This window comes from Cucumis sativus, chromosome 4 (assembly GCF_000004075.3).
Source record: "Cucumis sativus cultivar 9930 chromosome 4, Cucumber_9930_V3, whole genome shotgun sequence".
In the NCBI taxonomy this organism is placed as follows: domain Eukaryota; kingdom Viridiplantae; phylum Streptophyta; class Magnoliopsida; order Cucurbitales; family Cucurbitaceae; genus Cucumis; species Cucumis sativus.
This window is the reverse complement of record NC_026658.2, coordinates 7,059,668-7,131,756: the sequence shown is the minus strand read 5'-3', so window position 1 is coordinate 7,131,756 and position 72,089 is coordinate 7,059,668. Positions and strand designations below refer to the sequence as shown.

General features: G+C 34.7%; 2 protein-coding genes across 3 annotated transcripts; both read left to right on the top strand.

Moving 5' to 3' along the window:
• The first annotated feature begins 8,275 nt into the window (after positions 1–8,275).
• On the top strand, positions 8,276–10,345 carry LOC101214461 (ubiquinol oxidase, mitochondrial). The gene is made up of 4 exons (XM_004137116.3): positions 8,276–8,724; positions 9,031–9,159; positions 9,478–9,966; positions 10,082–10,345. Exons 1-4 carry the CDS (start codon positions 8,362–8,364, stop codon positions 10,139–10,141), a joined length of 1,041 nt encoding a protein of 346 aa, XP_004137164.1. The 5' UTR covers positions 8,276–8,361; the 3' UTR covers positions 10,142–10,345.
• An 11,643-nt stretch (positions 10,346–21,988) lies between these two features.
• On the top strand, positions 21,989–70,038 carry LOC101214702 (copper-transporting ATPase PAA1, chloroplastic). Of its 2 annotated transcripts, none has more exons than XM_004137117.3 (17): positions 21,989–22,462; positions 22,622–22,675; positions 22,942–23,095; positions 25,824–25,898; positions 26,045–26,322; positions 27,004–27,234; positions 27,491–27,589; positions 27,889–28,038; positions 28,951–29,097; positions 30,901–30,951; positions 31,044–31,219; positions 32,299–32,431; positions 40,633–40,730; positions 49,747–50,002; positions 54,649–54,852; positions 62,806–62,886; positions 69,431–70,038. In XM_004137117.3, exons 1-17 carry the CDS (start codon positions 22,034–22,036, stop codon positions 69,614–69,616), a joined length of 2,802 nt encoding a protein of 933 aa, XP_004137165.1. In that variant the 5' UTR covers positions 21,989–22,033; the 3' UTR covers positions 69,617–70,038. The 2 variants fall into 2 exon arrangements, with proteins under 2 accessions (XP_004137165.1, XP_031739903.1); XM_031884043.1 differs by having other exon boundaries at positions 22,324–22,462; positions 22,608–22,675.
• The last annotated feature ends 2,051 nt before the right edge of the window (positions 70,039–72,089 follow it).

Sequence of the window (72,089 nt, the reverse complement as noted above, 5' to 3'; positions counted from 1 at the left end):
AAATCAAAATTTAACGAAATATGATTAATAAAATATATTGTAATTTGTTATTAATTTCGTACTGAGATTTACGTATATTTGATAACGATAATGTTTTATGATTATTTGTTTATATATATTTTAATGAATTCTATACAGTTCTATGTTTTACATAATTAAATTAGATTTAAACTAAAAAAATAAGTGAAGATGTTATGAAAAATAACTTAAGAAACAAGAAAATGAATGATTATGAAACATGCTTTTGCTTTTGTTTCAATTTTTCAAGAAATAAAAAACTAAAATAGTTATCAAACATAGTCCTATTTTTCGTTCTAAAAATAGAAAAAACAAAGAACGAGAAACAAGAAACAAAAAATAGAAACGTTATCAAACAGACCTTAAACTTTCATGAAAGTAACAATGTAGTCTTTAAAATTTGGTTTGTAACGATTTAGTACCGAACTTTCAATTTTATATTATTTTAGTCTCTGAGGGAATAGAAAGAAAAAATATAGCTTGGGATTCATGATTGATTATATTGTATAAGTGGACCCAAATTGGAAAATGCCTAAATTGTAAGTCTAATAATTTAATAAATAGGTATGGTCATGGGCTCATGGGCTCATGGGTCAACTTTAACGTACAACCCTACTTTTATTTTAACACACAATTTCTTTTCACGGGAAGCTGATTCCAATGACCTGTCATTTCTTTTTTGCTTTTTTCTTTTTTTTCTTTTTCAAAATTCATAGTTTTTATGTTTGATAGTTTAGTTTTAATTCAAAACTACTTTTATTATTTCAATTTTAAAATAGAGAAATTGTTTTTAACTTTTAAAGATAAATATACCAATCTTTTTACTTTCTCCCATGATAAAATCAAATTCACTCCTTTTCTCTACAAATGTTTTAAAAAGCTATTTTAGCTAGTTGTAAACAATACTAATTTTAAAATAATTAAAACGTTTGAAAATACATTTCAAACACACTCCAAGTCTAAAACTCAATTTCTTATACCATATGCAATGTCCACGCTTAGGATTCGAAATCAAGACTTGACACCCGATGGTCCAATACTCCCTCACATTACTACTATGTCATATTTACTTGTCTCAAAGGCTTCTAAGAACAAAAGTCGTCCCCACAAATCAACAAAATCCTTTCAACATGCATGTTTTACCCTCACTAACATGCATTTTAGAAAAAATTTCAAAAGATCACCTAACATAGAATTGTTCCAAGCAAAGCACACATAACTTCGAAAGTCTTATGATTCAACCACATAAACCCTAAATACTCTCATATAAATGTAATATCGGTTCATTCATGTTTATTTCCTAAACTCGGAATGAGATAGATCTCGATGACATGAAAGTATGGTTGAGAACGACTTAAAAGTATGCACTATTTACACATATTTTAAGTGAAGTTAATTTAATCTATAAGGGTTAAAGACATATTCAGTGGCATATCCAGAAATCATTTCTAGGGGGCACTATTAACAAAAAAAAAATGGTAATAGACGAGATTTGAACTCAAGACCTCGGTGTTTTAGGGGTGGACACAGTCATTATACCAAAAACAAAAAACAGTAAAATTAATGCATTATTTAATATATATTGTAATTTAACACTTCAAAATTAATATTAAAATATAAAAATAGAGAATGTGAGGGGGACACGTGCTCTTGGCCCCTTAATAAATCCGTCCATGCATATTTTGGTAGTAACTTCGAGCCTAACAAATGTTTCCAAATATTAAATTGAAAGCCAAGTTTTTAATATTATTGTTACGAAATATTAGAGTTTAAGAAAAAAATTATAGTCAAATTTTAATATAGAAAATGGAGTAATTTAGTTTTGAGGGGGATTAGGTGAGTATGTGAAGGCGACCACTAAGACTAATAGTACTATCGATCATAAATAATAAATATTATATAAGATGAAAAGAAATTTCAAAGAAAGCGCCAATGATGAATTGAATACACATATTAAAACAAAAGTTGGGGTGTCCACACATCATATCTTCATTCATGACGATACAATTGTTTTAACACCAAACTTCTTTTTTTTTTTTTTTACCTCTAAAAACTTCACCTCTCATCCTAAACTTTAAATTTTAACCAATTTGGATTCAATTTGTGATTCTCTCCTCTTTATTCAGATTTCAATAACTTCTTTACTAATTTTAGTTATATATATTATAGGAATTTTTTAAAAAATATTAATTGACACCATATAAAATAATTTCGAAAATCTGAAAAAATTCGCGTGTCCATAACGAAAGAATACAAAAAATGTCCCTAATTAACACACGTATAATTCATTTGGTAGGCGATCATTTAGATTTAACTACAAGATTTTGATTTTCTTTTTAAGTTATTGGTTACACGATTTAGCCAAATTTAAATTCTTTTTTTTAAGATTCATGATTTAGGTTTGGCTAGCCAATTGTAAACTATATTTTTTTTAATATTCTTGATAATCGTTTAGATTTTGTTACCTAAATCTAAACCATTTTTTTCAAGATTCTTTATATCATCCAATAGTTTAGATTTGGCTAACCCAAATGTAAACCATTTTTTAGGTTTCTTTTGATAAACGATCGTTTAGATTTAGCGTAGCATTATCATACGATTTTTTTTCAAGATTTTTTATATTTGGTATACGAACTTGAACCAAATAATACTCTGAAAAAAATACAACATTTATGATTGATGGATAAAATATTGTGATTTCAAAAAACTATAAAAGAAAAAATGGTAGAAGAAGCGAAAAAAGACGATAAAAAGGAAAAGAAAAATTGTAGAAGAGGAAGAAAAGAAAGAAGATGGAAATGAAGGACAAATTTGAATTTTTTGAAAAAATGACCGATTTCATGAGTTTTTTAATTTTATTACATAGGTTGTAAATATTTTATTGTTTTGTTATATTTATGAAAATTAACGTATATTGTATATATAAAGTCTTGTTAAAAAAGAAAGTCAAGTATTGTAATATCAGGTTTTTATGCACATTAAAAATATGTATATTTTTAAAAATAGTAGATTTTACAACATATTTACAACATATAGCAAATTCTATCACTGATAGTCATTGATATGTTATAGTGATAGAAGACTACTAGTGATAAAATCCAAAATTTTGATATAGCTGGTAAATATTTTAATTTATTTTGTTATTTTAAAGAATGTTCCTTAAAAATATTCTTTTAAAAAAATTGTCAAATGAAACGAGTTCAGGAATCAAAATTAAAAAAGAAACGAGAAATTATGGGAAAAAATATTAGGATAACTTGATTTCATGATTTTGTGTAAATTGTTGTCGAAAACTAATCATTTTGTAGAGTAGCTAAAGTTTAAGAAATTAAGATTTAAATAATTAATATCACAAACAAACTTATATAATATGATGGAGACTATACATATAAAGAAGGTAAATTTACGTAAATATAACAAAAGTAGTAAATATTTCCGACTTGTATAACAATTTAAGAAAAATTCGTGAAGCCTGATTATTTTTTCATAAATTATATATTTGTCGTTATTGGTTTTTATTATTGCGAGATGAATTTTCAATTCTCTTTCTTCTCTTCTTCTTTTCGATTTATTCACTTTCTTTTCGAGTTATTCACGTGTTGTTTTAGATATTTTTCCTCTTGAATATTATTTCTCATCTTCAACAATATTTTCCCTCATCTTCGACAATATTTTTCCTCTTGAATATTCTTTCTCTTCTTCCTCACCTTCGACAATATCAAAATCGTTTATATTTCTTTGTCAAGATTGTTGCAGTGAGTTTGTTTTCGGTAAGAGTTCTAAATACCATTTTTGTCTTGATTGTTTAGACGATTATAAAATTTCTTTAAGAATTATATATTTCATTATGAAGAATTTTTTGTTTTTGTTTGTGGTAAGAATTCTAAATTTTGTTTTTGTTTCAATTGTTTAGAAGATCTAAATATTACTATAAGAATTTTGTATTTCATTGTGAAAATCGATAGTTTGAAGTTTTTTCTGATCATTTACATTAAGCTACACAATTTTTTTCTGATAAATTGAAGAAATACAAGTTATTATAGCCTTTTAGGTAGAATAATTGGATCAAAACGCATATTAATTGTGCAAAATACGTAGCTCCTAATCCAAATTCATAACTATTAGGAAATACATCTTACATAAGTCTCCAAGCCTTTTTTTAATATGATTTTCAAAGTTTTAATGGAGGATTATAGATAAAAGAAGAATAGTGAATCACAGAGGAATGCACACATGGATTACTCGAGAAGAACCTTGTCTGGCAAGTACAATCGCTATGTGAGAAACTACATCATCACGCTAGGAAGGTTCACTAAAACAGAAGAATGATAGTTGGAGTTGATGTGACGTGACAAGGCTGCAATCGACGCTGACATGATCAGAGAATAGAAGTTTCCTGCAGAAAGTTGACTATAAAAGGACTCCACCTCTACCCAGAAGAGTGTGCCTGAATGGGCCAAATCCTAGAGAGTGGTGGAAAGGAGTAGCCTTTCCGTCTTCTGTAAAGCATATTCTTCTTCTTCCTCTGTCAGTTTGTAAGTGAAATCTTAAAGTTAGAATAGAGAATATTCCACCATTTCCCTTCCACTAACTTGTAATATTTCTTTTCTCTACTTTCCATTTTTGTATTTCTTTGTAATATATGTTGTTCATATCGTACAGTGGTCTAAGGCTTACATTATTTAATATCTTACATGTTGATATCTTTTCAATCCAACATTCATTTACTGTCATCTGTCTATGTGTTATCTATAGTTTATGTCTGTGGTAAGTTCTTGATAAGAAGTTTAGCTTATAACATTTATCGCATTAGTTGAGCTATAATCATCACTTGACCAGTATATATTGTCAACTGCTCAAGAAAGTAAGTAACAAGGACATGGCTAAAACGCGTAGGGAGGAGTTTCAAGATAAAATCCACCTTCACGAGATAATTTTCATCACGTGTGTCTCAGAAGGAGACCAAATGTGGGTACTTGACGAGAGATTGTCACCCTTAAAAGAGAAGAACTATAAGTCTTGTAAGTAAATGTTTTTAGATAAATATCGCTTAACCAAAGTTTATCATTTGCATCTTAAGAGGTGAGCAAGTGTTGTGTTTAAAGCACTAAGAGGTGCTCACCTTAATCATAAACTAGTTGATTAAGCTCTATCATGTGAGGCTACCACATGGCTTAATCGCCTAATAACGCGGAGACTTTCCTTCACCATTTCTTCACAGAAGTTAGTTCACTTATTCACCTCTTCTCCATTCGTATCTCTTTTTATAGATTCTCTAGTGTAGATAGTAGATTTAGCTTAGATTCATACATTTACTTTACTATATAGATATTTATTGTATACTTCTTACATGAAGAGTAAACCTTAGAACTGATATCAATTTTATGTGTTTGACCTTGGATTACCCAGGAAACTTATTGTTTCACTTACACTTGGACAAACAATAGGTAAACTTGTATTACGCGAGGATTTAGTAATTATGCAAGGAGCAGAGACATAATGAGCATCTCACATGCATTAACCATGTCTCACCATGTAAAAGGCATGCAATATGAATCCCACTCACCATGTAAAAGGCTTGCAATATGAATCCCACTTGTATATCTTAATCGCGTAAGTCTGTAACTTAAACTAGAATACCAGATACATGAGACTAAATCTGAAACTCACAATTTACTAATATCAATACGATCTGTAAGACCCATTTTTTTAAATTTGAGTATAAGAAGTAAAATTCGACTAAGTCTTAAAGAAGTTGGCGTTTGAGTAAATCCGCAAAAAGGATTAAGCGATAAAATCTTTTATGGTTAAGAATAAATTCCGTGACTAAGAAGTTAATTTGCGAGGAATTTTTGTTGCAGTAGAATTTAAAAGTCTAAACGCTCTCAAAATAAATAAGTTATGAAGTTTTAACTAAAATGACTAGGCGTTTGGGTAGTCTTCGTGATAAGAACCAAGGGTTTCACAATGAAGAAGTCTGTGAGAAAGCCTTGAAGTTTAAGTTCGCGATAAGTGTTCTAAGCGAGTAAAAGTTGGCTAGTTTGCAAGAAAGGTTTCTTGTAGTAAAAATATAACCACGCGAGAGGTGTTAAGTGGTTAAAATTATTTGCGGTATGGGTTAGGCGAGAAGGTGTGGCGAAGAAAATGTCAAATTTGATTTGACAAGGGTTAACGTGTAAGATTAAGAAGTTAAGCATGACTGAGTTGAGTATTAAATTTATATGTTTAAAGTTTTAAGCATGAGCTGGAAAACTGAGAAGAGTTTAAGCATGACTAAGATAGTTTAAAGACTCTATAAATAGAGGACTTGGTCATTAAGTAAGCATAAAAGATTTTAGTAAAATGTTGATGTTTGTCTTTGGCGAGAAGAAGAAAAACAAAGTGTTAAGTATGACAATTTGTTCCGCGAGAAGGCTCCACAAGAATAGAAGGAAGATGAGGATTTTTGTTAAAGTGTGGTGAGTGGTTTTCTTCTTAAAAGTTTTGTGATTCTGCTTTACTATTTTGAAAGATGATTTCGAATGAGAAAATGTTTCAAAAAGAGATTTCTATGTAAAGCTTATATTTGTTCAGCATGATTTATAATATTAAAACTTGATTTGATGATTACGATTTCAATGCTATGAAATGTTTTTCAAACCATTAGTTGATTCCTTGAGATGATGCTAACTTTTATGTGCACATAAAAAATCAAGGCCACCATGGAGTGTACGGACTACATGGTGATAATAAGAAGTTGGCTTATGTGTTGAAAAAAGCGCATAAAGCTTAACATCGCATAAAGCTTAACAGTCTGAATAACAAGAACAAATCAGTCTGAATAACAAGAACAAATCTGTATGTTCTCGAATGTTGTTGATACAGTAGTCAAACGCGAGATAATGAGACCAAACGTAGAGAACGATTCGAGATCCTTGGTGAAAGGAATAACTACTAACTAATGTGTGTATATGTAAATTTGTTATGTTATAAATGTGTTTGTTAAGCATAAATAAAGGTTTATGCAAGATGAAGTGATTTGATGTAATTGATGTGAATGAAAAAAATATTAAAAAAAGGGTTTCATACAACCTTACTAAGTCTACTAGACTTGCGTTTTAAAAATATCATCTTCCAAAATTAGGCGTTTAGGCCAACAATTGCTTCAAAGATAGATGGCGTTGGATCCATTAGCTCAACCTACAATAACAATGAGGAAAACATTATAGCAATTATTGCTTGTTGGGCTATTTGGAATGACAAAAAAAACCTATGACTTCAAAAACCTATCCCAAACCCAAATAACAAATAGGAGGAATCTTTAGAGATTGTAATGAAAAAGTTAGTAAAGTCGCAGCATACTCAAAGAATCAGGATTATTCTCCCTTAGAGCATTAGCGAGAATTCTTACGATAATAAAAGGAATCATAACTCATTCATGTCCAAACTTAATGGTTGAATTAGATATGTTTAGAAGTCCTTAACTTAACTTAATGTGAGGTTGAGCAGGCATGGATAAGTGGATGAAAGCACTATCAAAGAATTTCAAATAAATTTCAATTATATTTTGTGGTAGTACTAGTAATTGGTCTCAAAATACGAAAGTGGATTGTAAACCAATTGTGGAAAAGGACATCAAGCAAATTATGAACAAAATAATGGTGTTTCAAAAATGAAAAAGAAAAAGAAAAGAAAGAAGAAGAAAGAAAAAGGAAGGAAAGTTGTGGACGGCTTGCTCAATCCGCCATATTATAGGAAAGGAAAGAAGGGTAAAGTGGCCTTATAAGAAAGGTCCTGGTCAAACAAGGCAACTAATTCACAACAGATCTCAAACCTGACCCAAAATTAAAATAAATTCCGTGTATTTCGGATCACCACTCATATATCCGAATGGGTCCCAAAAACAAAGCATCGGACGGTGAATATGGAAAGATGGTACTTGACCTCTGACCTAAAATCCATAAATCTCATTTGACTAGAAAACCACACGATAACTTTCCTAAACAGCCGCCAACCCAGAGATAATTATTATTACAAAAGAAAAGTTGTTATTCGCAATACTCCCCTGTTTCTCGGGCCATTATAAATTCTTTCTTTCTTGCTCCCCAAGAATTGGACCTACCGGAACCTTCTGGAAGCTCGACGTCTAACGAGAGGCGTCTAAATATTGCTTCAGCCCCAAGCAAGGGTCATCATCACCGAACTTACATTTATGGTTGCACTGAAATCGCGAAGCACTTGATCATAATCCTTTGTCGGTTACTGTCAACCAATTACTTATAACGGGTTGCTCATTTGCTTTCATGGCCAATACGAGGGTAATTCACATCAACCAATTTGGTCCATTTGTTTTCATTTCTAGACATGAATCGGATTGTGATTAGGAGTTTTCTCAGGGGTTTGCTTCATAGCCGCAACTTTGGCTCCGTCGCCGGTGTTCCCGGTGGCGCTCGTATGCAGCTTACTTTCGCCGCGGTGGCATCGCCGGGAACGAGGCACCAGTCCTTGTCGGATGGTGGATTCCAGTGGAGAAGGTTCTTGACTTCGTCGAAGGCGGTGGCGGAGGAACAGGGGAAGGTTAAATTAGAACAAGGGGTAAAGGATATTGAGAATAATCAGGAGAAGGAAAAAGAGAAGGATAATGCTCTGGTTTCTAGTTATTGGGGGATTTACAGGCCGAAGATTACTAGGGAAGATGGATCTGAATGGCCTTGGAATTGCTTCATGGTATGAATCCGGTCTTCGTTTTATCTGCCTTTTTCATTTGTCTGTTTTGTTGACTTAAGTGAGAGCTTCAGATTTGGATGCTGTACTCTTGCCCGTCTACTGTTTGTTGAAATGTTCCCTTGCTTTCGGCTTTAAATTTTGTATCTTTTTTGTGGGGTAGCTCGATGTTCTTTTAAGTTTGCCTGATCTGGCTTTGGGAAATGCGATTAAACTTTACAATCCATAAGAATGGAATTTCTGCAACTGTTGTTTTTCTTTTATCTTTAATAAGTTGTGGTTCTGAATAAACTATTGTTGTATATGCAGCCATGGGAGACTTACAGAGCGGATTTGTCCATAGATCTTGGAAAGCACCATCAGCCCAAAACTTTTCTGGACAAAGTCGCTTACCGAGTTGTGAAGCTTCTTCGGATCCCAACAGATATCTTCTTCCAGGTGGGTTATCTGATTTGTTCCTTCAGGTCCCCTGAATTGCAATACTGAATTCTGAGTGATACAATTAATTTTGTGAACCCTTCTTACAAATGAGTCTAAAGGTGGAAAATTCCTCTGCTTCATTGCAATGGGTTTGCCTTCTCTTTCCTGTAGGATTAATGTTTAGTATTCCTAGTAACTTTTCAATACAAGTTTAAGACATAGTTTTAAAAGTCCCTAACAGTGTAGGATTTGAACATGTCTATTGTTATGGCCCTTAGAATAGCTTCACCTTAATGTGCGAGTCTTTGTTTACGTTGTCTAGAATTTATTGTGCAGAGACGCTACGGTTGTCGAGCAGTGATGCTCGAGACGGTGGCAGCAGTGCCGGGAATGGTTGGAGGGATGCTGCTGCATCTGAAGTCTCTGAGGAAGTTTCAGCACAGTGGGGGGTGGATTAAGGCCCTGCTTGAAGAAGCAGAGAATGAGAGAATGCATCTAATGACCATGATTGAGCTTGTGCAGCCGAAGTGGTACGAGCGGTTGCTTGTGATCACAGTGCAGGGAGTCTTTTTCAATGCCTTCTTTGTGCTCTACTTGATGTCCCCCAAATTGGCTCATAGAATTGTTGGCTATTTGGAAGAGGAAGCGATCCATTCTTACACCGAGTACCTGAAGGATATTAACGAAGGAAAAATTGAGAACGTTCCTGCTCCCGCCATTGCCATCGACTACTGGAGGCTACCTAAGGATGCAAGGCTGAAGGATGTTATCACAGTCATTCGCGCCGATGAGGCACATCACCGTGATGTCAACCATTTTGCTTCTGTTAGTAACTATGCCACGAACGATCCTATCATGTCAATGTAGTATACTGTAGATTCATTGATTTTACAAAATGTTGTATTAAATGGGATGGCTTTTTTTTTCTTTGTGTGTGCAGGACATTCATTTTCAAGGGAAGGAATTGAGAGAATCAGCAGCTCCTCTGGGATATCACTGAATTCATCTTCTTTTCTTTTCTTTTATTTTTTTTATTTGTTTTCGGATTATAGTATAGTATAGTACCTTGGTTTTGTGTTGTTGAGGTGTACAAGTGGAAACGGTTTAACTTGGTCTCAATTTTTAGTATGTGTCGTAATTTGTACAGTTTTCCTCTTGAAAATTACGTCCAATAAAGTCGGGCTTCATAAGTTTACTTGGCATAGTCTTATGATTCTTTGGTTATATGATTATTTATCATTTCTTTGGTTATATGATTATTAATCCTTGCTAACAAGTATTTGGCATTTCCCCTTTTTTACATAGTGTCATTATGCTCTTTCTTTGTATATAAGAAAATCTCACAGGGACAGAGTGATTGTTGAGAAGTGATTGAGAAAAGTGATCATGGTCAGAGATGTCTCGGGGGCGAGGTCGGAGATGCCACTCTTCGTCCCTTCTTCCTATCAGGTTTCTTTTTTTTAAGTTTAATCACATTTTTAGTTTGATCACATTTTTCAATCAAATATTATTAATTTTTTATTTAAAATAATTAAACTATTAAAACATATATTTAGAAATATATCTATAAAATTAAAAAATTTATTCGAATCAAACCATCAATTCATACCTATTCTAACAGAACATTCAATTACATCACATTTTTTTTAAGTACAACATTAGATAAATATTTATATTTATATTTAATTATATTTTTGTTTGGATAATTATATATATTTATATTTAATTATATTTTTGTTCGAGTCGGGAATATATTCTCCATCCTCGATTCTACGTTGCCAATGGAGAAAAATATTTTTCCACTTTCCCTCCATTTTTCATTTCTAGTCATGCTTGAGACAAGTTTTTGCATCTAATTGGTATTTTTCACCATGATTAAGAAAGTTGGTGATTATGCGTGTATACACCGGCAGATTTAATATAAGCCCAGGGGAGGCTCGAGCCTCCCTCAACTTTATTGTCTTTATATAATATTTATAAACAAAACTAACTAATGTTTAATATTTGTAGGTAGTTTAGTAGTAACTACGCTTATATACATGAAAATCATAAAAATTATCTCCATATCAGTGTGTAAGTTTTTTTAGGTAAAATCAAAAGTATATTATTATCGAGATATTTGAAAAATTATTTTCACTTATAATATGTATAATATTCTTATTTTTAAGGTAAATCAGCATAAATTCGTCATTAGTTTTATCGAGAAATGGAACTCGAAGAGCACTGTTTTTTAATACAAAAATTATGAAATTGGGAGATGAAGGCTTTATATTATTTAAGAGGAAAAGTGACGTCAGAAACTACTATTCTTATATTTTTAGAAACATTGTAATCAAACTTTGGTAAGCATAGATCAAATACAGAGCTTTTGAGCAGAATCACTTTATTGAATGGTAATAGAAGGCAATAAAAAATGTCCTTGCTCAGATTAATAATAGAAAAAGCAAACAAAAACAGATTGAAGATGAAAATAATGGAGGTCTGAAAACCCCATAGCTAACACAGATATTTGAAAGAAAAAAGGTTTAATATATTTAGATCTAAAAAAATATTAAATTTATCCACACAGCTAATTGGAAGAATGGTGTATTTTTCAATAAAAAATGACGAAAGTAGGGTTGTATAAAAAAAAATCTGAGAACAATGTTGTCCTAGAAAATATTTATGTATATATAGATATATAAATAAATAAATAAGTTTTCAAATTTCTGTCTTGTCTTCTCAAAATTTTTTTTTCTTATTCTTCAAAATAATACATTCCACCCTGGAACTCCAAATATTTTGATTCCTAAGAAATTAGAAATCAACAACTCACTCAAATTCTTTTTTTATTTAATTTTATGTGGACAACTCACTCAACTTGAAATACCAGCCAGAGAAAATGGTGACAATGGAAGATGTGAAAAAAAGTATAAGATAAAAAATTACTAAAATGAGAGAGAGAGGAGAGAGAGGAGAGAGGTATACAGGTCATGGGCGGCGGCTGCTGGAGAGAAAAGAAAAAAAGAGAGGGAAAAGATTGTAAGAATAGTGAGGTGGGAGTTGGTTTGGTGTACACACAAATAGAATGTGGTGGCACGTGAAACGTAAATCAACCTCACCGAACTAAATCCAATACACAAATTTCATATATTTAAAAATTATATTTTAAATTAAACACACAAATTTCATATATTTAACTTATCAAATTGTCTTAGATTTCATAAAACAATTTACCTTAATAATAAATACGACGTTCATTTTTAACATTTTTTAAGTATACTTTACGTTTCTATAAAGACAGATGATGGGAATGTCACACACAACCCGTAGATGAGTGCAAATAACAATTAAAAATACGAAGTATCGGAAACAGAAAATAACAATTAAGGTTTTTACCAATTTTAGTTCTGTTTTATAGTAGAAAATTACAATGAACATAGTTTTAGGTTTCTCTTCGTCTACGTTTAAAATACTAACTTTAACTTTTATTCTTTTTAATAGTGATTTATATACTTTCAAAATATTTATTTAGTCATTTTGCAATAATTATTGGGTAAAAGATTTTTATACTATTATATGTTGAATGTAATTATGATTATGAGGACGGTATAGGATATTATAATATTTATGGGTCGGTCCATTGTCTTCATACATGAATGTCGGCCCATCAACTTCTTACATACATGGACACGGACGTGACCATGGAGAACATAAAGAATATATGTACTATAAAACATCTGCAAATGTATCAGATTGACAAGAGTACAACTAAGAACCAGAGAACCAAAAGGAGCCAGAACAATATGGAGCTCAGAATTGACAAAGACAATCAGCTAGAAATCGATGACCTCCGGGTTGTGAACACATTGGTTTTCTTTTATCTTTTAAATGAATGTAATTTGATTATTAAAAAATATTTTACCTTACAATTAATTTTTTTTAACTATGAGTCATTATTAACAAAAATGGTTCAATAATCATATTTAATCATATTTTTTAATAATTAAAAATACAATTATAAATTTTGAGTGACAAATGAATGAAAGATGAAAATACATCATCTATAAAAGAATTGAATTTGAATAGGGTTTGATTTAAAAAAACAAAAATCTCTAATTATTTAATTATTTAAATTTTCATAAAAGTATTAAAAAAAAAAAGGCAAACGAAGAGAGAACATGCAAGGAGGGAGGAAGACAATAACCAAACTTAAATTTTCACAAAAGTATTAAAAATAAAAAGAAGACAAAGGTCGTGGGTTCAACCGAAGATCTTGGATTGAGAAGAAAAATCTAAAACATTTTGGTAAATATTTTTAAAACTACAATATTTCGATAAATATTTTCAAATGGGACAATATCTATCTAAACTTTCTTTCCAATTGCTATACCACATGAATCACGAGGATGTAATCTTAGACACTCTAGTGGCCCTCATCCTGTAATACGACACTCGTTATAGCTAAAATAATGAGATGGAGTTTGAGACACCTCGGTAGTCCTTATTTGATTAAATTGTCCCAGTGATAAGAAAGTAAGAATCTATTAAATACCTTTATCAAGAAACCTCTCTGCATACGAAATATTCTATGAGGAGTTGCTATATATTGTATAATTATTATAGGTATAGTCTAAATCATTATAGGTGTAGTCTAAAACATGTTAAATCATTCTCATCTTAAATACTTTGGAAACTTAACTTAAACATACTTGCTTGTAAATCTCATGGTGTGAAATCAAAATTTCAAATAAAGTACATGTTTTAATATCTCTTTGCATAGACATAACTTGATCAAACACATTTGCTTTCAAACATACTTACCATAACATTTCAGAAACTTAGTTTAGCTTAAACTCATGCTTTGGAAATACTTTGTAAATCGGTACTTAAACATTCATTCAACAAGTCCTGCTTTAAATCATTTGATAATAAATCATGTTTAGAAAATCCACTTAAAATCATTTTGTCACTCGTAGCAATAGTAACTCAGTCCCACGATTTATAAGCTTGTCCAATCTCCTCTTGGCCTGAAAAATAGAAAATAGATTCATTTAATCCCTCTTCGAACAAGAAATAAACCAAAATCTTACTTTACAAATCCAAAGAACACAATCGAGAGAGCCCAACCACCTTCAAACTTTAACCTTGTCTTCTTCTTCAAGCCGAGACTCTACCCTTTTTAGCTCTTCTTTGCCTGAAAACTTCTTTGTGCAAACCAAACGTTTTGATAAAACTTTTTCAATTGATTTTGCCAAGTGAAAAAGAAATACATCTCTTTTAAGTTCACCCAATTAATTTGTTTTCAGCATGCTTGACCATTTTGACACCTTCTCTAGTCAAAATTTAATTGCTTACATGCTTAACACCTCCAGCTTGTCGAAATTTAACTTAAACATGTAAAGGACATGTGGATTCTTGGTCCAAACACAGTCTGAGTTCTTCCCGAGATCTCAAATAATTCCTTTTCTGACTCCACTCATGGCTAGCACAAACCTGAAATAGCCTTGAGATCTTTCCCATTTCCTTCTTTATCTTAAATCATGGCCAGACTCATCCCCGAGATGGCCCAAGATCTCTTTAGACTTGCTTCTCTACATTCAATCTCGTTCGAACTTGGCTTTAAGATTGCTTGAGAACTCTACAATTTTTTCTTTTCTTCAAATCTCGGTTTAACAAGCACCAAGATTACTCTTTTGTCTTAATCTTGCTCGTGATTCCACATAAATTGTCCGAGATTCTTACCTGAATTGCATTTTTCCTTTCCTCTCGATCGATCAAGACTGAGTTTAAGCACTTCTGTCTCAAGATTCCTTTTTCAAAGTACTTTACTTCGGCTACCCACACAAGATTTGACTGCCTACCTATGTCTAAAATGCCTAATACTCAAGTCCTTGACACTTCAGTCATATTTTTCTCTTTTCCAAAACTATGACATACCTTCAATGACACTTTTAAATCTCTTTTTAAGAACCTAACTTCAAACAATACTCATCCTTTCAAGCTTTTTCAAAAGACTTAAGCTTCTTTTGGGTTCAGGGTTTACAACTTATCTCCCCCGTAAGAAATTTTGTTCTTGAAATTTCAAACAACCCTTACTCAAACATTCTATATAATTGAAAATAAATAAACATATTCAATTAAATAACTTACCAATGATGACATATGATGTCTCTTCCACTTATTGATGTTCTAAGGCATACATCTTTCCTTATTGCCGTGGTTTACCCACAACTCCTTTTTACTTGACATCACTTGTGTTCCTTCTTCCTCCGTTATGGTTGCTTTTGGTTGGTTAACCATTTGTACGTTTACTCAAATTATTTTCAAGAGATTAGATTTAGTATGTTTATGGTGAAGTGTTGTCGGAGAAAGAAGGCAAGAGAGGACTTCAAGGAAGATCGTGGACATCAAAGCAATGAATGACAAAATGATTTTAGAAATGAATTCTAAACCTGTTTCTTAAGTTTTATTCAAATATGCTTTGTGTTATTTTGATTGTGAAATGAAATTGATTTATTATGTTGAATATCCAAAGCATGAGCTTAAGCAAATCTAAGTTTTTGAATTGTTTGATAAATATGTTTATGAGCAAAGTTGCTTTAACAAAGTGATATTTATGCAAAGCAGTGTTAAAGTTTGATACTTGATTTAAAATTGTGATTTCAAAGCAAGAGATTTATGAGCAAGGATGTTTGAGTTAAAATTTGAAAGTATTTAAGATCATAAGAATGATTTAGCACGTTTTAGACTATACGTATAATGATTCTATGATATAGCAACCCATTGAGGGGATAATCATGGAAATTTGTATGTTCTCGGATGCAGTTGATACAATAGTCAAATGCGAGATAATAGACTAAGCGTAGAGAATGATTCAGGATCCTTGGTGAAAGGAATAACTATTAACTAATTTGTTTTTATGTAAAATTGTTATGTTATAAATGTGTTTGTTAAGCATAAAAAAAAGGTTTATACGAGATGAAATGATTTGATGTTATTTATGCGAAATAGTGTTTATGAAAAGGTATTGCGAAAAAGATTTCATCAAACCTCACTAAGTCTTTTAGGCTTACGTTTTAAGAATCTCATCTTCTAGGATCATAGGCCAAGTAGAGAAAAAAGTTGGAGGATTTGCGGCGAGCTGACTTCAGACGTTTTGAAAATAGTTAAACATTGGTTATCTGGTCAAAATGTTGTAATTATGTATCAAAAGTCTGTTATTAATAAAGTATACGTTTTGGTAGATATTTATTATACTTGGTGTTTAGGTTGACCACCGTTGCGTTTTGAGTTTTGTTGATAGTATAAAAGGAGTTGAGAATAAGATTTTGCGATAAGAAATTTTCAAGGTTGTAACAAGCTCGCATCCTATTCCTACTACTTCGGCATTATCGTTAGAGTATGGTTTGGGCTGTGACATCATTAGAGGAGAACTGATATTTAAGGACTAAATGTAACCCAGGGATCAAAAGGTAATTTGACCCAGCTGGTGTTACGAACACTCGTGAATGACTAACTTACTGTTATTGGTCTATATCTATGGACACATAAATATATCTACAGTGAGAATAGTTCAGTTGTGAGTATTTAGTGGAGTGTACATAGTTAACAAATATTGATTAATGTGATTAATGAGTTTAGCCAATTAATTTCATATCGTTGTAGCTTCTGATCTGTAGGTCTATTAGGTCCTCTTCTTATCTCGTAAAGGGTAATAAGATTTATTTTTATTAGTTGTAATTTGAAATGTTCAAATTTACTTTGAGAATTAGTATAATGTACGATGATACATTATAATATAAAGTTTAATCAAACTTTATTATATAAATGTAATTTTGGATATCATTCAAAATTAATTTATGAGAGATAACATATTTAAATGAGTTCAAATATTATTTTAATATGAATTAGATTCATATTAAAATTATTGGATACGAGAGAGATTTATATTTGAATATGATTTAAATTTAATTCAAATTTAATTTAAGTTAAATATAAAATGAGAATTAACTAATAGTTTAGTTTTATTTAATTAAATTAATAAGATATTAGAGAGATATTCATTAAATAAAATTTAAATGAAATATTAATTAAATATGATTTAATTAATTAATTAATTAGTTTATCTTAAATTTCTATTCATTTAATATTTTTTAAATGAATAGAATCTAATGATTCTCCTACTTCTTTTTCTCCTCCACGAAGTAAAGAGAATTATAAATATGAAGAAGAAAAATTGTTTTTCTTACTAAATCAATTCAACTAATGATTTTCTTTTGTACACAATAGTTTCTCTCTAAAACTTTTTCATCCCAATTGGTTTCCACAAACCAATCTCATCCTAGAGGATAAGAAGTTCTCTCGGTGATGTCCCCAAATTTGGAGATTTAGTAGATTCAAAGACGTCAAACTACGTAATTTTTTATTTCTCCAATCTATACTTTATTAAAGCATGCTTAATAAGAGAGTTTCTTAATTTTTTTTGCTAATGTACTGGTATTTTGGGATTTCCAAATTAAATTGATGAATGATTCTGTAAAATCCTTTGTTGTCTAGTACTTTTATCCCTTCACTACCAACCGTTGAAGACTCAACCGTTGATCTTTCATGTCAGGTAGTAGAACTCCCGAGTAATCCTCACATAGTACCTTACAGTCATATCTCAATGATCCTAACATAGGCTCACCATCCACGAGTGACCACAACATCCTGTAGTGTGATCGTTCATTCCCCACAAGGCATATGAAAGATGTGAGTCTCTGGCCTCCAACGCTCGATCAAAGCGGTAATCAAGTGTTAGTCTAACTGCATGAATCTTATATGGAAAACCCCTAGAAATTCAGCAGCCTCTAAATATGGCACAATACGCTGATCGAAGGGGATCGTGTGCTAGGACGCTGTCTCTCTCCAACGACAACTTAAAACAACTGTGGATGAGGTATCCGGTACAACCTGTAAGCGATGGAATGACTCAATATATAACTGCGTATGATCAATCGAATTAGATTCTACTGTGCAAATAACCTAAAAAATACTTCATTAATAACACATATATGTTGTAGTAATAACATGAAAAAGAAAAATCCAACTACATAAAATTAAAATATTACATATCCAATTTATGAAGCATAATTTCAAATGCATCAAATTATATAATTACATGATTACAATAATATAAATTTATGTTGTAACTTATATAATTAAACAAGGAAGAAAAAAAAATACAAAATAAAAGGTAATTAAAGCATTTGATAAAATTTTTATATATTTTTTTTTGTTGTTGAATTTCAATCACATAAGTGACCTTTAACTTGAAATTAATAAAAACAATAGAGCATTATTCCATCATAAAGAGAAATTAAATCACAATGAAGACAAATAATATATTTTTACCATTTTTCTGTTTTAGATTTCATTTTTATACTTCAAATTTTCCTTTTACATGCAATGAAATTAGAATTGAAACAAACATCTTGTGTTTTGAAGTTTATATTAAATTTTTTTTCTTCTATTTCCTTATTAATATACAATTAGAAGCACCAACGTAATTATTAAATATTTGACAATCTCTCTTCCAATTATTAGCTTTGAAAAAATCATTTACACCTTTAACTCCTCAATATTAATTTAAACATGGGATTTTTAGTTTGACATTTCTCACTTGGTCTCTATTTTACTCTTTTGTTTTTCTTAAAAACTATCCATTTTAATCTTTAATTATTGTATATTTAGAACAATATAACTCAACTATTATATATGGGGTAATATTCACATAAAGAGTATGAAAAATTTAGAGACAACATAATAAATTAAAATATTTACAAGATATAGCAAAATTTTGGATTCTATCATTGATAGTCTTCTATCACTATAGCATATCAATCACTATCAGTGATAAATTTTGCTATAGCTTGTAAATATTTTGTAAAATTTACTATTTTTAAGAATTTGTGAACAAATTAACTATTTTCCCATACATATAATAATAGCAGTTAGATAACAAATTTTACTTACATTAGTGAATGACCAACCATTATTGTCCTTCTTTTGTAAGTTTGATACTAATTTCCACATTTGGTGGATAATGCCTCCAAACTATATTCTAAAATTAAAAACAAAATCAAAATAAATGAAACCATTAAAATTCAAATAATAATAATAATAATAATAAAAACCATTCAAACCTCACACTCAAAATTTAATTAAGTTTCCTATTTATTAGCAAATTGATAAAAAAATCTATATAACTAAATCAAATAACGATTAAATCGAAATAATATATATAAATTCAAACAATATAACTAAATTCAAATAATTTTTACATGAAAATATAAAATCAAATAACAAACATAAATTAAATTATTTTTACACTAAAATGGTTGATTTAATTAAATAAATATACTTTGTGACAAAAAAACGGTAAGAAAAAATGGAGGATTTGGGAAAAGCCAACGGCAACGTAAATTAAATTATTTTAACACAAAATCATGTGTCCAGACTACGATTGAGTACAATAAACATAACAAAAAAACTGAAAGAAAAAAGGGAGGGGATGAGAACCTTTTAACGAAAGATGTAAGTGTGGATGATTTTTGGTGTGAAAAGTAAAATTATATTAGTGGGTGAGTTTTGGTGTGAAGAATTGAAGGAGGGCTCATTGTTGGTGAAGGATGGAAGTATAGAGATGATTTGTTGAAGGTTGGAAGGCAAGATGGGGAAAGGAGAGGGATATTTTTTTGTGAGGAAAAGAATAATTTTGAGAGTTTTTGAAGAAGTGAAGTGTGTACTCCGTACACAATTTCACTGCTACGCGACAAAAAGTGGCAGATCTGTGTCAGAACGTACACCTGTATCGAAGTCGTGTATCGAGTATGCGACTTTAGCTAGATTTTCAATTGTAGTCATGTATCCAATCTATGATTTAGTGAAGTCGTGTACCACACTCACATATTTTTTACAATAGTTTCACAACTATCCTATTTCAGTCAATATTTTTAAAAATCACATTATTTAAGAAAAATCGAATATAAATGTGAGCATTAATTAATTAGTTGGTTGAATTTTACATGTGATAGAATAACATAATAAATATAAAGGGGTTGTTTGTGGGAAGGAAAGGAATAAGGGGAAAAGGAATAAGGAATAAGAAAAAGAGGGATTAAGTGGAGAAAATGATTACTATAATATAATCCTTGTTTAGGGAAAAGATTAAGTGGGAAAAATATGGAGGATTATTTATAATCCTTCTTGTCTGGGAAGAATTATGACAAAAAAAAATTGTATTTTTTTCTATTTGTACGTTAACTACAATATGAGAAAAAATACATAATTATTTTTTTCCTGTGAATGAAATTATTGTTTTTTTTTTTTGCGAACCCAATACAAAATGAAAAATGTGCTAATATTTTTTGCATTTGTGTAAATTGTTCGTAAAACCTCTACAACAAAAAATTGTATTCAAATTCATTTTTTTAGTTAGGTTGTACTATAATCCAAGCATTCACAAAAAAAAAAAAAAAAAAAAAAATTGTATTGATTTTCTTTTGTTGATTTTGTATAAATATTTTTTTTACTTACACCTAATATACTTTCAAAAGTAAAATATTTTTTTCATTTCTAGAGCAGTTTTTTATTTCTTTTCTAACATTAAATATAGTACACAACATAAAGTGTTAATTTTTTTTGATTGTGTAAAATATGTTTATGAAATTTATATCGTAAATTCAATTCACACAAACATTGTATTATTTAATTTTTCATTTGTCTTCAATTTGTAGTTTAATTTGATCCGTAAATCCAATACATTAAAAAAATATGTTTTTTTTTTGTAATTTATGGCAAATATTTTTTTCTACAATTAACTCATATGAGAAAGAAATTGAATTACATTTTTTTCAACGGGTAAGAAATACTTATGGAATGTTTTTCACAAACCAAATACAAATAAAATTTGTATTAATTTTTTTTGCATTTGTCTAAACTTATTTATTTTGTTCTACTGTTTTCCAAAACGAAGAAAAATTGTATTAATTTTTAAATTGATTTTGTATAAATTTTTTTTGGATCATACACACAATAGACAATACAAACAAAATGTATTATTTTTTTTTTCATTTATGTAAAACATATTTCTTCAAATAGTACCATAAATAGAATACAAAAATAATTTTGTATTTTAAATTTGTATCATCAATCTTATACAATAAAAAATCGTATTCATTTTTATTTATTCTTTCATTTATTAACTTTTTTTTAATGAGAACGATGCAACATATTAGAGAAGTGAACTAATTCGTTTGACATACAGAAAATGAAGAAGAAGAGAGTGAGATTAATTTGTTTGAGAAATAGAAAAAATAAGATAATTAATTTCGAGAGAAGAATAAATAAACGAGGAAAGAGAAGAAAGAGACGAAAAAGAAGGATTATATTGGAAAATGAAAGGATTAAGTCAGAAAATTGAGTAATACATAGAAAAGAGAAAGAATAAAAGGATTAAGGATAAAATTTTCAAATAGTCATTTCCTTTTCTCTCTGGAAACGACCCTAAGGATTAATGTGCTTGTATTAATTTATTGTTTTAACGAAATCCAACAACATCTTAAAACAAAAGATGTAAGGGAGAATTAAAAAAAGAATCAAAGAGTGAAATAAAGAAAGTAAGAAACATGGAAGAGGAAGAACGGTGTAAATTGTAATAATAATAATAAAAAGGTGTGTGATTGACTTTATATTGATATAACCATTAATTATTTGAAATATAACCCAATAGAATAGGAATAGAGAGACGCTACGCTACCTAACCGCAAATTGTCTTGGTGTTATTTTTGCAAATACTACTTTTCAAAATTTTGGTTGCTGTTATCTGTGGAAGCTGAAGTCTGTACACAGTTCATCTCCAATTCCTCCGATGGACTCCGTCTTCTCGGCCACAACGAGGAACATAGCCATTTGCTGCGTTTTGAAAGCCTTCAATCTCAGACTCTCCGAAATTGTTCGTCCAACATGTGTTCACGCCGGTGACCGAGCTCGCCGTTTCAGCTGCATTTCCAGTTATCTTGGCATTTACGGAACTACTAGACTTTCTGGTTCTATTTCTCCGTCGCTCAGAACTCTTCAGGTTGTTTTGCCTTCGTTGCGTCGTCGTTTGCGGTGTGTTTCGAGCTCCTCTGTATCTTTTCCTTCTGGTGGCGGAAATGGGGGTCTTGGAGGGAATACTGGCGGTGGAGGTCGTGGTGGAGATGGTGGACTGGGCGGTGGAGATGGCAATAAGTTAGTTTCTGGTAGTGCCGAGGAGATTTCTTCACTGTTGGCTAGCGTTATTATACTCGATGTTGGAGTACGGATTTTGCATCGCTTTCTTGTGTCGTTCGTCTTTTATCTCTACCGAATTCTATGATGATTTTGATGCACACACACACATATATATTTTTTCTGATCCTTCTTCTGTTCAATATTATTGTAATTTATTTTTTTTCTCATAGAAAAAAATCCGTAGGGAATGACATGCGGGGGATGCGCAGCAAGTGTGAAGAGAATACTAGAGAATCAGGTTGTAGTTACTAATTCTCTTTGCTCGGACTTCAGTTATGGCAGTAATTTCTGTTTTGTTCTGTTATGCTCGGTAATAATCAAGAAACATGAATGAATTGAATGTATTAAATGTAGAAACCAGGTTAGTAAAAGCCAGTAAGTTTAGAAACCCTTCCCAATTGGTTCAAAGAACTTGTTAAACTAAATTGCGGCAAGGAATTGTAAGTAAATGCTTTTTCTTGATGAATGAACCAATGCTCATGTTATTGTAAAATCACTAAACAGCCACAAGTGTCATCTGCTAGTGTGAACCTCACAACGGAGACTGCAGTCATATGGCCAGTACCGGAGGTGAAAGATTCACCTCATAGGGTGAAGAAGCTGGGAGAGACACTTGCCAATCATCTAACACGATGTGGTTTTGCATCTAGTCTTCGAGGTGAAAGCTCATCTATCATAATGTTAAAAAATATTGTCATTTATGGCTATTATTAATTGTTGTTTACATGATCGCTTGTATAATTATTTGCTAGTTTTTGTGGATGCCTTCGTACTTTTCTGTGCTTTTTGTTGTTATCCCATCACTGCTTTAGACCTACTAACATTGTTCATTACTATTTGCATCCGATCAATTTCAAGAAACCTTTTATATGCGATAGCTGTAATGGTCGCAGACTCATCATCATCATAAGGCTCAAGGAGCCAGTGGGTCTCTCAATCTCTGGTTTCACGATAGTATCTTTACAATGCAAGTGCGGGAAAAACCTCACTAACCACAAGCCGAAGTTGATGATTCCATCAATTTTCTCTGGATCAAATTTTGTTGGACTCATAAAGCTTGTCTTGTCTTTGTATTTGTATTTCTCTGTACTTCTTTTGGAGTCACCACTTTTCAGCCTCCTCGTGGTGTTCTTTCTACAAAGATCTCGAGTTTGTCTCCGTGCGAGTTTTACGCCTATTTGGTCGCCTTTTATTTAGAAGGATGTTTAGTCTGTTTTAGTCTTGTCTTTGTATTTGTATTTCTCTTTACTTCTTTTGTTTTTGTTTTGCCTTTGGAGATTACTCCTTTGTTATGGGTTTTAGCTTGGTTGGATATGATGAGGGTGTCAACCTAGTTGGGATGCCTTGATGCACCCCCTAATCCATGGTTACATGCTCATTGTATAATTCTCTTGTACTATGAGTCTTTGTTTTATTATTGTTATATTGATATTAGTAAAGAGACTGTTTCATTTTCAAAAAGATTTAGGATTAGGATTAAGTTTCTTTTATTAATTAGGATTAGGATTAGAATTAGTTTACTTTTGCTATGAATAGAGGAGTTATTTTCTTGTATTTTGAACTTCAAAACATCAACAAAATTCTCTGTTGAGTTATATCAAATTGGTCTTAGAGCTCCAAGAAGCTTGGACCTGATGGTGGGAAGAAGGCCTATCGGCAATGACACCATGGCAACCTTTAAAGAGGCGGAGCAAACAACCGTCCTATCATTGAAGACATTGATCCGACGCTTGCGGTCAATTGAAAGCACTATCGATGGTATCTTTTGTTCACTTGAACGCATGTCCTTGGCACTTGATCAAATAGAAAACAATATAGGTTTACCATGATCATGAATTGGAAAAAATCAACCAAGAATCACAAATTACCCCCAACAAAGACAGAATTTGTTGCCCGTTCAAATCCCTTGAAAACTTGTCCAAAATTTGCCACTAAATATCCAAAAACAACCAGGAAGGCAAGTTGACCAAAGAAGATACTATGAAAACAATATGCCAGCAATTGAAGGAAATGAGCCAAGTAAAGAAGATAAGGAGGAAATAAACTCAAAGAAGTGGGAATATTACAGTATAAATGACAAAGAAAAAGAAATTGCTTGTGGGAATGAAAGCAACGAAAACATTTTCAATTTAGAGATTGTGCAACGTAATTTAAAATAAAAAACGACGTCGACAATTGAGGAAAAATCGGAGAATAACCCATCCAAAATTTCAAACATGGAAGAAAACATGATCGGAACTCTAAGCGTTCAAGTGAAAATCGTTGACAACAAAAAACGGGGAGCAACCGAATTACCTACTTTGGATAAAGAAGATGAGGTTGGCAGCGTTGTCAAGGAAACCAAACCAATCAAAAAATTGATGTTTTTGCACACAGAAAGGAAGAAACAATTCCCTACAAAGATGAAGTTGAATTTTGGGCTACCCTAACCACGGATGGATTGCAATTTATGTAAGAATCAATGAAGAAAAAAGAAGTAGCAATACGAAGTGGATATTCTCACGGTTCTTTCACAAATTTTCCTTTTTTTGAATTAACCTTAAATGTCCACAACCCTCCTAAATGGATACTATTGATGTTGGATGTTCCAAGATGCCTCCACTCGACTGACATACTTTTTTTTAATTTTTACCTTCATTTTCGTTTTAAAACTCGCGGACGAGTTTTTTTTGGGAGGGATAGAAATGATGTAGTAGGAATTGGGTGTTATGGTCAAATCCTTAATTTATTAAGATTAGGATTAGTTTCTTTGGTTTATTAGAATTCTTTTATTATTTAGGATTAGGATTAAGTTTCTTTTATTAATTAGTATTAGGATTAAGATTAGTTTACTTTTGCTATGAATAGATTAGCTATCTTCTTGTATTCAGAACTTCGAAACATTAACAAAATTTTCTCATTTGAGTTACATCCGGTCTTTGCGTTCTCAAATCTACTTAATCATTCACAGGCTTTTTGTTATGCGCCATCTACTTGTTAGCAACCGTGTTCAATCCATATCAGTGAGGGGAGGTCGTACTATTCTATTTGTAGTGGCGCTTATTGATGCACATAGAGGCGTTTTTGCAGATCTGAAAAGAACTTGTTTTCAAAGAAGTAGATTTGAATGTTTCTATCTGATATTAAAGATGTAAAGCTTCGTCTAATACATCACATGCCCCCCCCCCCCCCCCCCCCCCCCCCCCCACCCACCACTACGTACACACATGCATACTTTCACAGTGAAAAAAACTTGAATAAAGGCTACTTTAGAATTTTAAGTTTTAACTATTCTTAACTTATCTCATCCCAAATGCTACTGGGCTTGATATATTAGATGTGCATATTCCTCAGAAGCTCTACATGTTTGCTATAGCTTGATAGTACAACTTCTCTTATGTGTCCAGATTCTGGAAGAGACAACATATTCATGGTTTTTGAAAAGAAGATGGAAGAAAAGCGCAATCGTTTAAAAGAAAGTGGTTTGTACCTTGTTCCCAGATTTCGTCCTTTTGCCTGACTATTTCTCTTTTTGTTGGATGGATATTATGTTTACCAATAATCTCTGATATGCTTCTGTTCATTTATATATAAGAATTAATGCTGCTCTTTTCTTACTCTTTTTCAGGTCGGAATCTTGTTTTCTCCTGGGCTCTGTGTGCTGTGTGTCTTCTTGGTCACATTTCTCATTTTTTTGGTGCTAAGGCCTCATGGATCCATACATTTCATACTACTCAATTCCATCTATCATTGTGCTTATTTACATTACTTGGTCCTGGTCGTCAACTTATTATCGATGGTATGAAAAGTCTTGTCAAAGGAGCTCCAAATATGAACACTTTAGTTGGTCTGGGAGCTCTATCATCCTTTAGTGTCAGCTCATTGGCTGCCTTAATGCCAAAACTTGTAAGTGACATGTCTATAAGTGAAGCCACATGTATTAGATAGTCTTATTTATTCATTATATTTTCTGTTGCAGTCAAGTTGTAGCCATTTCAGTTGGTTTCCCTTTTTATTTTCTATTTTTATGTATATTAAGAAAAATCAATCCTTTTGTGCCCACATTCAAAGACAAAGCTTCGAGTACTTTGGATAGAAGGAGTTTTCTAGAATGCCATCCTTCAGAAAATTTAGACTGGATGAAATTGTTAAACAACAGTTTGGGGAGGAATTTATTAATACATTTCTTGAATCTGTCGAAGGATGAAAAACATAAACATGAATTTGACGTCCCTTGGCAGTATGGGAGCTTGTGGGGAGTTGGGCTTAATTGTTTTAGTAAAACTTTATCATCCATCTTGTATGTGAATGAGTTAACAATGTCAGTTGGCTGTTGGGATACTGAAAGCTTAACACTTTTTTGAACTTTCTTACCCTAAATTTATGTTTAAGCTCATTAATAATGTTGTAAATATGATAATAAATAAATCCACTATAGATGGCAGGTTGGCTTTATTAAGGTGGTTTCTGATAGACGTTTTCCAATCTCAATTTATTGTCACTTATCTTACCATAATATCTATTTGATGCATTTTCTTCAATCCTCAACATGAAATGCCTGACCTATAACATTTATTTTCTGGACAGGGTTGGAAAGCTTTCTTTGAGGAACCAGTTATGTTAATAGCATTTGTACTGTTAGGAAGGAACCTTGAACAGAGAGCTAAAATTAGAGCTGCAAGTGATATGACCGGACTTCTTAGTATTTTGCCCTCAAAAGCTCGTCTAGTTGTTGATGGTGATACAGAATTGAGTTCAACAGTTGAAATTCCTTGTTCTAGTCTTTCAATTGGAGATGAAGTTATTGTACTTCCTGGGGTTAGCACAATGAATATGTCTTGAAAAGCTCCTCTATTTGATATCTCTGCTTTATTGCCAATTACTTTTTACAGATATGTCCTTTCTTTTAGTTTATTATATCTCGTGCCAATCTTCAATTAAATAATTTACATTAGGACAATTTTTCTTCTTTAGCGGTTGAGCAAATTAAATTTAAAGCTGTTGAACCTATAATGCAGTTGAAACATTTTACAGTTTTACTGTCCAATTTTACATTATTTTTTCTTGATACCAGGACCGTATTCCTGCTGATGGAATTGTGAAATCCGGTAGAAGCATTGTGGATGAGTCTAGTTTCACTGGGGAGCCATTACCTGTTACCAAGCTGCCTGGGGTACTACTTCTTTTGGGTCAAAGGATCATAATCTCATTTTGATGTTGGTTTGCATGTTTATCGGCAAGCAATAAATAAATCTACCTTGTTGCAAAGTGTTCATGTATTGAACAACGTAGTGCCATTTGCAACTGTCTAATTGAATGTTGGGGACATAACTTTCGTGCATAATAGGATAAGTAAATTGCATTTGACCATTGTGACATACTTTTTGTTTTCTAAGTAAAGCACTTCTGAATTCTACAAAGAGTATATTAGTTTCATTTTATCATAGAGTTTTATTTCCTCCCCTGTGCTAGAGCCAAGTTGCAGCAGGAACTATAAATCTTAATGGAACGCTTACAGTCAAGGTGCACCGCCAAGGAGGTGACACTGCTATGGGAGATATTATTCGTTTAGTAGAAGAGGCTCAAAGCCGGGAAGCTCCTGTTCAACGGTTGGCAGACAAGGTTTATCTTTGAATTGTTTATTTATTTTTCTAATTCTATTTTGAAATTGCATGAAGTAGGCTGATATGGTTCTCTGAATTTAGGTCTCTCTCTCTCCCCCTATTCTCTTATGGATTTCCTGTCTAGGTCAAGTTTTGAATCTTTCTTCTCAATGAGATATGTTCTTGGGAGGTTTCTAATGCAAGCCATGGGGGGAGCGTAACAAAGCTAAAAACGAGAGGAGAGATGTTTAGTGAAGGCATTGGAAGTGGAGTGGAGTGGAGTGAGGGCGTGGGAGTGGAAGTGAGGGTGAGAGCAGGTCTCGAGCTGCAGTTTTACCCATTCCTTTGATTCTATTGTGCTAGATTAGTTTCTAGATGTATTTATGAAACAAGTACTAATCGGCCATGGCATAGAACTTTTGGTTTCTAAACTCACTCAGGGATGAGTACAACACAAAGACAAACCCTCTTCAATATTGATTATTTTCCCAATACAAGTTATAAATTATTGTGTTTTCTTTGTTTTTTGTTTGATCATATATTCCTTACAACCATAACAGTTGAATCAGTCAAATGAGCAACCTCTAAAGACATGTGCATTTTCTTTTCTTTCTGAAAAGTTGTAACAGGATGGTACAGCCTTGTGGGGTTAGGACCCAGGTTCGTCCTTTAGGATTCATCAAAGTGTATCCAAGCTTTTTTTAATACATTTATGATTATGAAAAACAATGCCTTTCCTCTTAATGTAATACTTTGCACTTTCTGTGTTCTTCCCAGTTGATCTATCACAAGATTTTGTCTGGATAGATTTTATCAGGCCTCTTTTGTATCTTTCTTCCTATAAAAGAAGTTCCAAGCATATTTAATAGCTTCTAATTGTGAATTTTTGCATGAAATTGATTTTTTCTACTGTCTTTTCTTACTTCACCAGGTATCTGGGCACTTCACTTATGGAGTAATGGTGCTCTCTGCAGCAACTTTTATCTTTTGGAGTCAATTTGGCTCACGCATTCTGCCTGCAGCTTTTTATCATGGAAGTTCAGTTTCATTGGCTCTGCAGCTTTCTTGCAGTGTTTTGGTATGAGGATTGAAATGTGCTTAAACCTTGGTTGCCCTTGCATGCAAATATATTAACTGTGGAGAGGAACGTATGTCCAAAGGGCTGCACATTTTCTACGTGAAAATGACATTTCTGAGGGGTCATTCTAGAACTATTCACTCATAACATGTTCCTACGTTAAAATCAAGTAATTCTTGCACTAGTTCTAAAGTGGCCATCCTAGACACGGATAGGATTTTGTGGTTGAGTTTTCTTAATGGTCCATTTTGGTAAATTCAGTTAGAAGAAAATTGACTATCAGGAAGGGGATATATTAATAAATAAAAAATGTACATAATAACCTATTACATTGTTGAATAAATGGAGGCGAAAATACTAATAAAGGAAAAATACAAATATGGAAAATATTAAATAGGAATAAACCCAATAAACCCTTATTTCCTTTAACATCCTCCCTTAAACCCAAGCTGGTAAAATGACAAATAACTCGAAGTTTGCGAAGAAAACTTCTGAATCAAATCAACAGATTTGGGATAGAACAAAAAATCCATGAGGAGCGAAAACAAGAACTTCTAGGTTAGAAACACAAACACAAACCTGCAAAGAACAAAACCAAGAACTTTTGGACAGAAACATAGATCCTCATAGAGAGACCTATAACAAAACCTACGATGAACAACCAAGAACTTCTGGGGGCAAGAACAGATCTTCACAGAGAGATCTTTAGCAAAACCCATGAACCACTGATTTGTAAACAAAACTAAGACTCAAAATTAAAAAAAAAAAAAAGATCTGGACCAAACCAGTTGAACCAAAACTGAATTAACTAAACCAAAGATGACTAATTAAACCGAACTGATTGAATTAGTTTAAACCTGTTAGAATTTGTATATATGGAAAAAATATTTATGGAAAACTTGCCATAAATATTTCCTTTCTTTTTCTTCTTTGCTCTTTACATCCTATTTAAGTCCCCTCATTTGTACCATTGTGATTATCAGGAAAATAATAAAACTAAAAACATCGTGGTTTTTCTCCCGGTTCTCGGGTTTCCATGTAAGCCTTGGTTTCGTATTTATTGCTTTCAATATGGTATCAGAGCAGGTGGTCTAGGGAGGTCCTGTGTTCAAGCCCCTGCATTGTCGTTTCTCCCCAATTAAAATCAATTTCCACTTGTTGGGCCTTTCAAATATTTCAAACCCAAAAGTGAGGTAAAATTGATTCCACTTGTTGGGCCTTTCAAATATTTCAAGTCCACAAGTGAGGGGGAGTGTTGGTGATATATAATTAAATTTGCTTTCAACCACTAGCTTAAGCTTTTGGGTGAATTGGTGGTTTAATAAATATGACAGTATTTATAGCATTTTGAAACAGAAATTAAAAACGTAATCTTTCAACCTAGATTTAAAAAAAAAGTTTTCATTGTTGGTATGTTAGTTGTTTTCTTTTATTGATTTCCTTATTAACATGCATGTTGGTTAATTCTATTTATAAATGTGAATAATACGACAGTATTTATAGCATGAATGCAACTGAGAGAGATTTGGCAGTTTCATATTGAGTCATACTAGTATCAAAAACATTATATTCTCATATTGAATCATTCTCAATACAATTCTCATATTGTTCCAGTCAATTTTTTGACTCAACAATAACACAAAGAGAAAACTTTTATTCTTTGTTGACCCCTCCATTCTTCTTACGAATTAGAGACAAAAGTTATGCATGCACTTTCTTTTCCTGTAAAAAAATGTTGCTTCTCTTTCATCAATTGGCATGTTTAACAGATCGCTATATTTATGGTCTGTATTCTTAATGCAGGTTGTTGCTTGTCCATGTGCACTTGGCTTAGCTACACCAACTGCAATGCTGGTAAATTATGTCCTAAAGTTGCTTCATTTCTATATTAGATAATTTACTTTGCCTTTATTTATGATTTTGTTCTTTGCTTATGAGTGTACCAGGTTGGAACCTCATTAGGTGCAACTAAAGGATTACTTCTGCGTGGTGGAAATATCCTAGAACAGTTCTCAATGGTGGATACTGTTGTCTTTGACAAAACAGGGACCTTGACAGTTGGGAGACCTGTCGTGACAAAGGTGTTTGCAACTTCAAGATATGAGAGAAATGTAGATACACAGTTGAGTGTGGTTTCTTAACTTATAATGGACGTTTCCTTGGGTGGTAAGTAGGCATATTAGCTAATAGTGTAGCAAAAGTTTGACAGCGACCTCCAATTTACCCCGCTCAGTTATTCCGACCAAGGAGAACTTCAAACTGCTTCTTATTTCAAGAGATGTTTTTCTTCTTCTTTTTATTTTTATTTTTCCTTTATTTTTTCTAAAAGGACAATTTTGTTCAAGGATCCAAACTCCCGTAGGAGTGAAGAAAGCAGTAAAATCCTGAAAAGAGATGAATAAACTCATCCCTGCCTAGACAAATGTTACCGTGTGATGAATTGGTAAAAGAACACCGTTGGGAACCTTGAACTAAGCGAGATCAGAATATTTTATCCAAAGCTTGCTTTTCATCACTAATTGACCTAAAAGCTTAAACTAGTGAGTGAGACTAAATTTAGTGTAATATCTAACGCTGTCCCTCACTTATGGGCTTGAAATATGAAGAGTCAAGCAAGTGGAAGTTAATATTACTTGGAGAGGAAACAACGCAGGGTTTTGAACACAAGACCTCCTGAACCAACCTGCTCCGATATCATCTTAAATCACAATTGACCCAAAAGCTTAAGCTAGGAGTGATATTAAATTTAATATAATATCTAACCGTGTTAATGGTTACTAAAAATATTTAGGCAAGGCCATAATCCAGCCAAATATTGCATTTCATGTTGTAATGAGATACCTGGAGCTTGTAGATTCACATTTAATCAATTAGCCTTTTGGTATTGGGTATTTGAGGCAAGACCATGAGGAGTTTGGTTTGTAAAGAAATGTAGATATTTATTAGAGCACTATAGATATTGAATAAAGTGTACTATTTATACCAAATGTGAGATAATATTTCTAATTGTTGTTTGGTCCTTTATTTTGTTTGGATATGATGAGGGTGCTAATGGGATGTCAACCTAGTTCGGTTTTGTTTTGTATGCTCATTGTATAATCCTCTTGTACTTTGAGTTTTTGTCACGTTGTTTGTCAATAAATGAGGCTGTTTCCTTTTAAAAAAAATAAAAAACTGAGATTAACTGCTCATTTGGTACAGGACAAACTCACATGGCAATTATTCAGAAAATGAGATTCTCAAGTTTGCTGCTGCAGTGGAATCTAACACAGTTCATCCAGTTGGGAAGGCAATTGTGGAAGCTGCTCGAGCTGTTAATGGTCATAGTTTGAAGGTAGTTTCTCATATAAATAACCACCTTAAACAAATCAGATAGGCAGCTAATTTTCTGAAATTTTAACAGCAAGTCCTCAATATAGAAAAGTTTTTCTTTGATTCAATTAATTAAAACAATTTTTTGATCGAACTTATACTATGAACTGGCAAGTGCAAGTATATAATGCTCCATGGAAGTGTGGCATTTGTGATTCTTGGCATTTCACAACACCTAAATTTTTTTCTTTGCCTATCTACACATTTTATCCATATTGTCACTGAGATTTGGAAGAGATTGATGGCTGTTAATGATGTCGTAACTGGCAAAGAAAAATAAAACACGTAATTGAAACGACTAATTGGCAACAGAGTACTTGCTTCTTATCTCAACAAAACAAACAAAAAATAAAAAAGTTCGGATAATAGTCTAGCAATTTTCATCCTTTCAAGCATAAACAATCAATGAAATATACAAAGAGCAGAAAACAAAAGCAGTAGTTAAGTTCTCTCCCCTCTCTCCTCCTCCTCCTTTCTCCCCGACAGCCAGTCCCCTCCGACCACCACCAGATCTCTCAGAATGGAGGTTGTTAGTTGCAAAATTAACCATTCTCACTATTGTATTTGGAAGGAAAATGAAATTTGCATTATTTTTTTTGAAACGGAGACAAGCTTCTTTATTAATAAAGGAAAATGAGACTAATGCTCAAAGTACAGAATTATACAAAGAGCAAAAAAGAAAAGACAAAAACAACCAAACAAACTGCCCAAAGATGATCTCGGCCAATACAAGGGAAAACGACCAAAACAAACAAATGCAAAGAACAAGCTAAAAAGGCGAAAACCAACAGAAAAAATAAAGTTAAAACAGAACCGAAACGAAGACCATTTCCCCATTTTATTAGAAGCTGGTGTCATCATCTGGGGTCCCTCTCCCTTTCAGTTTTGCAACAGCTGGCTGTTGCCCAATTAGTGCAACCTTTTAATTGAAGAAACAGTATCCAACTTCACTCACCATGGATGGCCTGGTTTTAATGGATTTTAGTTTTGCTGTATTGGCTGGATTCTACTCTCATTGTAATAGGTTGGATATTGTTCTCATTGTTGCAATAGGCTAGTTTTAATGGGATATGATGTTTTGGTGCTAAGGGGGTGTCAACCTAGTTGAGGTTTCCGGGTGCACCTTCTGATCCGTATTATTCTTCTTCTTTCGCTTGTTTGGACTTCTTTATTTAGCTCATTGTATATTTTTCTTGTACTTTGAGTTCTTATCGTTGTATATTCCGGTGGACAGCCATTTTAGGAAATTCGGGGACATTGATAGAGGAAGATTGAGAATTTTGAAGTTTCAAGCTAAGTCTGGTTGGATTCTAAGTTGCGATCACTGGCCATATTAAGGAGGCCTTTTCAATATTAGAGTATGCTTAGGGAAAGATCGACAAGGTTGGAATTTGTTCTATACGATGCTGGGAAAATTTGTCGAAAAATTGGATTACGATAGATGGTATTCTGAAAATATCTCCAAGATTCCTTCTTCGAATATGAGAGGAAAAATAAGTTATGTTGAAATGATAAAATCTAGTTTTTCTAACTCTTCTTCTTCAAGGTCCAAATCCAAGGAAATTGGTCAGATTCCTAGTCGAAACAGGAAGCTTCAAGTGCCCAAACATTCTCCCCCACCAAAACAAAAGCAGTGGCTGTTTAAGAACCATGAAGTTGTGAAGGTTAATTTTGGTAATCTATGGATTATATCAAAATTATTTGTCTCAGACGACTGGAGACTGATCCGTAAGAGGCTGGAAATTCTTTTCCAAACGAAAATTGTTATAAATCCTCTTTATGATGAGAATGCCCTCATTAGCATTGACCAAGGATCAATATTAGACTTCATTCATGAGGAAGGTAAATGGCAGGCTTGGGGGAATTTTCACCTCAAATTCGAAAGATGGGATAACCTCAAACATAGCCGGCCACTTGTTCAAAAAGGCTATGGCGGTTGGCTCAAGATTAAAATCCTCCCTTTGGATTATTGGTGTTGAAGTACCTTTGAGGTTATTGGGGATCACTTTGGAGGTCTCACAGATATAGCCTCTGAAACTTTGAACTTAATCAATGTTAGTGAAGCCTGGATTCAAGTTAAGAAGAACTTATGTGGTTTTGTGCCGTCCACAATTGAAATTACTGATCTAAAAAGGGGAAATATCTTCCTTCATTTTGGAGATTTTGAATTCATAAATTCTACCGGCTCCTTCAATGTTTTTTCCTTATGGGATGATTTTAAAAACTCTATTGATTGTTTGAGAGTTAGAGAAGTTTTGCTTGATGAAGATTTTGATCCTTCTTCCTTCCCATCAGTACCGAAAGTCCCGAAATCAGCGTTTTCAGTTCTTCCCCGAGGTAGAAATCCTTTTGAAATTTTGAAGAAGTTTCCGGCCATCCCATCGGTGCCGGAGAAGAAGACGGTGGCCGACATTCAGGTTGAAGGTGAATTAATTTCGCAGGCAAATGAACAGGCCCCTAATTTGAAGTTTGCCGAACCCAAGACTATCAACTGTTGCAAAAAGCCCGTGGGGTCCACTGCTATTGATCCAACTTTTAAAATTTTGGAAGCCAAAGACATTAAATGAGTCATTAAGTCAGACGATTAATGGAAAAAAGGCCCACTTTATTCCCATTAAGAGTAATTATGAATTATGCCCAAAAATTTCTGTCGACAGCTCAACACTTCTAATGCAAAAAACGTTTCAGATTGTCTCTGAAACAAAAAATTCAAATTTTGCTAGTGCAGGGGCCCATCTTTCTCCAGATTATAGAACAAACTTCAAGTGTGCCAAAGGAAGTAAATCTTCTCATGCTCCAAAAATTCTCAAACATTACATGCGCAAGCAAACCTCCTTCAACAACATTTGGACTGCCCTACTAACATCGGAATTAAATGGGCATGTGACCATAAAGTTCCTCCTTTGGATTCTCTTCGGATTCATCCCATCAAGCACTCCATTTCTGATAAAAACCCGGATCTTTTGGAAGTATACAGCTCTAAAGTTCAGGCCCTTGAATGCTTCATTAGGTCAGTAAACGCAGATTCTACACCTGAGTTTTTCAATTTTTCTAAATCCACCATCACTAACACAAAGGCTTCTATTCTGTGAGGCTCCCCCTGCAAAGCTGGTTATTCTCTCAAAAACCAACTTGATATTTCCTCTCCATTGAGTGTTAGTAGTGAAGAATCAGCCGGTGCTCTCAGCGCATTTGACCTTAAATTAGACTCAGAAATTGAAGGGGTGGATCTTAATGCTCTGTTTGATGATGAAGGCTTCCCTCCAAATAAAGTTCCCTTGGATCTGCCAAAGGATTTATTGACAATAGTCAATGATTGTGGAATTATTTTGGCTTAAATTATCAATTCAGTCCTTCCAAGTTGTTTGACATCCATTATTATTCCAATATAGTAAGTGAAAGCAGAAAGATAAGTTGGAAGTTTGTGTAATGGCTTTGCTCGGGTTGTCTCGGGTGGAATGGCTTTTCTCTGTTTCGAAAAAAAAAAAAGGAAGATTGAAGCTAAAGATCACTGTTTTAATCTTGAAGGCTTCACCAGTTTCATTGGTTTGCTTGAATCTATTCCTTCTCATGTTCCTAGTCCAGATTATCAACTATTTGAGCTTTCACCTTCAGTATTGAGGTATGTGTTGAAGAAAAGGTTTGCTCGTGGTTCCTATGGTAAAGTATTGTTGGCTTTTCATGGTAACTGCCAAGAAGTATTTAGTTCAGAAGGCGAAAATGTTAATTGTTTTGTGCATCTCATCTTTGGAAGTTTTCACTGCCAGAAACTATGGTTGCTCTTTTAATAGGGATAATGGGGTGCCTAAAAAATCCAAAGTTTTCAGTCTTCGTCAATGGTAAGCCAAGAGGCTGAATAACAACATCTAGAGGTATCCGCCAAGGGGACCTATTTCTCCTAGTAAGTGAGGTTCTAGGAGAAATCATAAACAAGCTTCGTAGTAACAGCCAGTTTGAAGGTTTCCTTGTTGGCAAAGACTTGATCCACCTCCCATTGCTTCAATTTGCCGATGACACTCTTCTCTTTTGTAAGTACGGTGTGAAGATGTTTCTTAAGCTTAAGGATGCCATTAGGCTATTTGAATGGTGTTCGGGGTGGAAAGTAAACTGGGAGAAATCAGCCCTTAGTAGTGTTAATGTGGGAGATGACGATTTGATTCAAACAACAAAGCTGCTAGGTGCAAGGCAGAAAAGATTCCGATTATATATTTAAGTCTCTCTTTGGGAGGCTACCCTCGGTAAAAGATGTTTTGGCAACCAGTCAGCGATCAAATTCACAAGAAATTAGATAGGTGAAAAAGATATAACATCTCTAGAGGCGGAAGACATACCTTATGCAACAAAGTTCTGGTTAGCTTTCCTACATATTACCTTTCTTTATTTTCAATACCTGAAAATGTGGCTGCCTCTTTGGAGAGAATCATGCGAAAATTCTATTCGAAAGGCCATGCCGGTAGCAAAATCAACCACCTTGTTAAATGGAACAAGGCTTCAGCTCCTCTAAAAGATGGAGGTCTCGGCCTAGTAGGAATTAAAAATCATAACACAGCTTAGCTCGCTAAATGGGGTTGGAGATTCTCAAAAGAAGAGTAAGCTCTTTGGAGGGAAATAATTAGAAGCATTCATGGTAAGGAGCCGTTTGATTGGTTCACTAAAAAGAAGTCCGGTAATAGCCTAAGGAGTCCTTGGGTTAGCATTGCTAGAGTTTGGAGGTCGGTTGACTCATTAGCCTCTTTAAATCTTGGTAACGGCCAAAGAATTAGCTTTTGGACAGATCTTTGGGTTGGTAATGCCCCCTTCAAAGAGCAATATTCTAGGCTCTTTAGAATTGCTCTTTTGCCCACGGGTTCAATTGCAGCACAATGGGACCATGATACTTCTTCTTGGTCATTGACCTTTAGAAGAAGTATGAAGGATGATGAAATTGTAGATTTTCAATCACTGCTTTCCCTCCTCTCTTCTGAAAAAGTGGTTAACTCCGACGATTATAGATTATGGTCCATTGATTCTCAAGGCCGGTTTTTCATTAAGTCTCTTTCGGCTCACTTAAAATCTGCCTCCCAATAGATAAACGTCTTTTTTTCAGCAATTTGGATTACAGGCAGCCCACAGAGAATCAATATTTTGATTTGGATTATGGCCTTCAGGCCCCTCAATAGCTCTGAAATCTTGCAAAAGAAAGCACCCAATAAAAGCCTCTCCCCCTCGATCTGTCCTCTATGTTTGAAGGTTAGTGAGAATCTTTCTCATATTTTCCTGAACGGTCCTGTCTCTTCCTTCTGTTGGGTAAGAATTTTCTCATTGTTTAATTTAACTTGGGTATTTGATGTTTCACTAAGTGCTATTCTGTTGGTCCAAGTTTGCCCAAATCAAGTATCATATGGGAAAATTTGTCAAAAGCTTTACTTTCAGAATTATGGTTCAAACAACAACGTATCTTCCATGATAAAGCAAGACCAAGGGCTGAAATTATGTATGCGGCAGAACTTAATGTTGCAGCTTGGTGTCCCCCTAAAAAGGAGTTCGTTAATTATTCCATCCAAGACACTTACTTTAATTGGGCTGCTTTTCTTTCTTAACCTGCCTAATCCTATGCTGCCTCAGTTTCAATGTTTGCAGATTATACAAACTGAAGCCCTCTATTGCTTTTGGAGCCTTGAAGGATTGCCCCCTGTTTTAGTTTGCTTTTTTGTCCCCCCCCCCACACCCACATTTCTTGTCGTTTTCTTCCAGTCCCATTCCGTTTTCTGGACCTTTGTACTAAGCTGGATGCTTTTATTATTGTTTCAATTGGTTGTGCTTGGGATATGATGTTTGGCACTATGGGGGTGTTAACCTAGTTGAGATGTCTAGGACTCCCTTGAATACTACTTCTTTTTAGCTCTCTTTGTATAAATCTCTTGTACGTTGAGTTCATATTAATAAAGAAGTTTTCATCTCCGTTTTAAAAAAAAAAAGAAGATGCTTAAAAGAAGCTGAAATTGCATAATTTCAATCCTTACTCTCCCTCTTCTCATCTGAAAAAGTTTTTGATTATGAAGACCACAAAATTTGGTCAATTGACCACCAAGGCCGTTTTACTGTTAAATTTTTCTCGGCGCACTTGCATTCCCCCCCTCCAATGGATGAACGTATATTTAAAGCCTTGTGGAAGTCAAACAGCCCCCGGAGAGTTAATATTCTTATTTGGGTCATGATTTTTGGGTCCCTTAACAGTGCTGATATTCTCCAAAAGATGGTTCCTAACAAGTGTTTACTACCCTCTGTCCCCATTGCTTGAAGGCTAATGAGACTTTACTCCATCTCTTTTTGCTATGCCCTTTCTCTTCTTTCTGGTGGAACAGATTCTTCTCCATTTTCAACATTGCTTGGGTTTTTGATGGCTCCCTTTGTTCCTCAGTTCTTCAGCTTTTGGAGGGTCCACCGCTTCCAAAGAAGCCAAGACTAATATGGTTGAATTTGCTAAAAGCTATCCTCTCTGAACTGTGGTTTGAGAGAAACCAGCTGATTTTTCATGACAAAGGAAAACCAAGTCCAAAAACCCTTCTCTCCGCCGAGCGAAATGCAGCAGCTTGGTGTTCCTTGAACAAGGATTCTGGGGCTTACTCTATTCAAGATACTTGTCTCAATTGGGCAGCTTTTCTTTCCCAACCAACCCTTTAATCTTTGTTTTGGCAGTCCTTTTTTGGAGCTGATTATCTACTCTGTTTTGGATCTTTCAGCAGCTGTTTTTGTATTGCCTTTATTTTATCATTTTCTCTGTCTTGGCCATGTGTACTTATGCTGGACTCATGTATGTATTATCTAGTACATCTTCTATTTTGGTCAGTCTTATAATTGGGATATGAAGTTTTGGTGCTAAGGGGGTGTCAACCTAGTTAAGATGCTTGGGTACACCTCGCCTTTTGTTCTTTAGGCTTCTTTATTACTCTCAATGTATATACCTCCTTTGAGATTTTTTTTATTAATAAAGAAGTTTGTCTCCTTTTCAAAAAATAAAAAACAATCAATGAAATCGTTCCTTACTAAGAAAATGTTCAGCAATTTGAATTATAGAAGACAAAACATGTAAATCACCGTGAAAACTTTAGAGCATGATCTTTTGTTATGCGAATTTATATTTCCTCTGACTCATACATGCACCACTACAAACTTCCAGAAATTCCAGAAGTCTGGTTCCCTTCAAGCTTAAATGTGTGCTACTATCAGATTTGATCAGTGCTATACTTTCATGAGATGTAATCTGAGGGCTTGGGTTTTCATGATGTTGATTATTTCCTTTCACTGTTAATGGAAATACATTCTTGTATTTTTTGTATTATATTTGCTGATTGTATATTTCTTAATTGGTAATGGGTGTTTCTTTTATTTAAGAGGCCCTTTCCTTCTCAAAGAAATAAGAAAGCAATTATTATTTACAGCATGAAAACCCAAGCCCTCAGATTCTGTCTTCTCCCTTTTAATATTGATTTCCACTTGTTGAAAAAGAAGAAAGGAGAGAAAGCACAAGTTGTATGTGGAAAACCCTAGTACAAGGAGAAAAAACTGCGATAGAAGCCTTTCTTATTATTTTCTAATAATCAAAAGAGTACAAGAGGAAGAATATATATAGGCCATAATAAACCCTAAGAAAAAAAAAAAGAAAACTAGGTACAATAAAGTACACAAATACCCTTGGGGCTATAAACTCTCCAGTTGCCCCTAATTTCCAACACCACTTGTTGGACATCTTATAAATTTTCAATCAAAAGCGAGGAGAATGTTGAAGTTATTGAAAGCAATTAACACAAACACGAGGATTACGTGGAAACTCGAGAACCGGGAGAAAAACCACGACATTTTAGTTTTATTATTTTCTGATAATTACATAGATACAATTGAGGGAACTTAAATAGAATGCAAAGGGCGAAGGAAAAGAAAGATTTATGGTAAGTTTTCCATAAATATAAATTCTAACAGAAGTATTGGTTTAGTCAAATTTGTTATAATCCATTAGCTTAAGCTTTTGGGTTAATCAGCGATTTAATATATACCATCAAAATTGCATATACACAATCTTGGAAGCTTATGAAGGATTGAGTTATTAGGAGAAAACGGAAGTAATTCATTGCTTTTTGAGCTTTTTCCTTTTCATTATTGAATTTAAATATTCAACACTTGCAGGTGGTTGAAGGAACATTCGTTGAAGAACCTGGTTCTGGTGCTGTTGCAACAGTAGAAAATAGGATAATATCTATTGGAACTTTGGACTGGGTTCAGAGGTATTCCTCCACATCTATTCTATATATGGATTGAAGGGCTATGTTGTATTTGTAAACATCTATTCATGAAAGGTCTGTTTGTTTCTGAAAGCTTTCAAGGGGACTGAAACTTGGCTAAAACATCAGTTCAATGTGGCCAATTGCATCTTAGAGAACTGTAGACTGAATTGACTTCTCGAGTTTATTTCAAAATATATAGCTTGTGAATGAAAACTTTAGTGAACCCCTAATTTGCAAACATTAAAATTTTCTAATTGATTTGATTTCAATCCTAAGGATTAGGTTAGACATGGATTGCCTTAAAACCAAAGCTGTTTAGAGAAAAAACAAGTTCCTTGGGTCAAGACTTGAACACTCGACAGAACAAGATGATCAATTTTACTTAAATGTTTTTAGGTATGCAATTCAACACATGAATTGTAAAATTCAACAAACTTGAAGGAAAAAAATTGCAAGGGCTAAAACACATTCATCACAGTCTGTTCTTTACAATTTAATGACCGAGCTTTAGGTGTCCTTCTAAAACTCTGAATGCCACATCATCTTTCATGAAAATATGATATAAATACCCCTATTTTTTTCCTTAAATGAAAACAAAATTTTTCTTTGATTGAAATGGAAGGCTAATGCTCGAAATACAGGGTGACATAAAAAGCAAGATAAGGCAAATACATCAAAATGTAGCCCAATATTGGACTTGCCCAGAAAATTAAAGCAAATTGGCTCTTTAAACCAAAAATCCAAACACCACTGAATCTGAAACTTTTCAAACAAGCAACCATATGACGAGGACAACTGTTAGGAGAGAGAGAACCCTCTGATTAAGATCAAATGATTCAAACCAAATCACAGAATAATGAACTTTGGCTGCGTTGAGCCCTAAAAATGATATCTTGAAGACTGGGGAGGACTGAAAACATAATCCACACATAAACATTGATTCGCTTGAAACTTTTAGAATTTCACATAGCCTGATATACTTCTAGAGGCATTCAAAAACCAATGCCTAGAATCTCAAAAAGTACGGTGCTGTGAACAAGTATCTACATCCCAATGGTAAAAAACCAAACCATAAAGGAATGAAGCAGTACAAAATAGCTGCAGATAATCCATCTTGAGTGAAAACTCCTTACACCAAGCGTCAAGCCAAAAGTGAAAGCACCTCCCATTTTCAACATATAAGCAGTAAAAGAATTAAACTTCAACCAAATTTTGGAGATACCAATTCAAGGGCTTTTTATACTCAACCCAGATTCCTTGATGTGTGCTAACAATGAGTGCTAACTCCAAGAGTACTTCTTACCACTTTGCATAAAGGAACTTCTAGTTCTTGCTTGAATATCCACCTCCATGTAGTTAATAAAGCCGAACTTTTAATTTTCAAAATTCTCAGATCTAGATTACCATCAAATAACACTTTCCAGACCAAATCCCAGCAAACTTCAAGAAATAACTTACTAAAACTCAAATTGAGGAAATTATACAGCCTGCTGTGCTGAAAAATTGGAAGAAATTTCTAGTAAATGAAATCCACAGGCCAGCACAGTTGATGTGAATTTAGAGAATTTTGAGAAGCCGATAAGCATGACTTCTTTCAACAACTTGATTGAATTTATCTTCAACAAAGGTGATGTTCGAGCCTAGTGATGTAAATGAAGATTGAGCGCTGAGGATGAGGAATGTTGCTTCTATAGAGAACTATCAGCAATAGGATTGTTGAACTTACACAATTTTAATAAGGCATTGTCAAAAAGGTAAGTCCTCTCTCCTCCCTCCTCTCTCCTCCCTCCTCCTCCTCCCTCCTCCCTCCTCCCTCCTCCTCCACCATTCTCCCCGGTTCAGCCAAGCCTCTCCGACCAGCCCTTCAACATGGAAGTTGCTAGCTGCAGAGTTAATCAATCTCATTACTGTATTTGGAAGGAGAAAAAAGACTTTATTATTGAAGATGTGGAAGCTAGAAAATCCATTTCAATCTCCGAAGCTCAACTCCGATGGACTTTGCATACTATTTCAGCTCTCCTCAATAATCCAGTAGACCACTTCTTCAAGAAAGATGGTGAAATTGACAGAGGGCGAATGAAAATCTTCAAGTTCCAAGCCAACTCAGGGTGGATCCTCAGCTGTGACATTTGGCCTTACTCAGGAGGTCATTCTACCCTTAGAATATGCTCAAGAATCAATATGCAAGGTGGATCTTCCTTCTGTAGAATGTTGGAAAAGTATGCAGACATAGTAGATTACTCCCGCTGTTCTCAGCCATTTCTACTAAAGCTCCCTTCCAACCTTCAGTGGAAAAATAAAGTTATGTTGCTACTGTTAAATCCAAAAGCTCCAACCATTCCATACCTAAATCTGGAAAAATGGAACCATGCCCGGATTCCATCCATAATGATCCTTCTCAGGGCTCAGTTCGCCATTCCCCCTCTATTAAACAATGGTTAATTAAAAACTAGAGGTGGCTAAGCTAAACTTTGATAACCTTTGGATTATTTTGAAACTTTTTGCTTCTGATGATTGGAGATGGATACGCAAATTTTTGGAATCAAAATTCCAAACCAACATTGTTATACCCTTTATGATGACAACCATTTATAAGCCTTGATCAAGGGTCCCTTAGTGAATTAATTGGTGCAGTAGGTAAATGGCATGCATGGGGAAAATTTCACATAGTAGGTCACAGATGTTGAAAGTCTATGGAGGTTGGATTAAAGTGAAGAACCTTCCTCTTGATTTCTGGTGTAGAAGTATTTTCGAAGCAATCAAAGACCATTTCGAAGAACTCGAAGAAATAGCCACTGAAACCCTTAATTTTACCGATTGTAGTGAAGCTCACATTAAGGTAAAAAAGAATCAATGTGGTTTTGTTCCATCAACGATTGAAATTTCAGATCAAAAGAGGGGAAAAATATTTCTTTGAGTTTCTAAGCCCTCCTATTTCCAGAAAATCCCCCAGTGTGCAAGATGTTTTTAGAAATTCCATTGACCGGGTTAGGGTAAGAGAAGCTTTGCTTGATGAAGGGTGTGACCTATCCTCCTTCCCTCCAGTACTAAATGTGCCAAGATTAGTTTTTGCTACCTTTCCAAAATGCAGAAACCCTTTCCAATCTCTGCAACATTTTCCAGCCACCTCTCCAGCGCCGGAGAGGATGAAAGGTTCCAATTCACAGTTGGCAGCCAACTCCATTGGGTGGAAATTTGAACAGTCTCCACTTTTAATTAATGAAACTCCTAATGAGCACAGCTGTATCAACAAGAAACTGGGGCCCACGGAAAGTAATCAAATTCCAATTAATTTGGCAGCTGTAAATCTAAGTAGAGAGAGAAAAAAGGGTAAATCCCCTTTAATTAATATCATGCAGAATTATGACTTTTCCTCAAAGGTAATTAATGAAAACAACTTTCCCTCAAACCAACGGCAGTTTTCTAATCTGGCCTCCACTGCTCCTTCTCCTTCAGTTTATGGTTTCTGCAACAAGACTAATTCTTCTCAAGGTGACAAATCTCTCCAAGTTCAAGCTTCAAAAATTCTGAAGCACTATTCTCGGAAGCATACTTCTTTTAATAATTTATGGACTGCCTTATTGAAGTCTGAATTGAATGGAGGTTGTGACATCAATATTCCTTCTATTTCAGCAAACAATCCTGACCTTTGGAGGTTTGCAGCTCCAGAATTCAGACTTTTAATTGTCTTTCCAGGTCAGCAAACTCATGCTCTCCTATCAAGCATTTCAAATACTCAAAACCCCCTAATATTAACTCTAAAGTTAATTTGTTGTGAGGCTCTCCTTGTTGTGCCGCCATTGACAAACCGACCTCCAAAACCTTGGAGTCTCCATTTAGTGTAAGTAGTAAGGAGTCCTTGGGGTTCCCAAATGGTTTCGATTTCAAGAGTAATGAAGAAATTGAAGGGGCTGATCTATCTTCCCTATTTGATGAAGCAAGTGTTGTTCCAATTAAAGTTCCCTCGGAATTGCCAATGGATCTGCTGCCCTTAGTCAATGATTGTGGCATCATTTTGGTTTAATGAAAGATGGATAAGCCTTCTCCTCCCCATTCAGCCGAATGAAGTTAATCTCTTGGAACACTAGGGGTTTAAATGACATCACAAAAAGAGCATCATTGAAGAAATTCATAAAAAATCATAATCCGGATATTGTCTTGATACAAGAATAAAAAATGGAAGTCTTCAATTCTGTCCTTATAAAATCAATATGGAGCTCCAGAGATATCGGCTGGGAATTCGTGGAATCATTAGGTGCCTCCGGAGGAATTTTAACAATGTGGGACAGCAGTTTAATTTCTGTTATTGAGATGATTAAAGGGAGATTTTCCTTATCAATAAATGTCTCTCCTAAAGTAATTAGATCTTCTGGATTATTAATGTTTACGGACCCTGCAAGTATAGTGAAAGAAAACTGATTTGGCCAGAATTGTTAGCCCTTACTTCATGCTCAGCTGAGGCATGGTGTTTAGGTGGAGATTTTAACATTACAAGATGGTCTCATGAAAGATCTCCTTTCAGCAGAAACACAAGAAGCATGCATCATTTTAATAAGTTCATTGCAGCAGTTAATCTTGTTGATTTTATGGAATCAATCTATATTTCATTCATTACTTAATAGAGATACAAGCCTATATATAACCATAGAGAAATACACTTAAGCAAATAATATCAAATAATATCTCCAGAATAATATCTCCTAAGAATAATATCTCCTAAGAATAATATCTCCTAAGAATAATCTAATTATATTAATAAATCTCACATAATTACCTCTACAAAATGGGAGGTTCACTTGGTCAAGGGATGGTAGTTCCCCTTCCAGATCATTGTTTGGTAGGTTCTTTGTGAACAAAGATTGGGATGACCTTCTTGAAAACTCCCGGGTCTCTCGCAAAACCCGCATCTTCTCAGACCATTTTGTTGGTGATATATAATTAAATTTGCTTTCAACCACAAGCTTAAGCTTTTGGATGAATTGGTGGTTTAATATGGTATCAGAGCAGGTGATCCAGGGAGGTTTTGTGTTCAAGCCTCTGCATTGTCGTTTCCTCCCCAATTAAAATCAATTTCCACTTGTTGGGCCTTTCAAATATTTCAAACCCAAAAGTGAGGTAAAATTGATTCCTCTTGTTGGGCCTTTCAAATATTTCAAGCCCACAAGAGAAGGGGAGTGTTGGCGATATATAATTAAATTTGCCTTCAACCACAAGCTTAAGCTTTTGGATGAATTGGTGGTTTAATACATTTCTCCATTTTATTAGAGGCTAGTGCTCATTTGGGATCCCTCTCCCTTTCGATTTTGCAACAACTGGTTGTTGTCCACTGAGTGCAACCTTTTAATTGAAGAAACAATATCCAACTTCACTCACCATGGATGGGCTAGTTTTATTCTACATGAGCAATGGAGAAGGCATTTCACTACGCAGGCCAAACTTAAAGAAAAAGAAAAATCTCTCCTTGCGAAGCTGGAAATTTGTGATGCTATAGCAGATTCAATAGGCCTAACTGAGGATGAGTGTGTATTCAGATCAGCATTACAAGCAGAATTACTCGGTATTTACCATCTTAAAGAGCGCAACCTTATTCAGGAAAGCAAGCTTAATTGGCTGTCGGTTGGGGATGAAAATTCTGGGTTTTCCACCGTTTTCTGAATGCAAAGAAGAGGAAAAATTTAATTTCAGAATTGAAAGATACTAATGGGTGATGACAGCTTCTTTTCATGATATAGAAAGGATAGTGCTGAGCTTCTTTGGTAATCTCTATACTAAAATCCCAGCAGAAATACTTTTGGCAGTAAAAACTCTTGGTAGGAACAAAGCCCTGGGCCCCGATGATTTTACAGTGGAATTCCTCATCAAGCATTGGCCTATTTTCAAAGATACTTTTGAAGCCTTGTTGAAAAACTTTCACAACAATGGTAGATTGAATGCTTGTATCAAAGAAAATTTCATTTGCCTTGTACAGAAAAAAGAATTGGCCTTGGAAATGAAAGATTTTCGCTCAATCAGTCTCACTACCCTATCTTATAAGGTAGTAGCTAAAGTCCTAGCAGAACGGTTAAAATCTGTAATGGACTCAATCATCAGCCCTTACCAAAGTGCTTTTATAGAAGGAAGACAAATATTTGACCCAATATTAATTGTTAATGAGGCCGTTGAAGATTATAGAGCAAAAGAGAAAAAGGGTTAGATCTTGAAGCTTGACCTTGAAAAGGCCTTTTGATCGAGTGGATTGAAACTTCCTTGAGAAGGTTTTACGCCAGAAAAAATTCAGTGCCAAATGGACAACTTGGATGATGGGCTGCTTAAAGAACCCTAAATTCTCAATATTCATTAATGGGAAACCAAGGGGCTGCATTATAGCTTCAAGAGGCATCCACCAAGGGACCCCCTATCTCCCTTTCTTTTCCTTCTTGTAAGTGAAGTTTTAGTGGCAATCATCAATAATCTTCACTTTAATGGGCAATATGAGGGTTTTCTTGTGGGTAAGGATTCAATCCATCTTTCCCTACTCCAATTTGCTGATGACACCCTACTTTTTTGCAAGTAGGATGATGAAATGCTTCTCAAGTTTGAAGGATGTCATTAGACTTTTTGAATGGTGTTCGGGGCAGAAGATTAATTGGGAAAAATCAATCCTTAGTGGTGTAAATATAAGTGATGATGACTTGTTTCAAATAGTAGCCCATCTTGGTTGCAAGGCAGAAAAATTACCTATTCTCTACTTAGGTTTCCTCCTAGGAGGCTACCCTCGGCGAAGGGAGTTTTGGCAGCCAGACATTGATAGAATTCATAAGAAATTAGACAGATGGAAGCGTTTTAATATCTCTAGAGGAGGAAGGCAAACTTTATGCAATGTTGTCTTGGCCAGCCTCCCTACTTACTATCTGTCCTTGTTCCTTATTTCAGTTCATGTGGCAACTTCATAGGAAAAAATCACGAGGAACATCTTTTGGGAAGGATTTGCAGGCGGCAAGATCAATCATCTAGTAAAATGGAGCTTGGTTTCCCTTCCTTTAAAAGATGGAGGTCTCGGTCTAGGGGGCATTAAAACCCAAAATTCAGCTTTGCTTGATAAATGGGGCTGGAGATATTCTAAGGAAGATTCAGCTTTATGGAGGAAAGTTATTTGTAGTATCCATTGCAAAGATACATTTGATTGGTTCACTTTGGGAAAATCTGGAAAAAGCTCTTTTAGCGGAATTGTGGTTTGAACGTAATCGAACGGATCTTTCAAGACAAGAAAAGATCAAGCCTATAAATTTTCAATTCAATGCAACGTAATGCAGCAACTTGATGCTCTCCAAACAAGAATTTTGCAAATTACTCCACTCGAGACCTTTGCCTCAATTAGGCAGTTTTTCTATCTCAATCAGTTTCCTAGGACTACTTATGATGTGGTGTTCTCTATCTGGACTTCCATTGAGCTTTTCTCTATGCTTTCTTTTTATTTTCTCAGTAATATCTTAGTTGTACTAATAAGGCTCATCTGTTTTCTGGCCTTTTTTCTTTTCTAGTTTTCAATGATTTTTAGATTTGCTGTATTGGCTGGATTCCGCTCTCATTGCAATAGGCTGGACTTTGTTCTCATTGTTGTAATAGGCTACTTCTTTCGCTTGTTTAAACTTCTTTATTTAGCTCTTTGTATAATTCTCTTATACATTGAGTTCTAATTAATAAAGAAGTTTGTCTTCATTTCAAAAAAAAAAAAAAACTTACACAATTTTATCCCAAAAAGTCTGGATTGACTTCTTGATTAACCACTAGATTAATTGGATCTTCCAAGAATAATGGAGAGGAAGAGGCATTATTAGTGATTTTTATTATGTAGGGATATATATCCCTACTTAAAAATGATAAAATTGGAAAGCAATAAAATCACATCATAATTATTAAATGAAAATACGCACAATAATTTGATGTCCATAGTTTATATCAGTTTGGCGTTCAGATTCTAACTCTCAGCACTGCAAAATGTAGTGAACCTAAAATACGAAGAGTTCCTCACTGTTCGTATGTGTATGCGGCAGGGTAATTGCCGAAGTGTATTCTTCGGGAAGGAGATTTGACATGCATTTCCTGGTTCACAGCAAAGTGGGTAAAGAAATGGATGTGGGATTCCCTTGTGGGCGGGGGGAAATACAAATTCGATTTTGGGAGCTTTTCATGATTTATGAGTAATGGTTTGATTTACTTGAGACTAAAACCAGATGGTAGAGTAACCCGGTCTTCTGCTAAATATCAAGGTAAACTTGGAATTAAATAAAATAATTCTTTCATATTCACAAGTTCTCTAGTACCTAATAAATTAAAGGAAAGAAATCATACATGTATAATCACACTCTAAATACAGCTAATAAATATACCAAGATAAATAATTAAATTAGAAAGCAACATAAACTAGATTGGAAACGGAAAGCACGAAAAGGTTACTGGGTTTAGATCTATCTAGTCCCGTTGATCAGTCTTTTTTTTCCTTTAAAGTATAGTTGCAGTACTCAGTAGACAATGGGCCAATTTCTTATTGTCGGTTCGCAAGTGATTGTAGTTGAAGCAACACCTAGTAGCCTCCCTGATGAATCTTCCTTAATCCTTTCTCCTTTAGAAATTTTTTTTCCTGCAATCTCTTCTTACTTCTTGTCAGTTTTCCACCTGCTCCTATCCCACCTCCATGTTTCAAAATCTCACCTGCTCCTATCCCACCTCCATGTTTCAAAATCTTTTTACCAGCAATTATTGGGTGGCTAGCAATCTTATCTAAACTTTTAGGCATGGCTTGAATTCTCACTTCTGAGACCGACATAGAAATTTGGTCTTCTTTGTACTTCTTTTGTCTGAGTACAATGATTCTAGTTCATATCCTATGGTATTAGAGCTATGGTTCAACCCTTGAAAACTGTTTCTAAGTGACTTCTATGCACTATCCCTCTTTATGCGAGGAGTTATTTGTAAACTATAATTGTTGTCAAGAAATTTTAGATTTATAATCACATTGAATTAACTATATCCTCAGGCATGGAGTTATTGTCGATGATTTTCAAGAGACGGATGATCTCAAAGCTCATGATCTCAAAGCTCATTCGGTCGTTTATGTAGGAATAGACAATAGTCTTGCTGGTTGTATTTATTATGAGGATGGCATCCGGGAGGACGCTCGTCATGTTGTCGACACTTTATCTAGGCAAGGAATTAACACATACATATTGTCCGGAGACAAAAGGAGTAATGCTGAGTACATTGCATCACTTGTTGGAATTCCAAAAGAGAAGGTACAAAATTTTACTGTTGATAATCTGTAAGTTTACTAGATTTTATTACTATCATCCGCCCATGTCTTTGCTATTTAGGCTGATAATAAATGGTTAATTTTAAAGGTCCATTGTGTATGATATCATATTTTCCCTTTGGGCAGTCGATATGCTTGTGACCTATGAAACAAAGATACTTGAAAGTGTGTAGAGAATTGTTAGTATTTGAAACTGATACATGTTAAATACGTGAAATGGTGTATCTGATTCTTTTTTAATTTCAAATATGTGTATCCTCTTCTGGGTATGTGAAGGGGATACACCAATCATTTTTTTTAATTTCTACGTACATATGTATGTATCTATGCATGTCCTAGAACAGGGAGAAAAAACCACGATAGAGTCACTTTTTTTTCGCACACAAGGAGAGATAGAAGAGAAGACAATTTTATAGGTTTTAGCAACCGCTAATACGAAAAAGGAAATAAACTTAGGGTGAAGTAAAATACTAAATTACCATCGGGTCTATAAACTATCATCAAAGTCCCCTTTTTCTAACACTCCCCCTCGAATTGGGGGTGTAGATGTCAATCAAATTCAATTTGTTAACAAATAACTTGGTATGAGTAACCCTTTGGTGAGAACATTTACAACTTGTTGACAAGATGGAATATACAGAATACAGATATTGCCATTGTCCAGTTTCTTTTTTATAAGGTGTGTTAATCTCCACATGTTTTTTTCTATCATGTTGTATAGGATTATTAGCTATGCTTGTAGTCGCTTTATTAGCACAATAGAGCTTCATAGGTAAAACATTATCTTGGTGAGGATCGTATAGAACTTGTGATTATGAAATAATTACTTGGAGAAGCAAAATGTTCCTTTGTGTTGGCCCAGATCCATGGACCGGAGCGAGCGGAGCAATAGGGGACACCATTTCCTTTATGAAATTCTTCTTGTAGTAAGTTATCCAAGGGATTTGTTCGGTGATTAGAACCATGGACTCTCAAGATGGGTTTAGGAAGGTTAGTAGGGACTAAAGACGTGGACCAATTGATCTCTTCACTTGTATTTTCTCGTGAAGATGACTAACGTGGGAAAAAGGTTGATCCTCAAGGAATATTACATCCATGGAGATGACGTATTTTTGGGAAGAAAGATGGAAGCATTTATAACCTCGTTGGTGAAGGGGATACCCAGCAAAGACACATTTTTGAGCATGAGTGAACTTAGTTTGGTTAGGACCATGACTATGGACAAAGGTGGTGCACTCAAAAACTTGAAGAGAAGACATCGAGAACAAGCCACGTGGTAGGGTATGACTCTTTGAGGAATTCAAAAAGGGTTTGGAGTTGGAAGACATGTTAAGATATTCAATTAATAAGATGAGTTGTATTGAGAACTGCATCCCCCCATAAGCATGATGAAAGTGAAGTAGAAAACAGAAGGACCATGCAACCTCGAGGAGGTGACAATTTTTCCTTTCAACCACCTCCTTTTGTTGAGGGGTATAAGCACATGAGCTTTGGTAGACAATGCCTTTTGACGACAGAAGGTCACAAAGGGTATTATTAAGGAACTCAAGACCATTATCACTACTACGAAAAACAATTTTGGCTAAAAACTGAGTCTTAATGGGAGTGTAAGATTTTTGAAACATTGATGAAACCTCATATTTATCGGTAAGGAGAAAAACCCATGTGAGATGGATATGATCATCAATAAGGGTCACAAACTAACTTTTCACCGAAGAGGTGGTAATACTCGAGGACCCCAAACATCACTATGAATAAGGGTGAAGAGTTGAGAAGATTTATAAAGTTGAGACGGAAAGGTGACCCTACGTTGTTTTACACGAATGCACGCATCACAAGACAGAGAAGAGACCTCAACTTTATTAAATAAATGAGAAATTTTCATATATTGGAAATTTGGGTGACCAAGGCGAAAATGCCATAACATGTCATCTATTTTTGAGGTTGAAAAATAAGAAGACAACAAACTGTCGTATAACAATTCCTAGAGGAAACATCATCGTCGAGGAAATAGAGTCTTGAAAGAAAACATTATTTGGTGAGAAGGGAACTTGACAATTCAGATCTCTAGTTATCTTACTAATAGATATTAAATTGTAAGATAGTTTGGGTACATGTATCACATTTTGTAAAGTTAAACCATCGAAGGAAGAATTATGACCCATGTCGGCAACAGGAGTAGAGGGCCCATCTTCAATCCGAATCTTTTCATTACCAGCATTGGAAAGATATGATAAAAGTATTTCATAGGATCTAGTCAAATGATTTGTAGCACTTGAATCAAGTATGCATGGTTTCTTACCATTAATGCTAAGGAGACAAGATGCAAATGTACCTGATTGAACAATGACCCCAAGGGAAGAGACACCAAGGTCACTTGTCGATTCACTCATAAGAGCTCGACCAGGGTTGGGCTTGTCATTTGGAGGACGTCTTCTGCCATTTGGTGGTCTACCATGTAACTTCCAGCACTATTCTTTCATATGCCAAGGTTTCTTGCAATGTTCACATGCTGGTGTCTATTTCTCATTTTACTTGTCACTATCGGAACCAGATAATTTTGCACGAAAAGCAGCAGCATCAGCAGCAAATATAGTCGTGATGTTCATAGCACATACTCTATCTTCCTCTAGACGCTCCTCATAACACACTTCCACAAGAGAAGGTATAGGCCTCTTTCCCAATATACGACGTTGCATTACATCGAACTTGGAGTTCAAACCAGCTAGGAAATCATAAACACGGTCGACTTTTTCAATCTTGGAATACTGGACATGTCCACACAAACTCCAGATAATTTCAGATACAAATCCATCTCCGGCCAGATCATTGACAATTTGTTAAAGTATGAAGTGGCATCATCGTCCCCTGTTTGCACTCGTGAGCCTGTTTACGCAGAGTGTAAAAATGAGATGCATTCTTCCTTTTAGAATATAATTTATGAACTGCATCCCAGATATCTCAAGTAGCTGCAAGGTATAACAATGGTTTTCCTATATGAGGTTCCATACTATTAATCAATAGTGATCGAAGCAGGGAGTCTTCTCCTTTCCATATGTGCTCCTAAGGATCCCCTGATCTAGGTCTTGGTATCTCTCCTGCAATCAACCCTAAGGAATTTTCCAAAGAGCCAGACAAGTAGTTAAAGTAGGAAATGAGATTACCGGATTCTCTGATACATCGGTTGACCGAAAGGAGTGTCAGAATTCATTATACTGGAATTAAATTTGTGGAAGCATCTAAGGCTGCCCCAGGAGCAGTGATTTTTTGCTGCAAACTTGTCTGAAGATTAGTCAACCCATTATTGGAGATAAACTAACCAAACCTTGATGTCCATAACTAAGGTGATGCAAGATGAAGGAAAACTGGTTGCTGCGAGAAGCTTGTTGTTGAGGCGGGGTATTTACCTTTGTGGTAGGTGGACAACTCACTAATCTTGGTTTCATGGTATATGTTTTGGCTAGGGTTTCCATCAAAGAGTTGTGGTGATGCTAGAGTTGGACGGATACACAAGGATTGAAACTAACGATCAATAGCGACTTGGACGATAGTGGCAGAAAAAATGGCGGTGGTCAGAGGCCCCATTGGCAGCTGTGGTGGATGCAAGGCTAGTGCAAAAATAAGGTTATCTTGCACTGGTTGGTTTTTGTCAATGACGGCTTAGGTTTCGTCACCATACTCTGATAAACATGTTAAACGGTAAAAAAGAGAACACAAGGTTTACGTGGAAAAGGAAAACCCTAGAATAGGGAGAAAAACCACGATAGATAGTCACGTGTTATTAGTTTCACACACAATGATGACGTATCTTTGACGTATCTGTTTCTTCATTTTTTTTTAAATTGACGAATCACTGTATCTGTATTTTTGTATGTTCTTTCATAGTAGCTTGTGACCATAAAGATGGCTTGAGAAGTTGAATTTAGCACAATATACGTGCAAGGGTTTGGCAAATTTTTCCATTTTCTTTGCACAGTTATTTTAAAAAGCAGGTCTAGATTGAACCTCAAACTCAAATAAGTATAAGAGTAGGACAATAACAATGATAACCCAGTGAACTCAAAAGCTTAAAGCTGATACATTATAGTAAATTTAGTGTCTGTTTAGGTTGACTTTCTAAGTCTTTATGAACATTGTTTTTGCACTTATAAATACTTATTTAAACACTTAGAAAGTCAATCCAGACATGGCCTTAATTATATGAAATACTTCAACCTGCTAATTCAAAAAATAGGTATTTTTCCCTAAATGAATTTAAGACCTTGAAACCTTAATCCTTTTTTGCTTATGCATGAACATCGTTCTCCAAGTTTCTGCTTCCTTGTTCCATTGACTTCATGGTTTCTTTTTCTATTTTATTGACAAAACAATCTTGTCTACGATCAATCTTGATTCTTGGTTTTTAAGCAACATCCATATGCTGATTCTGAAAAGAGTTTTTAGTTTTTGTGGTATATCATTAGAAACATTTTTTACATGGTATGTGACATTTCACCCAGATTGACGTGACCTCGTTGGGTGTGTTGTGCCTTGCTTAGGATCAAAGGAGATTTCGTGTTATTGTACTACTTACAAGACACAACTTATCGAGTTCTTTTCTTTTTCTTTTTTTATAAAAAATATTTGAAGGTACGATCTGGAGTTAAACCCCATGAAAAGAAGAAGTTTATTAGTGAACTTCAGGAGAACAACAACATTGTAGCGATGGTTGGTGATGGAATCAACGATGCTGCTGCTTTGGCTACTGCAGATATTGGAATTGCAATGGGTGGGGGTGTTGGAGCCGCCAGTGAGGTGTCTCCTATTGTGTTAATGGGCAACAGACTCTCTCAGGTACTTCAAGCCATATGTTATTTTGTTGCCAGTGTTTATAAATGATAGAACGCAACTGTCTTTGTATGCACTTAAAGTCTGCTGCCCGTATTTATTTCTGAGCCTATATTTTGTTGGTTGACAGACCTTTGTCGTCCTCATGCCAACACAATTTGATGTGCTACCATGTGGGATTGAAAGATCGCAATTTGATTTTTCTTACAGGAAATTTTATTTTAATTAGAACATTAGAGAAGTTTATTCTTGTTCTATAAATAGTTATCACAACAAAATACAATGGAGTCCACACTCAAGGCTCGGGGACATTGCAGAAATGGCTCCCAGACAACAGTGAGAGAAGTTCAACTTTTTGTTAGAATGAGACAAGTTTCTTTATTAAAATAACAACTCAAATTACAATAGAATTATACAAAGAGTATAATAGAGATGCCTAAAAAAGAGAGGATCAAGAGGCACACCTAGACATCTCAACTAGGTTGACACCCCTTAGCACCATCATCATATCCCAAGATCAGAAATTCCAAGAGAACAAAACTAGACCGAATAATCCGAGAGCAAACAGCCACAGAAAAATAAATACAGAAAACAAGCTAAAAAGAAGAGTACACGTGAGAAGGAATACAGAAGACCCCCAATCTAGATAATCTTCTATATCTAACAAAACTGAATAGAAGTTCCTCTAATAAAAAAACGAGGCCATATAGATGCAAGTCTTGAGCAGCTGTGCTGAGAAGTGCAGGAAGATCAGCCCCCATTAGAGTGGTTGATGGATGAAAGCCGCCCACAGTTTAAACATATATCCTGAAATAAATAATCCTTGAATTCCACAGTTTTCCCATATGTTTTGTTTGGGTTCATCGTTACTTAGTTTGTTTGGTTGACTTTGTTTCTTTTTTATTTTGCTCTTAGTATATTACTTTGGTACTTTGAGCATTAGTCTTATTTATTTTTTAATAAAGAGGCTCGTCTCCATTTCAAAAAAAAAAAAAAACACCAGGCTGCAGCATTCTTCTTTGCCATGTCCACCTAGCCCCTTGCTTTGTCATGAAAAATGTGCTGATTGCACCCAAATCAGATTTCTGCCAGCAGAGCTTTGACATGTTTGCCCAAATTAATCTCCGTCTATTTGGCAACAAAGGGCCCCTCAACAGCTGAAAAACATTTGAGCTTAGAGATCCGTTGAAAGCCCAAACCACATTATAAATAGAAAAAAAAACTCCCACAGTTAGTGGAATAGGGGCATAAAATGAATAGATGTAAAAGTCCTCATTGTCTTTCAAGCAAAGAGGGCACACTAAGAGGAGAAAGCACTTGTTGGGAAATTTTCTTGCATGAACAAGGAACAAATTAGGAGACTGAAAGCCATAATCCATAATCCATATTAATATGTTAACTCTCCTTGGGTTGCTAGTCTTTCAGAGAGCTTTGCAAGTAGCTTTGTCCAGCAGGGAAGATGGGGAAAGATGAGTCGAAAGGGATTTGACTGAGAATCTGCCCAGTGGATCTAATGACCATACTTTACTTATCTTTTGATTTTGTCACCCTCTTAGGAGAGACAGGAGTAGCATAGATTGGAAATCTGGAATTTCATCATCTTTCAGCCGTCTACGAAACACTATAGACCAAGAATTTGTCACAATGTACCAATGGGCAGCAGCTGAACCAATAGGTAGCAAATCAATTCTGAATAGCTTAGGGAACTGGAGATTTAGGGGGATATATCACCTGCCCTTGAATCTGTCCAGAAGGCCAATCTTCTTCCATTACCAAGCTTAAATGAGGGCAATGCTTCCACCTTCCTCCACGTTCTTGAGAGTCTGACCCAAGGACATTTTAGACTGTTCCCATATTTGCTCAACGTATGCCAATCAATTTAGGTATAGACAAATTTTATTCTAAAGGGACCAAAATCAAAATTTAAATATTCTAATTACTTATCTATCCAACGGCTCGTAGTTGAACTTTAGAGGGAGAGAGTGCTCTTGTAATTGGAATCGATGAGAGATTTATGTGTGATTGGTATACTCTTTCATATGTTGACATTTTTTGGTCCGTGGTTTTTTTCTAACATGGAATTTTTCCACATTAATTCACATGTTTCTAGCTTAATTTTTTTTGTCAATTTTTTGTTTGTTTCTACCGTAACAGTGGGAGGTTTTTACCAACGTACCTTTCCTCAAAGCACTCCTTGATGGGGAACCTTTGGAACTGGCCAGCACCATTTACAAGGAAAAGAGTGGGGCCTGGGGTCTATCTCTTAGTTAGGTCTTCTCCCTACAATATGATAGTTGTTCATTAACTAATCAGTAGTGGGTGTTTCTAACCAAAATGCTCCTGAACCAACTATGTGATGCTGTAGGATTAGGGTATTATGGTCAAATCCTTAATTTATTAGGATTAGGATAAGTTTCTTTGATTTATTAGGATTTAGTTTCTTTGATTTATTAAGAGTTAGTTTCTTTGCTTTTTTAGGATTAGGATTAGTTCCTTTTATTAATTAGGATTAGGAATTCTCTATAAATAGAGTCTTCTTGTATTCATAATTTTTTACCATCAGTAAAAATTTTCTTGTTTGGTATACACCAATCAGAATCAGAGCATCAAGATCAATTGGGCTTGATGGAGGAAAAGAATCCTTCCACGACAAAAACTTCCCAAAACAAACAGGCAAAGACACCCACCGTCCTATCAACAAAGACTATGAAACGCTTGCGGTCAGTCTAAGGTTCTATGATATCATGAGGTTACTCAAGAAAATTTCTCTTCAATTGTATTAATTATACCAAGGGCAGAAACAACTTTAAGATTTGGTAAACGGTAAACCCTAATAACATCCAACAGCATCAAAGGAATCCAAGAAACATTCAAGAACCCCTTCTTAACATCCAAAAACAATTGAGACAGGAGCAAATTTTCTAAGAAGACAACAACATAAGTGGAATTGTTTGGTAAAGAAGAAGATGGTTCATTGAAGATTAAAGAAGTCAAACAAGACAAGGATGACCACAACTTAGCAACGAAAGTAGTGTCAGAAGAGTTTGTCATATCTGCTGATGTTGCAACATCATCGAGCGAGGTTAGACCTGAGCATAGGTTGAGGAAGATAGAAGAAAAAGAGAACATTAGTGCCGGCTGTCCATGTTCATGATGGAGAGGTAAAGATAATAGAAGCAAGAGCAATTTTGGTAATTCCCACATAAACCCTAATTAACAATATGTTTACTTCAACCTTGGACTATTTAGTGGATCTCTTCCTGTTGGGCTTCATGATCCCAGATCAGATGTATCACTTTAATTTCAGAACTCAATAGTCAAAGGTCCATATTCAACTTGTTAGAATTAGTGGGCTTAAGCCCAAGGAAAGATTAGCTCTAATATTCTTTCCTTTTTTATCTTAAGCTTGTTGTCTATTTATTTTTCCCTTATTATACCTTTTGTTCGTATGAAATAATAATAAGAAAGTCAAATCGTGGTTTTTCTTTCGGTTCTCGGGTTTCCACGTAATTCGGTGGCATGTTTTCTTTTACTGCTGGCTTCAGGGGGAGAGTGTGAATGAAGAATCCTAACCATGTGGTTCCTTCGAATAGTGGGCCAATGTTGTCTAGCTGCAAAACCCTTTCGGTCAGCCATTGATCCACATGCCACAAACCCTAAATCACATGCTATTGCTACTCATTCTAATCCATTACAGCAACCAACATTTGTGGTACCGGGACCGATCAACTCCATAATAAATTAGGTTTTGAGGTTGGTGAATCTTGACACAATCCAAACAAACTGACTCGCTGATGTATTCCAAGAACTCAGTAACTTCTCTTAATTTGTCCTCCAATTATGTAACTAGTTCTCTGACACCGTTTACAGGTCTTTCCGGGAGAGAAGCTAAATCGTCAGTCAAAATGATTGTTGAGGGACGTCACCAATTTGGTTTTCTAACAAGAGACTCTTTGTCTCCCACCTGGTGACCCCCAAAAACGATCTAGAGAGGGGGGAAGAATTCCGTTATTTGGTCCGATTAATAGTATGGAACCACAAATTGGCAAACCTTTTGCTATATGCAGCAACTGTGAAGGACCTATGAGATACCACTTAGAAACTCTATTTGAAGCGTTAGAACGCCTCTCGACTACATAAACTGAGGAAACAAGTCCATGATTGCAATTAGGGGTGTAAGAATAACCCGACAACCTGAATAACCTAAACTACCCAACCCATATTATTTGGGTTAGTTTAAAATTTATATTGGGTTGGGTTAAAAAATTTTGTTTTTTTCAGTTAGGTTGGGTTTTGGGTTGGGGTTGAAAAATTCGATTCAACCCAACCCAACCCAAATTAATGATATATACATATATACATTTATATATTATGTATGTATATAATATGTATTTATGTTTATATATTTCTATTTCTATTATATTTTATTATTAATTTAGTAAATAGTAAATTTAGGTCAACTCTCACTTCGTTTAACACAACTTCACGCCACGCCTGACATCTCTCTGACTCACCCTCTCCCTCTCCCTCTTGTCTCAGCTTCTCATCTCACACCTCTCCTCAGTCTATGTAGCCATTGGCTTCTCTTTTCACCGTCTCCGATTGTCTCTCCTTCTCAATCTTTGTTGTGTTGTCGCTAGGGTGTCATTGCGTTTTGTAGCTTTGTCGTCGGCGTTCTCTCAATCTACCTCTCAGTCTTTTAAGGGTTTATGAAACAATACAACTTGACAACCCAACCTATATTTTAAGGGTTGGGTTGGGTCGAGAATGCCCCCAACCCGTTTAAACCCCTAATTGCAACCAGGGAACTCTGAATGTAACCTCCTACTTTAATAAACTTTCCCTGATTTGGCAAGAGATAGACTTGTGCAAAGACACAATCTGGGATACTCCGAATGTTGACATACTGTATGCTAAACTTGAAGAAGCTGATTGGATTTATGACTTCCTTGTCGGTCTCAACCCCAAGATTGACTTAGTTCATGGTCGTATATTAGGCCACAAACCTCTTTCCTCCATAATGGAAGTGTGTTATGGAGTTTGTCTCGAAGAATATCTTGCGAGTGCCATGAGTGTTTTGACTACTTTTGCTACTAACTCGGCTGCCTTGAGTGCATGATCCTCTACCCATGATAGTGAGAAAAACAAAATGGAAGTGTGTCATGGAGTCCGTCTCGAAGAATATCTTACGAGTGCCATGAGTGTTCTGACTACTTCTGCTACTAACTCCGTTGCCTTCAGTGCATGATCCTCTATCCATGATACTAAGAAAAACAACGGGAAACCGATTCTTATCTATCAACATTGCAACAAACGACGACACACTAAGAATTAATATTGGAAACTACATAGTCATTCTCTAGGAGGTAAGAAACGTTCCTCAAATGATAAACAGAGTTTAGGACGTGCTTATATGAGTGAGTCTGCTGGAACCTCTCAACCACTTGGCCCTATTGTAAACCAGAATTGTCCTAGTCCCCCTCCATTCTAGGAGCCATTGCTTAGTCAGGTATGCCTCAGACCCTTATCTTATTAGTGTCAATGGACAAAATCCTTGGTTCCTAGACTTGGGTGCTACAGATATTTGATAGGTTCCTCTGAGAATTTTGTTTCTTATATTTCGTGTGTTGGTAATGAGAAGAGCCAATGGTTCCTTGGCTCCAATTGCTAGGAAGGGACAAATCGTTTCCTTTTAGGGGTACCCCTCAAGAATATGTTGCATGTGTCTATGATTTCATATAATTTGCTATCTATAAGCAAGATCACCCGTGTGCTAAACTATAAAGCTACTTTCTTAACTTATTATGTTTCTTTTTAGGACTTTAGCTTTTAGGGTTTTCTCTAAAGTTAATGTCTCATCTTTATCTTGTGATATGTATATTTTGGCTAAAGAGCATTGGATTTCCTTTCTCTTATCTATATAAACCAACCTGATTATTCACCCTTATCCACAATGACGTTTGGGGTCTATAAAAGGTCACTACCTTTTTTGAAAAATGATGGTCTGTTACCTTTATTGATGATCATACTCGTCTTACCTGGGTCTTCCTTATCACTGAAAATCTGATGTTTCCTCCGTATTCTAGAACTTCTATCACACCGTAAAAACACAGTTCAATGCAAAAATTGCGATTCTTCGGAGTGATAATGGTCGTGAGTTTCAAAACCATACCCTTAGTGAGTTTTTGTCCTCCAATGTGATTGTTCACCAGAGCTCATGTGCTTACATCCCTCAACAAAACGGGGTTGTTGAGCAGAAAAACCGTCCCCTTTTGGAAGTAGCCTTTATGTTGTCTACTTTTCTTCCCTCTTATCTGTAGGGAAATGTTGTTCTTACTGCAACTTATCTCATCAATAGGATGCCCTCTCGTGTCCTCCACCTACAAATTCCCTTAGATTGTCTCAAGGAGTTATATCCCTCTGCCCACATCACTTATGAGGTCCCCCTTCGAGTGTTTGGGTGTACAGCCTACGTTCATTGCTTTGGCTCTAATCAAACCAAATTCACCCATCAGTCTTAGGAATGTGTGTTTGTTGGGTATTCTCTTCATCAATGGGGCTATTAATGTTTTCATCCTCCTTCCCATAAATACTTTGTCACTATGGATGTCACCTTTTGTGAGGATCGGCCTTTCTTTCTCGTTAGCCATCTTCGGGGGAGAGTATGAGTGAAGAGTCTAACTGTCGCTTAGAGTCTACCCGTCCTACCCTTGTTACCTTATCTGACCCCGATCCTCATCCCATGGTCCTACCTATGAACCAAGTTTTCTGAAAAACCTGCTATAGCAAGTTGGGCCTTATTGATATTTACATCCCAACTTGAGAGGGAGTGTTAGAATTAGTGGGCTTAAGCTTGTTATCCATTTATTTTTCTCCTATCGTACCATTTGTTCATATGAAATAATAATAAGAAAATCAAATAGTGGATTTTCTCTCGATTTTTGGGTTTTCACGTAACTCGGTATCATATTTTCTTTTCCCGCCTTCAATACAACTCAATTGGAAGAGACTCTTGTGGAGCATTATTACATTTTCAATTTGGATTTAGTAAATTTTAGGCAGAGATTTTTCTGTTGGAGTCTACCGTACTCAAAGAGCTAAGAAACAAAAGCTTCATATTATCACCTCGAACTCAAGGATGAGAATTTTCACTTTGTCTCTTGGATTATTTTTAATTTTACCTTCAATTTCATTTGAACATTCAAGGACAAGTTTCTTTTTGGAGGGATAGAATGATGCAGTAGGATTAGGGTATTATGGTATCAATTATTAGGATTATGAATTATGATAAGTTTCTTGATTTATTAGGAGGATTAGGATTTAGTTTCTTTGGTTTATTAAGGATTGGGATTAAGTTTCTTTTATTAATTATGATTAGGATTGAATTTTTTTTATTAATTAGGATTAGGATTGATTTGCTTTTCAATTCTCTATAAATAGAATAGTTATCTTCTTGTATTCACAACTTTTGATCATTAATAAAATTTCTCTCACAGGTTACTTTTTAATAAGAACAAGATCTGAATTTATTATAACGTAACTATGAGGAAATACAAGAAAAACCAAGTATAAGACACTTGGAACCTTCTTTTTTAGTCTTTTCACCCTCGCCTTAGATCTCTTCACAGAATAACCTCCCTTACTCTCACTTACCTTCCCTCTATTTATAACAAGTTGTGGGTACTTACACAATAACTACTAGTAACTTTCCCTTACACGATAACTGCTAGTAACTTCCTTCTATTTGTTTACCCTTATACCCCTTAACTAACATCAGGTTTCATTTTTGAAACCTCTGGAGATCAAAAGCCAAAGGCAACATTAGGAGTCAATTTTTCTTGTGAATATCAACAAACATGATGGGCGTGACTATTTGTCTTGTGAAATTCATTTTATAAATCATGTTCTCCTTTGGTTTTATTAGTTTGGATGTAAATTCCTTCAAAAATTTCCTTGCAGTTGCTTGATGCTTTGGAGCTCAGCAGGTTAACCATGAAGACCGTGAAGCAAAACCTTTGGTGGGCATTTGGATATAACATCGTAAGTTCTAACCATTAACAGATGTCTATTTTTCCCTTCCATTATATTACAGAAAATTCATTCCACTTCTAATGCTGCCTACAACTGAACATTAGGCTCTGACCTTTAGTTTTGGTTTCTTAAAATGAAGTTTATAAACACAAGACCCTACATATTGATTTTTTTTTTTTTTTGCTTGGGTCATTTTGAAAATGGTAGTTGAGATTTACTTTGCCCTAATTTTTTATTTTAACTAGGCTCATATTGCCTATAAATATTTTCCTTTTGTGTCTTTATTATCATAAAAAAAAAAAAAAAAAACATTTATACTGTAGTTTTTCTCCTTGTAATAGGGTTTTCAGATAGACCTTGTGTTCTTTCTTCATCTCTACTTTTTGATATGGTATCAGAGTGAGATATTAATGAAACTCTAGACGACTTGATACTTGATGGAACTCAAACGAGGGAGACAACCACCAAGATCAGCACCGGCGTCGCTGCCACCATCGATGCTCAAATCAGTGATGCCATGGAGGATCTATTTTGCCACTTACAGAACTTGCCGGCCAACCCTTCTCTTCAGTCGTAGCATTTTGGTGAACTTCCTCCTGCAGCTGCAAGAGGTCCAGCCACCACCACTCTTCAACTGAGCTTTCCGGTTGGCCATCCTCCTCATCTTCACGGGATGCACGCATGCCACAACACCACCCAAACAACCTAGTTGCAATTGAATCTTTTGGGTTTCATGCACGCACCGCTGTCAATTCCCACGCGCCATCGCTTCTTCTACACGCGTTATCGCTCAATTACCTCCAGCCGCAGACCAATGTCTAGCCGCTACCCACTGTTTCTGCTATTCACATCCATTCAACTTTTGAGGGTGGTGAGTGTTCGGCACAATTAAATCCTCATGTACAGGCTTCCTCTCCGGGAATAGCCCAACAACAATTGGACATGCTTCGATAACAAATTGTAGCGATTGAAGTGGCATTAGGAGCCACTTCTACCAACCCCAGTGCTAACCCTCATACAGTCCCATCAATGTATTCTGAGAATTCGGTTACATCGTTCCCCTCTTTATCCTATTCCTATATGTCTAAGTACGGTCAACGTGATATTTTACACAGGAAAAGTTGAATGGCCATAACTATTTTTCGTGGTCCCAATCTATCAAAATGATTCTTGAAGGGCTCCACAAGTTTGGGTTTTCGATAGGTGAGATACCTCGTCCTCCACTGGAAAGGGGAGGATTCTCTTATTCAGTCCTCATTGATTAACAGTATGGAACCACAGATCGGCAAGCCCTTACTGTATGCTACAATTGCTAAGAATATTTGTGACACGACTTAGAAATTGTATTCTAAGCGTCAGAATGCTTTTTGTTTATACACTCTGCAAAAACAGGTTCACGAATGCAAACAGGGGACAATGGATGTGACATCCTTTTTTAATAGGCTCTTCCTTATCTGGCAGGAATTTGACCTATGCAGAAAAATTGTTTGGAATTGTCCCAACTACAGTACTCCAGGATTGAGGAGGTTGATAAGATTTATGTTTTTCTTGCTGGTCTCAACCCTAAGTTCGATATTGTCTGCGGGCGTATACTAGACTAAAGACCTATACCCTCCCTGGTGGAGGTTTGTTCTGAGGTTTGCCTTGAGGAGAATCATACCAGTGCTATGAGTAGTTGCAACCCTTGCCATTAATTCTACAACCTTTAGTGCGAAGTCCCCTAGTCATGACAATGAGAAGCACAATGGAAAACCAATCCCCATCTTTGAGCATTGCAAGAAGCAGTGGCATACCAAGGAGCAGTGTTGGAAGTTACATGGTCGTCTCCCAAAGGTAAGAGATACTCTTCCAATGACAAACAAAACCGGGGCGGGCTTATGTGAGTGAATTTGTCGGCCCTTCTTAGCCACTAGGGGATCCCAACCTGACTACACTAGGAGCTATTGTCCAGATAGGTATATCTCGATCCTTCCGTCTTATTAGTGTTGATGGGAAGAACCTCTGGATCCTGGACTCTGGCACCATATATCATTTTACAGTTTTTCTAAGCATTTTAGTTCTACATTTCGTGTCCTGAGAATGAGAAAATAAGAATTGCAGATGGTTTCTTGGCTACCATTGTTAGGAAGGGGTAGATTTCTCTTTTTAAAGGATTAACCTTACACACTATGTTGCATGTGCACTAATTTTCTTTAATCTTCTGTCTATAAGCAAGATTACTAGTGGATTGCACTGTAAAGCAATACTCTTACCTGATTATGTTTCTTTCCAGGACTTGAGCTTGGGAAGGATGATTGGCATTGTTTGGCATAGTAGAGGACTCTACCTAATTGATGATGATGCCTCCTCTAGTATCATTTTTCTAGGACTAGTCTTTTATCTTCATACTTTACTACTAAAACAGATTGTATGTTGTGGCATTTTCGTTTAGGCCACCCCAATTTTCAATATTGAAACACTTATTTTCTCATCTTTTTTCTAAAGATGATGGTTCTTCTTTTAGCTAATGATGTGTGCATTAGGCAGTCGAGTCTCTTTTCCCTCACAACCATACAAGTCAACCCAACTTGTCTCTCTTGTTCGTAGTGATGTTTGGGGACCTTCGAAGGTCACTACCTTCTCCGGAAAACGGTGGTTTGTGACCCTTATTGATGACCATACTCGTCTTACTTGGGTTTTCCTTTATCTCCGAAAAATCCGAAGTCACCTCTACACTTCAGAGCTTCTATTACAATGTAGAAACTCAATTCAATATAAAGATTGCAATCTTACAAAGTGATAATGGTTGTGAGTTTCAAAACCATCTTTAACGAGTTTTTGTAATCTAAAGGAATTATTTACCAAATTTCCTATGCTTACACCCTCTAACAAAATGGGGTTGCATAGCGAAAGAACCGTCACCGTTTGGAAGTTGGTTCCTCCCTTATGTTGTCACTAGGCACAGACTTGCATGTTTGTTAGGTATCCTCTGCATCATCGGGGCTACAAATTTTTCCACCCATCTTCACTTAAGTACTTTATTACCATGGATGTTACTTCAATTGATGAAGTAATCACAGACAAAGAGGATAGGATCAATGAAAATGAGGTCATTGCAGAATTTACTGAAAACGAAACCAAGCAATACCATTCAAAATACATCAGTAAGTATGATATGTCCTTTGATCCTCCTATTGCATTAAGGAACGATACCAAGTCCTGTACAAAGCACTCCATCCATAATTACTGCTAGCCTTGACTCTACTACAATACTCAAGAATATCCATCTTGCCTTAGAATGCTCCGAGTGAAAGATTGTTGTCATGGAAGAAATAAAAGCCATGGAAAATAACAATACCTGGGATCTTTGCACACTCCCCAAGGGACACAAGACTATGGGATGTAGATGGGTATTTGCACTCATGTACAAAGTAGATGGTACCCTTGACAGGCATAAGGCCAGATTAGTTGCAAAAGAGTTCACTCAAGTTTATGAGGTTGACTATTTTGTTCCCCTGTTGTCAAGTTAAACACTGTTAGAGTCATGTTGCCAATTGTTGTAAATAAAGACTAGCCCCTACATCAACTTAATTTTAAGAATGCGTTCTTGAATGGAGGTTTAAAAGAGGAAGTGTATATGAGTCTTCCTTTAGGATTTGAAGCTCAGTTTGATAATAAGGTTTGCAAACTTTGGAAGTCTTTGTGCGAGTTGAAACAGTCACCAAGAGCTTGGTTTGACAAGTTTGCTACTTTCGTCAAGTCTTAGAGATACAATCAAGGACACTTCAATCACACTTTGTTCACAAAAGTCTCCAAAACTGAAAAAATTGTAGTATTGATTGTCTATATTGATAACATTGTGTTATTTGAGGATGACACTGTCGAGATCATCCAACTAAAAAGAAAGATGGGAAATGAGTTTGAAATTAAAAACCTAAAGAATCTGAAATACTTCCTTGATTGTCTATATTGATAACATTGTGCTAGGTCCAAAGAGGGCATCATCGTGTCTCGGAGAAAATACACCCTTAATTTATTAGCTGAGACAGGTAAGATGGGATGTAATCATGTTGATACACCTATTGAATTCAATGTCAAACTCGAAAATTCAGGTAACAAAAATCCTGTTAATAAAGAGAAATATCAGTGCCGTGTGGGAAAGTTGATTTACTTGTCACACACTAGGTTTGACATCTCCTCTGCCGTAAGTATTGTCAGTCAGTTCATGCAGGCTCCTTCTACATGAAGGCAATCAACAAAATCAAAGGAATTTAAAAGCAACTCCCAATAAAGGGTTGAGGTTGAAGAAGACTGACAGAAGATGTATTGAGATCTATACCGACTCTGTCTGAGTAGGGTCTACTATTGATAGAAAATCCACATTGGGTTACTGCACATTTGTGTGGGCCAATCTTGTTACTTGGAGAAGTAAGAATCAAAGAGTTGTGGCTCGAAGTAATGCTGAAGCCGAATACAGGACTATGAGTTTTGAAATACGTGAAGAAATCTGGCTCCAGAAGGTTTTGTATGATCTTTATCAGGACTATGAGGTGCCTATGAGACTATTATGCGATAACAAGGCAGTCATAGCATTGCCAATAACCTGGTCCAACATGACAGAACCAAACATGTGGAGATTGATAGACACTTTATCAAAGAGAGACAAGATAGTGGTAGCATTTGCATCCCTTACATACCCTCGAGCCAACAAAATGTTGATATACTCACAAAGGGGCTCCTTAGACAAAACTTTGATTCATGTGTTAGCAAGTTAGGTCTTTCCGACATTTATGTCCCAACTTGAGGGGGGATTAGAATAGTGGGCTTGGGTCATGTTGCCCAAGGGTAGTTGAGATTTATTTTGCCCTAATTTTTATTTTAATTAGGCTCGTGTTGCCGGTAAATATTTCTCATTCGTACCTTTATTATCATCTAAAAATAATAAGAAACATCTATATTGTGGTTTTTCTCAATGTACTAGGGTTTCCACGTAAACCTTGTTAAACTTGATAGTATGGGGTTCCATCTGAAAAACCAATTGGCAATTAGAGGAGTAGCTCACCTATCTTATATGGAGTTTGAGTCTCCTTAGTTTTTCCAATGTGGGATTCTCAACTTCTCCAATAAACCTTATGTTCTTTCTTGGTCTCTATTTTTTATAGTTTTGTTTACTTTTTCTTCGATGTTTTTAAAATTAGTCCAAGTTTTCAAAAACAAAAGTTAAGTTTTTCTGAAAAAGATAAATTATATTTGGTTTTGGAATTTGAATATGAATTCAAATATTTCAAAATGTAGGTGCGTAGGATAAAATACATGAAAAGAGATTGCAAGAAAACAAGCACAATTTACAAAAAAGAAAAAAAAAAAAAAAGAAGAAGAAGAAAAGAAACAGATGGTTGTCAAAGTTTTCTTCCAGTTTTCATTTTGAATTTAAGGGCCATTAAGGTATTAAAATTCAGGTGGAAGCTCCCTTTTGTTAATATTTTATTGAGCTTACCTTCATTTCATCTGACTTCCTTTCTTACTTGGCTCACTGCCAGATTTCATTTTTAGAGTTTGCTCTATATTGGTGTTTTTTCTTTTTCTTTTTTTTAGTTTTATTTTCTTTGAACTCGTAATTATGAATTGAACCCATACAAAGTGTCTATACGCTCAAAGCCCACCTTATCCCCACATTAAGGAATTTAATCTTTGGGAGAATATATACTACGAAAAACACTAATCGCTTCAATTTTATTTTTCTATATAGAAACCAGGCACACGAAAACACGGTTCAACCAACCTGGGGTCGACAATATTATAGAAACAGTCCGTAATTGTAGGAAATCAAAAGCAAATATAGTTCCAAAAAAGCCATCTAAATGCTCTGGTAGATCTGAAATCTTTTTGGGCATGCTATCGAACACCTTAAAAAAAACTCTCCTATTTTCATTTTAACCATAAATGCCACAACATATAATACCAAAGGAACAACAAAAAGGCACTTATTTTGGAAAGGAGGCCCCTGACGTATTGTCTTTCATCATAGCCCACCAACTTGCTGCCTGAATCATATCAAAAGCTTCTCAAAAGTCCCACTCACACCTTAAAAGCTAAAAAGGCGAAACCACAACACATGATTCAACTCATTTGAAACACACGAACGTTAACTAGGGCCAAGACGGATCCTTGAGGCTTTCTGAACTCTGAAAGTGAGGTCAACCAAGAAAAAGAGCCAGATTCTCACTTTCAGTTTCAGTTTATAATATAAAGAGGGCTTTTTGCTTGACTATTTATTATATAGTTTAAATACTACTTTTAAATGATGATGATTTTGATCCTTTCACTTTCATTCTTATCTCATTCTTTTCAATTACAATTTTAGCATTACACTATTCACTAAATATCTATAGCCATAAATTTGTATTGAAGGGATTTCAGATATGTGTTGAATTTTACAAGTAGGGACTGAAATAGTTTAATTTCTAAAGTGGAACGACCAAAATGGACATGTTGAAAGTGACGTGTTTGTTTAGCATAATCTCGTTTTCGTTTTACGAATGACGAATCTCACTTCTTTGACATCTTCATTTAGGTTGGAATTCCAGTTGCAGCAGGGGTCTTGCTTCCTATTACTGGTACTATACTCACTCCTTCGATCGCGGGTGCCTTGATGGGTCTGAGTTCTGTAGGAGTTATGGCAAATTCACTTCTTTTGAGAATAAGATTTTCTCAGAACAGAAAAAAATCTCTGGAGGACCAACAACCTAAAGAAAAATAGATGAAGGAAAGAAAAAAAGAACAAATTTATCCCAAACCCCAATAAAAGAAATGACTTTGAAATCGCCCTAAAGACATTCTTCTGAAGTTCTTCATCTTATCATATCATTTTGTTAATCATTGTTTTAATAACCCTTAGTGTTGAGGTTGATATTAGGAAATGAGTTGGGTATTAGTTAATGAACTTAGGAATAAAGTATTTAGGTTGTTAAACTAAAGAGGCATTATTTGTTCATAAAGTTTCTTTCCTTTGGATTGAAAGAGTTTATTGTAATTTTGTTGGGAAAAGGGACTAACTATAACTTTACTTGTCCCCTTTGTATTGGTTGGTTGTTTTGGAAAGACGTAGCTTTAAGGGAGAATCTTTAACTTACATGCAATCCCACGTGCCTTTGACTTAAATTTTATTTCAATTATATTTTACATTGTGTTTCAATTCTTTTTTAACACAAAAGATTTGCTTTTAACATTCATTCACTTTAATTATTACATATTTAATTAATTACAATGGATATGTTTTTTGTTTCAACTTAAATTCTACGAAGTAATGTGTTGATAATGATTAGTTAATAATTATCATTTTAAATTTTGTTAGAAAATTGTATATTTAAATGACAAATTCTTTCTAAAGGATTAAACATGAAAGTAAGTAATTTAATATCTACTTGAATTGTTTGGAGAAGATCAAAGTTCTTTTTCTTTTATCAAAATGCCTCATTATACAAGGAACAAACATCGATAAAAATATCTTAAATTAATTTGACATATTAAACTATATTATACTCAATATCGATTTATGTTTATTTTACTTTCTTGTCTAATTAACGAGTTCTTGATGTTTTTTTTTTTTTTTTTTGGCATAATTCATTTAACATAAAACAGAATCCAAAACATAGATAAAAAATAGAAATAATAAAAAGAATGGAAAATGTCAAAAGGAAATGAAAGGGAGAAAAGTAGGAAGGGGGTGTAAGTGTAAGAGTGTATGTAAATCCATGTGAGAAGAGTTGTAAGAACTCATGAGAGTGACGGACAAAACAGTGAAGGAAACACAAAGAAAGAATATAGAGAATTGAAAAATGTTTTGTATTGAATACTTTCGCTCTAATGTCTCGACATGAATGATTAAGATCAAATTATTTGTAGCACTTCAAAACAATTGTAACAACTACAAAGTATGGTGTATTTGTAGTATCACCAGGATAAAGTATTCAACCTTATCTATCTACTACAAACCATTTAGGTTATCACTTAAACATGATTCACTTGTATGTCTTTATAAGATAATCTTGGATGTTAGTTTATTGGTTTTGTTGGTTAATACAACTAAATGTCAAATAAAATAAAATATTTTATTTTATTAGATAAATAAAACACTTGTATAATACAATTACAAACTACAAAACCACGAGATTTAGGACATTAACCCCAACAAAACTCTAACATAGCAATATTAAATGATGATGTGGAAATCAATGTCTTTGTTTGTAACACAGCACATTGCATGAGATTTTCAACAATAGGTGCAAAATAAGTGCTTTGTGAATATAATATCTTAATGTGTTCTTGTAACGTTAAAAAAAGTAAGATAATTTTAAATATAATTATCTTAATTTTATTTAATTATGTTTGAGTTCACCTTCTCTTGAATGTAAGAATTCAATACTAACTCTAGTTTTTGGCTCTTGAAAGTGTGATTGGCCCTCGAGATAACACAAGGGCACCCTGGTTCATATCATCTATCAATGCTCTTTTAAGATGTCTGATGTTACAATATTGAATGATGATGTAATAGTGACATTATAGTTGCTATGGAGCACCATTTTCAAAAAGAAATTTGTTGACCTTTATCAGATTATTACCCCTGTATAAGAGTGTTTTTAGCTCAATTTATCTCTTCTTTTAGCTAAAATTAATTCCTTTATTGTTTGAGATCTCTTGGTTTAGAAAAAAAATCAATTTGTGAATGAAGTTTAGGTCTTTGTTGAGTTCATTGTGTCTGTAAAAAAGAATAGTCTTTGACATTAGGTAATATAATATAATTAGAATCAAACATGAACAAAAAAGAATAGTCTTTGACATTAGTAAATTGAACGGTGAGTATGGTTGAAAATTTAGACTTATAAAGTGTATATATATATATGAAAAATTATGTTGTATATAAAATATAAAAGATAGGATTTACACCTCATCAACCCAATTCTTATCCTTAAAGTTATATATATATATATTAAAAAATTTCATGCTTGTAGTATTGTCAGGTTATGAACAATATAATATGTATGAGAATCATATGAGATAGGCCCAAACAAACGTGAAATTAATGTTCATGACGTGTGTGGTCTCAATATGGGATCAATTACTTCTTCTCGATATCCTTTTATGAGTTCCATCTAATGGGTTTACATTTTAAAACATGTGCTTTTTTTTTTCTTTCCTTCTAAATATCTATTATTCATATATATATATAAAAA

Excerpts from the sequence above, each read along its gene's own strand:
- LOC101214702 (XM_004137117.3), top strand. The coding sequence starts at position 22,034 with ATGGACTCCGTCTTCTCGGCCACAACGAGGAACATAGCCATTTGCTGC. Across the intron at positions 26,323-27,003 it reads CTGCCTTAATGCCAAAACTT|GGTTGGAAAGCTTTCTTTGA; the intron begins GTAAGTGACATG and ends TTTTCTGGACAG. Across the intron at positions 30,952-31,043 it reads CTACACCAACTGCAATGCTG|GTTGGAACCTCATTAGGTGC; the intron begins GTAAATTATGTC and ends TGAGTGTACCAG.
- LOC101214461 (XM_004137116.3), top strand. The coding sequence starts at position 8,362 with ATGAATCGGATTGTGATTAGGAGTTTTCTCAGGGGTTTGCTTCATAGC. Across the intron at positions 9,160-9,477 it reads CAACAGATATCTTCTTCCAG|AGACGCTACGGTTGTCGAGC; the intron begins GTGGGTTATCTG and ends TTTATTGTGCAG. Across the intron at positions 9,967-10,081 it reads ATGTCAACCATTTTGCTTCT|GACATTCATTTTCAAGGGAA; the intron begins GTTAGTAACTAT and ends TTGTGTGTGCAG.